General features: G+C 33.2%; 2 protein-coding genes and 4 long non-coding RNA genes across 66 annotated transcripts in view; 2 read left to right on the forward strand and 4 right to left on the reverse strand.

Annotated features, from left to right (window-relative positions):
* The window catches only part of LOC145041360 (uncharacterized), a 4,631-nt gene extending 3,914 nt beyond the window's left edge, over positions 1-717 (reverse strand). For all 5 annotated transcript variants that reach the window (XR_013680089.1, XR_013680090.1, XR_013680087.1 and 2 more), the window contains exon 1: positions 406-717. This is a non-coding gene — a long non-coding RNA (uncharacterized LOC145041360). The remainder of the gene's footprint in view (positions 1-405) is intronic.
* A 9,078-nt stretch (positions 718-9,795) lies between these two features.
* LOC145041362 (uncharacterized) lies at positions 9,796-24,998 on the reverse strand. 33 transcript variants are annotated; one of them, XR_013680105.1, is made up of 26 exons: positions 24,715-24,998; positions 24,107-24,158; positions 23,933-24,006; positions 23,192-23,300; positions 23,025-23,101; positions 22,848-22,951; positions 22,392-22,666; positions 22,199-22,292; positions 21,896-22,001; positions 19,739-19,824; positions 19,529-19,655; positions 18,141-18,824; positions 17,680-17,985; positions 16,935-16,992; positions 16,422-16,483; positions 15,733-15,798; positions 14,679-14,756; positions 14,487-14,590; positions 13,932-13,977; positions 13,307-13,451; positions 13,117-13,211; positions 12,629-12,701; positions 11,826-11,927; positions 11,449-11,530; positions 10,490-10,561; positions 9,796-10,029 (listed from the first exon to the last, which is right to left on the reverse strand). It is a non-coding gene; the product is annotated as an uncharacterized LOC145041362 (long non-coding RNA). The 33 variants fall into 33 exon arrangements; XR_013680107.1 differs by having other exon boundaries at positions 22,392-22,675; XR_013680113.1 differs by lacking the exons at positions 22,199-22,292; positions 22,392-22,666 and adding an exon at positions 20,112-20,171.
* Positions 24,999-31,890: 6,892 nt separating this feature from the next.
* Positions 31,891-34,635, reverse strand: LOC145039354 (uncharacterized). The gene has a single exon (XM_078987423.1). The coding sequence runs from the start codon at positions 34,633-34,635 to the stop codon at positions 31,891-31,893; it is 2,745 nt and encodes a 914-aa protein (XP_078843549.1).
* Positions 34,636-40,438: 5,803 nt separating this feature from the next.
* On the reverse strand, positions 40,439-53,550 carry LOC145041365 (uncharacterized). Of its 24 annotated transcripts, none has more exons than XR_013680138.1 (16): positions 53,239-53,550; positions 52,662-52,713; positions 52,487-52,560; positions 52,326-52,427; positions 51,705-51,805; positions 51,546-51,614; positions 51,362-51,464; positions 50,837-51,286; positions 50,340-50,445; positions 49,376-49,480; positions 46,714-48,242; positions 45,906-46,211; positions 45,186-45,240; positions 44,175-44,240; positions 43,133-43,210; positions 40,439-43,044 (listed from the first exon to the last, which is right to left on the reverse strand). It is a non-coding gene; the product is annotated as an uncharacterized LOC145041365 (long non-coding RNA). The 24 variants fall into 24 exon arrangements; XR_013680137.1 differs by having other exon boundaries at positions 46,714-47,622; positions 48,026-48,071; positions 48,152-48,242; positions 51,362-51,805; XR_013680136.1 differs by having other exon boundaries at positions 51,362-51,614; positions 52,326-52,411.
* Positions 53,551-65,197: 11,647 nt separating this feature from the next.
* LOC145041367 (uncharacterized) lies at positions 65,198-69,073 on the forward strand. The gene is made up of 11 exons (XM_078989394.1): positions 65,198-65,370; positions 65,907-66,329; positions 66,403-66,649; positions 66,758-66,870; positions 66,960-67,039; positions 67,136-67,277; positions 67,366-67,446; positions 67,537-67,824; positions 67,922-68,154; positions 68,223-68,289; positions 68,764-69,073. Exons 2-11 carry the CDS (start codon positions 65,937-65,939, stop codon positions 68,881-68,883), a joined length of 1,764 nt encoding a protein of 587 aa, XP_078845520.1. The 5' UTR covers positions 65,198-65,370; positions 65,907-65,936; the 3' UTR covers positions 68,884-69,073.
* Positions 69,074-70,100: 1,027 nt separating this feature from the next.
* Positions 70,101-72,089, forward strand: part of LOC145041368 (uncharacterized) — a 5,792-nt gene continuing 3,803 nt past the window's right edge. The window contains exons 1-2 of one of the 2 annotated variants that reach the window (XR_013680150.1): positions 70,101-70,612; positions 71,263-72,089. The exon at positions 71,263-72,089 is cut by the window's right edge and continues 1,724 nt beyond it. This is a non-coding gene — a long non-coding RNA (uncharacterized LOC145041368). The remainder of the gene's footprint in view (positions 70,613-71,262) is intronic. The other variant, XR_013680149.1, reaches the window with a different exon arrangement.

A 72,089-nucleotide genomic window follows, 5' to 3' on the forward strand; every position in this document is an offset into this window, starting at 1 on the left:
GGCAGATTATGTGACCCTTAAAATAAATAACCCGTGACGACAATGTTGTTGTTAGCCAGAAATGGTTATTCACAAAAAGAGATTTGAGTAAAATTGGTTATTCATAGGAACACATTCTGAAACAAGCATACCAGACACGCTAAATCAGATTTTACAGAGATAAAATTCAATGAAAAGATCAACAAAACTACAGAAAAACTATGTGGTTTCCTTATGTTTTTAAGTTGCAATACAATTTGTGCGATTAGAAAACCAGAGAGTTTACTGAAGAAAAAAAAACGCAACTATGCTTCGGTCTTTCTCTTATCCATACATACAGAGGAGATTACAACATTTGAAATACAGAAAACCCTAGAGAACAAAAATAAAAGGGAAAAGAGAAAAACGATAAGAATGAAAACTTACAATAACTTCTTAGGATTACCGACATGGTTCTTATTGTCCTATGATGGGTGGGGGTGCTTGTGTCTCCGGTGAGTTGAGTTACAAAGGTCGCGATGAGTCGTCTCCGACGGTGTTTGGAGAGCGAAGCGGGATGAGTGAAGTGAAGAAGGAAGAGGATATTTTATGCGCCAATACAGCGACCTAAACCTTTTGGCTTTCCAATTCCAACGGTTATTTATAAAACCTTTCCAAAATTTAAAACCATTCTCACTTGCACGTCTCCGGATCGTGTTTTGTAAAATGAGTACTAAACTGCAAATTTGGTCCGTTAGAAAAAAGTGTAATGAAGTCCGAAAAGTTTTTAATCTGTACAATTGGTTTAAAATTATAAACTTTTGGTGGATTTGATCGATAAACGACACTTTTATCTTTTCATTTGTTTTTTTTTTTTTTTCTATTTTTTCTATTAATTTCAATATTAAAATGTTTAGAAAAAATAAAAAAGTAAAATCTTACCCTACTTACCCCTCTCCACCCGTAACCCCCTCCCCTTCTCACACACATACAATTATAAAATACCTCTTGACAATTATAAAACACTTGTTGTCAATGTGGGTCATTTTGTCGTAATATGTAAGAAGAATAATTGTGTGTCACCTTAGAATAATATTTTACAATAATAGATTGTAATAATGTAAGTTTGTCATATCTTGCAATAAAAGATTGTAATAATGTAAGTTTGTTATTTGTCATTTGTAATCATATTGTGTACCAGACTCTCGAAGAGTCTATATGTATATAAATATATGGTGTTGCCCATTGTGGATAAATCAGGGTTATTTTGTGTAAGATTTAGTACTCTCAAAGTTTTCCTCTGTTAAAATTTATATTTTTGAATAGCAGAGTTCGTATTCAAATTCATCTCATCAATTATAAACGCAACATTCAGGTTAGACATTATATTTATTATCGTCTTTATTATAATTAATATTAATGTACATATTTTATATTGATTTCATTTTGTTTAATTTACATAATTTATACTGATTCATTTTTGTATCATAGCTAGAATTATGAGTTTTTCTAGTCTAGAAATATGTAAACAAGAATTAAACTTTTTTCGTAAAACAATAAAAGAAGCTAAAAATCTTCATTTTTCTTTAAAAACATATTATAACACATCAATACCTAAGATCATATATAATATTGAAGCAATACGTATACTAAACAATAGTATACATTGGCAACAAGAACAAATAAAAAGTCTTGAAGATAAAATAACAAAATTAATTTATTAAATACGCCTCAAGAAATAGAAAATTCACCAATAATTATTAATAACGAAGAAAATGAATCCGGATATACTTTCAATGCCCTCATTAATAAAAACAATATTAATAAAGATGCTATACTAAAAACAATTTTCTCATTATCGGAAAAACAAAATTTAAAATATAACACTTTAAAAAACTTCCTTTCTAGAAAAAATATTATATATTATGGAAAAATTATAGGAGAAGAATCTATACCTATAGAATCAACTCAATGAAATATTATTATACCTATAATAAATAAACAACAAATAAGAAATCGGCTATCTAATATTAAAGAAATAGGTAGATTAAAAATCATCTATATTCATATATCAACAATTCAAGTAATTTTAAAAAAGTACTTTTAGTGATTTAGATACTACACTAGAATTAGAAATAAGAGTATAATTAATAATCAATAAAGTATTATTGTAAAAGGAAAAAGTAATTTAATCGAAGCAAAAATAAAATCTAGACAAAATGACAAAAATAGTCATTTATACTAATTACATTACAAAAATAGCCAAAAAAAATCGAAATTGCAAAAATAGTCCTCAATTTCGCAGATGGAATTGCCTCATCTGCGATTTGCACATTCCATCTGCGAATGTACAAGTGGCTAAAGCGCAAGTGTGCTTTAGCAGCTTCGGAACTCTTCACATCCCGGACTGAGGATTAACTGCAGAACTAGTTTGGTTCGGATTGCTAGAGGTTCACTTTTTATTCATTAACAATGGTCCAAAAGACAACCATTTCGTAGACAAAGTTGGAAACGACTACACATAGATGATTGTTTAACATGATAAGTCAATGTAGTACACAGAGATTGCACGATTCCACTAGACTGGTCCTTTTCAACTGCTATTTTAAGTATTAATAAATGTTTAATTTATAGGAAATGAACACCTATATTTAGAAATGTCATCCAATCTAGCAACTTCTTCAAATGCAGTAGCTGCTTCCAATACTCCATGACCATGGACGACAAGTGATGTGTTGCTCGTAACACGAAGTTGGATTAGCGTTCAGGAGGGTGTAACGTCACCGACATGTTGAAACCGGTCTTACTCTCGTAGCCAAATCTAATGTTCCACAAAAATTTTGGCATTTTGCTTTTGATATAGCCACTTATCTTATAAACCGGATGCCCACACGGACCAACTCCAATAATTCACCATTTGAACTTGTGTCTCGACACCACCCTGACTACTCTTTTTTATGAGTCTTCGGGTGTCAATGTTTTCCTCATTTACGTCCATACAACAAACACAAAATGGACTTTGATTCTACACCATCTCTGCTTGGATCGACAAACTAAACGCATTTATATTGTCCTTTATGTTCGATTCAATGAACAATCATTTATCTTCACTAAATCTACATCGTCACTGGAAAACTCTTTGTTCCTAGAACTACATTATGCATCATATCCCATTCCACCACCTGACATCATTGATGCACCTTTCTTCACTCCTCTTGATCCACTTTTCGAACCATCCCCTAACATCACATCCACCTCACCATCGCCTACTACTTCCCTACCACCGCTCACCCCTACACTACCTAAAATAGATGTTCGACGCTCACACTTAAACAATAATCCTACTACTACTACCGCCTTTGAGCGTTACTCTCATCCTCAAACCATTACTACAGCCACTACACTCAAATATCACCCATATCTTCCTCATATTTAGATCTTATTCCAACCTCAAAAACAACCTATCCTTCAAACTTAAGATCCCATCCTAAACCTACTACGAAATATAATGCCTCCTCCTTCTATACTCATGCCACCACCCCTAAATGGCATCAAGCCATGGCTGAAGAGTATCCAACACTATTACGGAATGGCATATGGTCACTCGTTCCTTGTGTCTTAAACACTAATGTGCTTGACTGTCAATGGGTTTATAAGGTGAAATGTGATCCTAATGGAAAAGGTTTTCACCAACAATAATAGGTATATTATCATGAGACTTTTAGTCCTATTGTGAAATTTACAACAATTCGCCTTATTCTCTCCCTAGCTATTGCATAAAATTGGCAATTACGATAGCTTAATGTTCAAAATGCATTCCTCCATGGTGACCTATGAGAGACGGTATATTTACAGCAACCACATGGTTTTGTTGATCCACAAAAACCAGATCACGTGTGCCTTTTACACAAGTCGTTATATGGTTTAAAACGGATCCATCACTCTTCTGGTGAGTAATCAAGTGGTTCAAAGTTTGGGTCATTCATTTGTCATTTAAGATATGGGTCGACTCTCCTATATTCTAGGGATCGAAATCATTCCATGTGGAAAGGACATAATTTTGTCACAACATAAGTATATGTTGGAGTTACTTGAATGTGCAAATTTATCCAAAGCCAACCCTATGCATACACCGATTTCCATTAGTGCTAATCTTTTCCTTGGTGACAGTCGTCCACTTGATGACCCAGTTCAATATCGTTAAATAAGCTCAATATCATCAAATAGTAGGTGCACTTCGGTATGTCACCTTATCTCAACCTGATATTGCATATGTTGTTAACAAAGCATGTCAATTCATGCACTCACATACTGTTAATCACTTGTCAACCGTTAAGCGAATCCTGAGGTACTTAAAAGGGGCATCAATGTTTAGCATGCTAATTCATCATGACCCTAGAATTACACTTCATGCTTACATTGATTATGTTTCCAATAACCTTTGCGCTTTTTCTGACGCTGGCTGGGCTGGTTATCCGGACGGCTTTCAATCTATATATATATATATATATATATATATATATATATATATATATATATATATATATATATATATATGAGCTGACATGGTTGCTAAACTCACATGGTTACATGAGCTTCGTGTTCGTATGCAGAAAGTGTTGAATTTGGTGTCTAAGCTCATAACTATAATTAGGTTGCCTTCACCAGTGCAATTTGATTGGATGGACTTTTAAGAATAAGGTTATTTATGATTTATTAATATATTATAAGTATAATATATTAATATGAAATCGTATTATTTAATTAGTATTGATCAAGAACTAATTTTGAATTAATTTTGTGATCAAAAGAGACTGATTAAATATTTGGGGATTGATTATGTAAATCAATGATTCTTATAGTATGGTATTCTTATACTAAAAAGGTTAAAAGTACAACGATTTAAATATGTTAGATTTTAAAAATAAAATCCTATAAATGTTAACTAAAATAAAACAAATTTAGATTTTTAAATTTCAAAGTCTTAATAGGTTAAACTTTTAAAATGCAATGTCTTTATAGGCTACATATTGAGACTATAAGGCTACAATTAAAATAATAATGCTATAATTACTTAGATTTTCCAAGTACATTGTCTTAATATGAAAAAAAAGTAACAAAAAAAAAATTGAAAGCGCAATGTTACAAGTGATAACCAAAATCAAATATGTGAGAAAATATTTTAACAGGTTAGATTTATAAAGTACGATGTTATAATTGTTTCGACTTTCAAAGTATAATGTGTAAGTATGTTAGATTTTCAAAGTGTAATGTCTTGCTAAGAAAAAAAGTTGAAAGGTAAAATGTTTTCAAAGTGCATTGTCTTAATAAGAAAAAAAAGTTAACAATACAACGTTTAAAATTTTGAATATAAAATACTATAAATGTTAACAGTACAAACAAGTTTAGATTTGAAAAATACAAGTCTTACTAGGTTAATTTTTTAATATGTAACGTCTTAGAAGAAAAATAATTAAATGTGTAATGTTTTAATAGAAAAAGGAGTTGAAAGTACAATGTTGGATTTTGAAAGTACAATAACTTAATAGGAAAAATGGTATGATTGGTAGCCTAAATCAAACAAGTTTAGATAACCAAAGTATAATGTCTGAATAAGTTAGGGGCTGTTTGTTTTTCTTGTGAAGAGCTGCGCAACCACTTTTGTCTGCGCCGCGCAGACATATGCCCTCGCAGAGTGTTTGTTTTTTGGAAGTGCACAGACCAAAAAACGTCTGCGCGAGGTCTTCCTGGCGCAGACATGAGCCACTGTCTTCAAAGGTCTTCAGACCTCATTTTAACCCAAAAAAAAAAAAAAAAAAAAAAAAAAAACACCACCCGTTTTTTTTTCTTTCTCTTTTTGCTGAAAATGCATTTTTAATCGTTATGACATGAAATTAAGTTTGAAAAATTAATTTATTTCAATTGCTGCAGACGTTAAAAACAAACAGTCTTCTTATTGCAGAATGCAGACATTTGGTCCACCTTTTCTGCCGCAGAGACTTGCAGATGTGGTCCGCAGACTGCAGACATTTTGGCTTCAAAAAAACAAACAGCACCTTAGTTTTAAAAGCCTGATAACCATATGGAATTGAAGTCTTAGGGGGTGTTTGTTTTTTTTTTGTGAAGAGCTGCGCAACCACTTTTTTCTGCGCCGCGCAGATAACACGTAGACATATGCCCTCGCAGAGTGTTTGTTTTTTGGAAGTGCACAGATCAAAAAACGTCTGCGCGAGGTCTTCCTGGCACAGACATGGGCCACTGTCTTCAAAGGTCTTCAGACCTCATTTTTTTTTTTTTTTTAAAAAAAAAAAAAAAAGACCACCCGTTTTTTTTTTTCTTTCTCTTTTTGCTGAAAATGCATTTTTAATATTTATGACATGAAATTAAGTTTGAAAAATTAATTTATTTCAACAGTTGCAGACGTTAAAAACAAACAGTCTTCTTATTGCAGACTGCAGACATTTGATCCACCTCTTCTACTGCAGAGGCTTGCAGATGTGGTCCGCAGACTGCAGACATTTTTGCTTCAAAAAAACAAACAGCACCTTAATATGCAAAAATATGAAACCATAATTGGTTAGATTTCAAAGAATAGTATCTTAATATGAAAACAATGCAAGTATAATGATATAATTGGTAACTAGAATAAAACAAGTTTAATATTTTAAAAGTAAAATATCTTTGATCGATTAGATTTTCAAAGTGTAATGTCTTAATAGGAAAAAAGTAAAAGTAAAAAGTCTTAATAGGTTAATATGAAATTGATAATGCTATAATTGGTTAAAGATTATCATAGTATAAATTCTTAATAGGGGAAAAAATAGAAGTATTGTGCCTTGATTGTTAAAATTTAAATGAACAATTTTTACTATAAAAGATTTAAAATCATAATATGAATAAAATTTCAATGCAAAATGGTCATGTTGAAACATTTAAAAATATTTGTGTTGTTAAAGATGATGTCCCATGGTAACATGATATGAGTACCAAATTTTTAAAAAATATTCTTTCTTAGAGAATCTTTTCTGGGATTATTAGGATATAGTTATGTTCCTCGAACATTCAAATGGAAAATGGTCATTATCATAAATTTAACAGATGGGCTTGTTAAAGTTGAGAACAAGAGACCAAACATAATATTTTCAAACAATGAAATGAGTATCATATTTTGAAAAAAGATTTTATTTTGAAGGATTTAGGGTTTAGTTATGCTCCTTCAACATATATGACAATGCTTTCTATGGAAAGAAAGAGAAACTTTGTTGCAATTTCATCATGCTCCTCGAAAATGGAAATGAAAGAGATAGATGCTAGGGACAAAATGGTCATTTTCATAAACTTAAATTATGTGAACTTTTAACATAAAAATAGATTGAATTACTCGCTAAATAAAAGCATTTTTATCAAGTCAAACATACACAAATCCAGAAAATATAAGAAATCATTATCCACGCAGCACTTTATCAATGCAATACGTATTGCAAAAGAAAAAAAATAGTTTATGTGCCTTATATATGGAACAATACACATACTGATACAAGCTATCTTTCCAAAATTTAGTTAGATATGCAAAGATTCAAAAACCGGGGTGGATATCCATTGAGGAAAAAGGCGGACTAAAAACTAATGAATTAATCTAATAGAATACTTATTTTCTTTCCATTTTATATAAACATAACAAAATGAATTTCGTTCCTATGGAATTTGTTCCATTTTAATATATGTAATATTTTATGGCATGCCCTAAAAAATTTATTACCTCTTTATGTCAACCACTTGTTTTTAACATTTCAATCTACGAAGGACCACATCATTTCCTGAAGTAATAAATAAGCAAGGAAAGGAGGGGTACTTTTGGAAATACACAAACAGGGTCATAGACTCATAACTATCTGCATACCGCTTCCATGCTTTGTCATCATATAATCAGTGAATAAAATGTGGTAATTTGATAAAGAAAGTTCATAATTTCATAACATGAAGGCATAAATACCCTTATTTGAGATTCAATGATAACAACACCCTTATTAGTTATTTGATTATATCCATTGGAACTAATAACTTACCTTGCTATTTCCCACAATTTCCTTAAAAAATTAACATAAGTTTTGAGGCTTGTTGTTATCATAACCAATTTGGTGATATGATATCCGTCATCATTGGTGAAGAAACTTGTTGCATCATCTCTGCCTCTCTTTCTGCCATTATTCAAAAAAGAATTAATATTTTTAATCTGAAAACAAACACACAAAACACTACGTGACTAAATTTAAATCAATGAAGCTTTATAGTAATTACAAAATGATGGTTACCTTCTTGGATCCCTTCCAGAAGAAGATGTTAAGAATTAGGATGATGATTACCTGAAAAACCATCATAAATATATTTCATTCAATTAAATATTTTTTTTGAGTGAGATTTAATTCTCTCAAAACAAGTAACTTCCCATAAGAGATACGAAGAATTTGATAGTGTATTTATTACTCACCAACAGATACGAAGAATTTGATAGCCTATTAAAAACCAAAAAAAATTGATTGATAATGAAATTAACTCTTTTTTATAAATACGGGTGCTTCGAGGTCATCGAACTTAACTCTCTTAAGAACGTTTTGTGGAAACTAAAAACCAAAAACTGAACTACAATGATATAATTGGGAATATATTATCTTAAAGTAGGTAGGATACATGAAATTCTTTTCTAACTTAAGTATACCAACTTACCAAAGCTTTAAATTTCCTGAATCATGTCTTCTGTGAAACGAAATCCCAACATGCATAGTAAGATACCATTTGATATTTTGAGCATGTCAACTTACACACACAGTATCTCATGAACGCTTTTGATCAATCATTTGGCAAAATACAAAATGAGTATAAAAAAACTGATTATTATGCCTTAATGAGAGATAGCCTTGATTAGTGCACACCTTGCAAGGGGAGTCTTGTTGATTGTAAAACTTGATTCGGTTGTTCATACCACAACTTAAAAGATTAAGGCTGAAATAAAATGTTTTGTAACAATTACTGAATCCAAATAATACTAAATTGTGGAACTTAGTTTGGTTCTTAGAATAGACTTAGTGCTAATAAATGTGTATGATGTCTTAATATGAAGGGATAATGACTTAAAAAGGTAATGAAGTTTCAAAAATATACAAAAAAGACAATTATCTTTTTTTTAATACATAAAATATCATTAACGTATATTTTTTGTACACAAAATACCAACGAAGTACACATGTGTTCAAATAAAACCTTATTGTAACCGGTTACCTCAGGTAAACGGAAAAATGACTTAAAAAGTAACAAAGTTTCCAAAATGTTCAAAAAATACCATTATTTTTTTACTATAAAAAATAACTTTGAAGTATATCATTTGTACACAAAATACCAACAAAGTACATATTTTAGTACAAAAACACCATTGAAATTTCTAAAAAGTTCAAAAAAAACCATTTTTTTTAGATCACATTTTGTTAACTTTGTTGTTTCCATTTTCCGAATTATATAAAACACGGTCATCGGAGATTAGTCACCGTCGTACCAGTTCACAGTTCACACCAATTGTGTACTCTCTTTCATTCGATCACTCGATCAGTTTGTGTCTAAATCCATATTTAGGAATTCTCATGACAACGTCACACTCGTTTCTCCTTTATGTTTCTCTTATGCCACAACACTAATGAACGGCTAACTGTGATGTATAATATGTGCATATATACAACGTATATATGTTTTAGGTTTGAGGCATAAATATGATCGGGAAGAAAGAATGTTTACCTAAGGTTATTACCCACTTACTTCTCTTGTTACCATAAGACTGTAACGACCCAATTTTCACATCAAAATTTTTTTGTTTAAAAACGTTACTTTAGAAAATATTAATAACTAAAACATCATTCGATCATCCATAATATAAACTGAACCATGTCTGAAAACCAAAACATACAACTAATCAGAATATCAGAGTATCAATCCCAGAAAAGCTCGTAAATGCAGAAACCGAAGAGTGTGTGTGTGTGACATGCTGCTACCGCGCCGGCTCCTTTCCCCTAGCTGAGGAGGTACCTGAAACCAAAACTGAAACCGTAAGCACAAAGCTTAATGAGCTCCCCCATAATACCCCATACCATGCAAGCATTTAACAAACAACATGCAATTAGGAGATACGGGCCACGCCCACACTCGTGAAGATACGGGCCCCGCCCACACTTCGCTTTCTGAGAGATACGGGCCCCGCCTACAATCGTGAAGATACGGGCCCCGCCCACACTTCTCTATCTGGGAGATACGGGCCTAGACCACACTCCATTCTCGGAGAGATACGAGCCTCGCCCACACTCAACCACCAACTCATATCATACAAGTATCGCACAGACAACAAGTGTAAACAATTCTATCATACTAGCATATATCATAAACAACTCAACTAAGAGATACGGGCTCGGTCCACACTCTAATACTAACGTCTCGTCTATACGGGCCGGCCTTGGTGCCTTAGACCCGTTACTACTTGAAGGAAACTCACCTCGAAATAGTTGCTGGTCTGTGTGGGAATTGATCACCTACTACTGTTGTTGCTGCTCCGGAAACTCCCCGGCTGTAATTCCCACAATATACTTAATCATACACTGCTAACTGTCCTTTGGGTAAAAAGACCATTTTTCCCCTGGTCTAGCCCTAAGTCAATTCGAAGTCAACTTTTAGTTGACCCGACTCGCCGAGTGGATCTCCACTCGCCGAGTCCCTGTCCAGACAATTGTCATGGGTCCCTAATTCTACTCGTCGAGTTGGGCTATGACTCGACGAGTTCATCTTCTAAACTGACATTCAACTCCTTCATCCTACTCGCCGAGTTGTATGAACAACTCGTCGAGTTCATCTTCATCCGAAGAACACATATGCTAAGACTCGCCGAGTTGTATGAACAACTCGCCGAGTCTGTTCTTGATCTATGAAGATTGCCTTGGACTCGCCGAGTCAGGGCATTGACTCGCCGAGTCCTAACATGGGTGAGTTCAGCTCCCAACTCACCGAGTCACCCCCTGTGACTCATGGCTCAACTCGACACATCATGAAGGGACCAAATCGGTGACTCGCGACCAGACTCGCCGAGTCACCTATACGACTCGTCGAGTCGCCGCCATGCATCCACCAAATACACCGATTTGCTCGATTTCAGTCCATGCCATTCATAGATCTGGACTTCTAGGACACAAATCACACGTAAAGTTTCCAACTTTACGTGTGGATATTCACCAATATGGATTTTAGGGCTCAAAATGCCTTAAAAGGGTAGATCTAGGGTTAACAAGCAACATGGGGCCATAAAGCTAACAGATCTGAGCTCCTAGAGCTCAATCTTGCCTAGATCCAGAGGCCAAACGTCTTAATACGACATATAAGGCACATACGAGCTTGGGGACTTGTCCAAGAAAGACCCAAATGAAGTTTTAAGCATAGAATCATGGGGAAAACGGGTTATACCTCAAAGGAACTGCTGGAAGAACACAATAGTTGCTTGGTTGGCTTTCCATCTTCTGGATCTACTTCTTTCCTCCTTCAAAACCTTCAAAAACACCCACAAAAGTCTCAAACTCTCAAGGAATGGCTTAGGACGAGGTATACAGGGCTCTAAGGGTGAATGGGGGCTGGCTTGGGGCAGTTGAGTCGTTTAAATAGGGTGCAAACTCCTGAAACTTAGGGTTTCATCCAACAACGGCGACTCGCCGAGTCTAGGATATGGACTCGCCGAGTCGCCAACTTAAAACGTGACCTGGATCGCGTCTCTACTCGGCGAGTCGGACCCATGACTCGCCGAGTCCAAGGCTAAAATGGGAAATGTTCGAATAAGATTTATATACCAGAAACCAGGTGCTACAAGAACGATCGAGTGAAGAAATGTAAGAGATTTGCACAATTGTTGTGAACTGATATGACGATTCATGATCTCTGATGATTGTGTTCTACATAATCCGACAACCACGCAGTTAACAAAAAGTGTGGTATTTTTTGAAAGTTTTGTAAATTTCGTTACACTTTTAAGTCATTTTTCCATGTACCTGAAGTACCTGGTTACCACAATGTTTTATTTGAACACGTGTATATTTCGTTGGTATTTTGTGTACAAATAGTAACATTAATAGTATTTTTTGTACTAAAAAAACAACAATGGTAATTTTTTGAACATTTGGAAACCGGGTAACCCACAATAGCCGGTAAAATGGTATTTTGTTGTACATTTTTGAAACTTCGTTACCTTTTTAAGTCATTATCCCTAATATGAAAAATAAAATAAGGTTAAGTATAATGTTATAAATGGTAACTATGGTTAAACAAGTTCAGATTCTAAAGTAGAATGCTTTACAACAATGTCTTTAAAGGTTGGATTTTGAAACTATAATGTTACGATTTGGAGTATAAGGTTGCAATTGGTTAGATTTTGATAGTAAACTATCTTAATAATAAAAACTTTGAAGTTATAATGCTATAATTAGTATCCAAAACCAAACATGTTTAGTTTTTCAAAGTATAGTGACTTAATATGAAAGATAATAAAATTACAATGTCCTCATAGATTAGACTATGAAAGTATAATATTTAAGGTTTTATAGATTACGAAAGTATAATATATATATATTTAGTAAAGTAGGGTTTGGTTATTTACCTTGGCATCATCATATACGATCATTTAGCTTTTTTTTCTCTAGATTGTTGTGTTCTTGACTGCTCCAGTTATCCTATCAAATAACCACAAATTAGAAATTAAATACATAAATTAAGCTTTACTTACAATCTTCAGAAATTTATATAACATGGGGAATCAATCTATGTGTTGATAATAACATGTCGTTAGCCAGCCAACATTACAATAATAACATGTCGTTAGCCGGCCAACATTACAATAAGATTAGAAAAGGAGTAAAAATGTTAATAGACAAATCAAATACATGATTGAACCTCATAAACAAACCAACTACAACATGCTAAACCTAGCACATTCAAACCAAATGACTAATCCAAGATTTTAACCATAGTTCTTTTGTTAGTAAGACGCAAATCAATGAAAGAGAAAGGAAGAAAAAACATTAACTGCAATTTCTTTCTTCAATAATAATGGTATCTTTCAAGAATTATTGATTTCGTACATCTTACCCATCAATAAAATCTTTAAGCGGCCTCCAGGTGCCTATAACCCTATATGAATTGAATCCATCCTTCTTCATCAATTGTTTCTCTCCTCACAAAATCTTTATAAATGTTAATAATCATAAAAATCAACTCAAAATTCAAACCCGACTGGACAAGATTTTATCAGACAGAAGATCAAGAGTCAGTCTCTCACCTTCCACCTAGCATCATACAAATATTTGCACTTCATCTTTGTAGTAGCCTTGGAACACACACAATCAATCCCCTCACACCACCAAGGGGGTATGGTTGATCATCGGATGTATAGCTCATCTCAGGGACATCCACAAACTTTACTTCTGAAACATGAATACTATATATCCATCAATATTTGTTTAAATGCAAGAAATACCAATGTACTTTCATTGATTTCTGTATTGTAGCATCCTACTTTCATTTAAATACAACACACAGCAATGTAAAATTTTTGGAGTACAATGTCCTAAAAAGCAAAAAAAATAATGAAAGTACAATGCTATAAATGGATAGATTATTCAAAGTAAAATGTCACAACAAAAAATGCTATAATTGGGTATAATTTTCAAAGCAAAATGTCCTAATAAAGAGAAAGATGAAAGTACAATGCTATAAACATCTATAAAAGGATAATGTCCTAACAATAAAATGGCTAAAAGTAGTATGTTATATAATTGGGTATATTTTTCAAAGTAGAATAATGTATTAGATAGAAAGAAATGAAACTAGGATGCTGAAATAAAACACAAATGAATGAAAATAAGTTGTTATATATTACATTTAGCCCTAAAAATAACTTACACCTTAAGTAAATCCATGACATCAAGAGACAAGAGGAGGGTGATGCACCTGAAATCATAAATGAAAGTAAGTTGTCTTTTATTTTGTTAAATACTAATCTCCCCCACATACCATAGCATAGCATAAAGGATGCATTCTTGCCTGAAAGATAATATTGTACCCTTGTTCTACCACTAACTACCACAACAACAAAATCTGTCACTATGGTAATGAAATGTAGAGGCCAGAGGGTTTACATTAAGAGTGTATATATGAATATGAAATCTATACTTGATAAAAAAAAACATGTAACAACAATAATGTACATTGATTTAGGAAAAATTAATCCCATATGCATGAAACGTATGTATCAAATCCTAGCCTTCTTGAGTGTCCTTGAAAAAATTAACCCCATGTGTGAAACGTATGTATCAACTACTCATGTCTTATTTGAAAATCTTCTCCTATTAAACTAATTTCATCCAGATTTTTAGAAAGTAGACTACATACTCGCATTGAATCCTAGATTTGACATGCCATATTTATATTTTTATTCACAAAAGAGAATTGATTATTACCTCATATGAGATACAAAAGTAAACACCAGCACCCTCTTTATATTAACCAATTGTTTCTAACACTTTAACGCACCAAATACCACACCATGTGGCATTTCCCTTCCCTGATGTCTCAAATTGCCAAAAGAAAGTAAACTTTTCAGATAAATAAAAAACTTGACTAAATAACATATATAAAATGTAAATAATTACCAGGCATACTAAATAAGTGCTGATAGCATTTTCCATGCAATATTCAGAATCTTTTTAAGAGAGTAAGCACATCCTTTCCTAAAGATAATAAATAACCAAAAGTTTTAGAAACAGAGGGGTATTTCTGGAAATACACAAACAGGGTCGTAGACTCATCATAGCTATAGCTATATGTACAGCTGTATATTGTTTCCATGCTTTGTCTGCTTGTAATCAATGGATTGAAGGCAATAATTTGATAAAGCAAAGTTAAACTTTTAAAATGCAATGTCTTTATATTGAGACTATAATGTCACAATTGAAATAATAATGCTATAATTGCTTAGATTTTCCAAATACATTGTCTTAATATGAAAAAAAAAAAAAAAAGTAACAGAAAAGAAAATTGAAAGTACAATTTTACAAGTACTGACCAAAATCAAACATGTGAGAAAATATTTTAACAGGTTAGATTTATTAAGTATTATGTTATAATTGTTTCGATTTTCAAAGTATAATGTCTAAGTATGTTAGAGTTTTAAAGTGTAATGTCTTGCTAAGAAAAAAGTTGAAAGGTGGAATGTGGAATGTGTTCAAAGTGCATTGTCTTAATAAGAAAAAAAGTTAACAGTACAATGTTTAAAATTTTGAATATAAAATACTATAAATGTTAACAGTACAAACAAGTTTAGATTTGAAAAATACAAGTCTTAGTGGTTGGTTTTTTAAAATGCAATGTCTTAGAATGAAAATAGTTAAATGTGTAATGTCTTAATAGAAAAAACAATTGAAAGTACAATGTTGGATTTTGAAAGTACAATAACTTAATGAGAAAAATAGTTGTAAAAAAATGAACTACAATGGTATGATTGGTAGCCTAAATCAATAAGTTTAAATAACCAAAGTAGAATGTCTGAATAGGTTAGTTTTGAAAGCAAAATTTGGCATGCAAAAAAGAACATGTATTGACATGTGGGTAAATGTGGTTTTTATGAATTAGGGAAATTATTAAGTAACATATACGAACAAAATTATTAAGATTTTACAATCATTGTTTGGAGTCAGATATAAAAACCTTTTTGATTGCAGAAAAACCAACTCCATTTTGCTTCCCATATGCTCCCAGCGTTACTGTTAAACACTATAAAGATTGAAGAAGGTGAACAATTTAAGCAAAAAGGGTAAAAAAACATGAAAAACGAAAAAATTATTGTAAAACACCATAGGTTATTTTCTTGAAAAACAATATTACTGAAATGCAATCAGGTTTAGATGGGATAAGGAATCATAACAAAGGAAATTGTTAGGACATGCTATAGATGACAAATTAGAAGCAAAGACTAAAATAGGATTCCCATATCAAATTGGGCTAAGTAATCAGAAAACCAAATGGAAATTGGCAAAGGGCATAAAAATCAAATAATAAAAAGGAGTCAGAAGCAAAGACTAAAATAGGATTCTCATATCAATGTAACCTAACCAAGCATCATAACATATTTAGAATTTGGAAATGGCATAAACTCAGTTTATATTTGATTTATTATACGAAGAAGTTCATAACTGTTTAAAAAATGGAGCTAATGATTCAAAAACCCAAATTTTTGCAGTCAGAAACCACATGGTCTGTAATAAATGCAAAAAGAAAGTGTCACAAAATAACTATATAACAGTAAAAAGATTAAATGTTTCAAAAGTATGCTTTATTTGGCCCAAACTTGAAAGGGTTAAATAGCAAGAAATTTTCACTTATTTGTCTATGCTTACCTTGAGCTAATACGCCTGTGAATCCAAAACATCATATGAGGCCGAGCTGGTGAATGGACATTCTGTAATCATTAAAAAATCAAAAAAAAAAAAAAAAAGATCAACCAAAATAGGAATAAAAAAATAATTTTGAGACTTTTTTTACCGTGAATTGTGATAGATGGCAGCAGAAAAAGACAATTATCTTCCTACCCATTTGAAATAATGACAAGTGCTCAAAAATATAATTAATTATATCAAAATATTGTCATTTCATATGGGTAGGAAGATATGTGGGAAAAAAGGTAGGAGGATATTTATTTTCTCTAAAAAGGATTATGTGAGAAGGGTTATAGACACAAATCAAAATCTTATTGGCTTACATAGTCGGTGAAGGGAAGTGGAAGCCGGCTAATAAGGAACAGATCAGCAGGTGCAAATTTTAAAAAGTGGCGGACGAAAATTGCCAAAATATAAAAAATTATGTGGCATGTCATATATTGATAATCAGCAAAATACGGTTTAGTTATTTACCTTGGCATCGTATATAGTCATTTAGCTTTTTCTCCAGATTTCTAGTTGCTCTTCACTCCTGTGGAATAACCACAAATTAGTAATTGAAATACATAAATTAAGATAGTTATGGAAGCTTTTACAATCTTCACAAATTAATATAAAATAAAATGTGGCAGATTATATGACCCTAATAATAACCCGTGATGACAGTGTTGTTGCTAATCAGCCAATATTACAAGAAGATTTAAAAAAGTTAATAGATAGTCAATACATGATTTAGCCTCCTCATAAAGAAACCAACAAACTAGGATATGTTAAACCTAACACATTCAAAGTCAGACCAAATGACTTATCCAAGATTTTGACCAGAGTTATTTTGTTAGTAATATGCAAATCAATGAAAGAGAAACAAGAAAGGAATTTTGTAAGTACGATGCTTTTACCCGTAAAGACAGTGCAAGTATGTTGTTATTATGGGTTACACATAACTACCATAAATAAAATATAAGGTACATATTGCGTACATTGGTAAAAAAGAATGAAGTATGTTGCTATTTCTTGATATTTACCGTGTAAAAAAATAAAAAAACAAATGTGTTACCTCTTCAACCCCAAAAGGATGCTGTTGTGGCTTTCATAATTTAGCAAGTTGCCAAAAATAGATGAAAAATAGTAACTTTTTCATGACAATTATACGAGACAAAGCCTAATTATTTTTGGTAAAAAAGTAGCTTTTGTTAATTTATTTTCTGATATAAATTACCTCAAGAGGGTCAGAGGGTACTCAGGGACTCTTTGGGAACTATTTGGTGGTCTTTGGAAGCCCAATAATTTCTCCTCCTTGACTTTGACTTTGACCATCTACAAGGCCTCTGCCTGCTGCCCGAATGATTGTCTTCTGGAGTAGTATCTTCTGATTGTTATCAAAGGGAGAGCCTCTGAATGAAGATGAAGGTGTTCCATTTGAAAGAGAGAGATGTTTGTTGGAAGCTCCAATGAAGACAAAGTTCTTTGAAGAGGATCTTGAATGTTGTTCACATGAAATACATTCGTGTCTTCTTCTGAGGATCTGAAACAAAAACAAGAATAATTTTTAAGCATATCAGATATCAGATGCAACTTTTTTTTTATGGAAAGATATGATTTTTTTTGGGGTGTTAATTATGGAAATGAGATAGATGAAGAACACAAAGGAAAAATGATTCATGTTGAAATATTTAATACCTGTGTTGCTAAAGTTGACGACCCATGAAATGAGTACCAAAATTTCAAAAAATATTCTTTTTTGGAGAATCTTTTCTGGGATTATTAGGACATAGTTATGCTCCTTAAACACGGAAATGGAAGAGATGAAGACATTGGCAAAATGGTCTTTATAATAAATTTAACATATGGGCTGCTAAGGTTGAGAACAAGAGACCAAACACATTATTATCAAACAATGAAATGAGTACCATATTTTCAAAGAAAACACTATTTTTAAAGATTTAAGGTTTAGTTATGCTCCTTCAACATATATGACAATACTTTCTAACCATATTTTCAAAAAGAGTTTATATTTAAGGATTTAGTGTTCAGTTATGCTCCTTCAACATATATGACAATAGTTTCTAAGGAAAGAGAGAAATTTTGTTGAAATTTCATTATGCTCCTTGAAAATGGAATAGAAAGAGACGAAGATGACAGGGAAAAAATCGTCATTTTCATAAATTTAACATCTAGGTGATGACCCAGGTACCAAAAGCCGTTGAGAAACCATGAAATAAGGACCAAAACTGCAAAAAAAAGCCATGAAATTTCATTATGCTCCTTGGAACACACACCCTCATGGCATGAGGGTTTGGTGAATGTGGATCATTGGATCATTGGATGTATAGCTCATCTCAAGGACATTCACAAGCTTTACTTCTGAAACATGTATGTTATATATACATCAGTATTGATTTAAACGCAAAAAAATGTACTTTCGTGTACTAATAATGTAGCATCCTATTTTCAGTTATTCCTATTATAGGCAACATTGTACTTGGAAAAATCCACCCAATTATAGCAATGTTATCAAGATACCAAGAAATTTTCATTACTATGATTAGATATATTACTATGATATCCTAACAAGAAAGATTACAAATACAATAGAATAGAGTTTTCATAATGTAATGCCCTTATAAGAAAAAGAAAAGGTTGAAAATGCAATGTTGTAGGGTTAGGGGGGCCTACATGACCCATGAGGACATCCATCCTTCTCATTCATACAAGTAATTTTTTGAGATAAAATGTCCTAATAAGAAAAAGAAAAAAAAAAAACTAGAAGTACGATGCTATAAAAGGGTAGGTTATTCAAAGTAAAATGTCACAATAAGAAAATGTTAAAATTGGATTCAATTTTGAAAGCAGGATACCCTAATAAGAAAAAGATGAAAGTACAATGCTATAAACATCTATATAAAAAGTATAATGTCCTAATAAGAAAATAGTAAAAGTAGGATGCTATATAATTTAGTAAATTTTTTGAACTTTTAAAGTACAATGTCTTGATAAGAAAAAGTTGATAGAAAGAAATGAACTATGTAGGATGCATAAAACTCAAATAAATGAAAGTAAGTTGTTACTTATATCTTTTGAAGTATGGAACAAAATCTAAAAGCCGTCTTCCCTATCTTGTGCTGAAGAAAGTTTTGAAAATTGTTGCCTTTAATTTAAATAATGTTTTTTTGCCTCTTCACTGCATTCATAACACTGCAATAACCAACCACACACACACACACGTAACTGAGTATCAATGATTGAAAAATACATAAAATATCTCATTTATACCCCACCCATCATATGCTCTGTTATATAATTGCGTAACTCAGTAGGTTGAAATCAGTTCTGCCATGTCATCCAACAATTTCAAGTTGTTGACCTACACGAATGAAAATATAGTAAGTAATCCAAAAGGAAATATTTGTTTTGTCATGAACTTAATTTTGTTTGGAAAGGTACAAAACCAACATGCAATGAGAAATTAGTATACAGGTGACATACATGCCTTGGCATAAGTCATCCATTTGTATCTTTAAAAAAATGTAGATACATTATTAAGTAATTGTTTTGTACACAATCCGACTTAAAAAATAATAAACTACTTAACATTGACCAACTAAATTGCACTTGGCATATGTGTTTTCTCAAATTCATATGTAATCTCACTGTGCCAATTCGAAAATGTTCTTGAAATACCCTTGTCCACCAGAAAAAATCAAAAATAACCTGTTAGCATTTCTTCAAGTTAAAGATTGTTGTTTTTGGATGAAAAACTATAAATACATTGCAATTATAAGTAAATAATAATGTATTTTGTACATATCGGTAAAAGAGGGCAGAGTACATTGTAATTTCCCATAATTTTCCTTCAAAAGATTTAGCATGCGTTTTAAGGCTTGTTGTTATCATATAATCAATTTCGGTGTATATATATATATATCATTGGTAAAGACACTTGCTGCACCATCTGATACGCCTCTCTTGTTGCCATTATTCAATAATAACAATAATAATAATAATAATCTGAAAATGAACACAGAAACATCACATGACTAAATTTAAATTAATGAAGCTTTCATAGTTCATACATAGACTCCAGCTTCTCTGATTTTCAAAAAGGAAAACACATGTTGGCCTTTAAACATGATCTGATCAAATGCAAAGCTATGAGTGGTTATACTTGGATCCCTTCCAGATGATGTTAGAATGATTATCACCCGAATATATATTTCATTCACTTAACTATTTTTTTAAGTGAGCTTTATTTCACAATTTTATAGAAAAAAAAAAAAACATGACATAATGGTAACTAATTTACACCAAACGTGAATAACTAATGAAACTAAGTACATGTTACATAAAACAGACACTATTTAGCCCCAGCCCTCTAATAAATACGAATCCTAATGATAATAAGAATTAAAAATGGAAATAAGTAAAAAAAATTGACCTGTTTACATGATATCCTTATGGTGTGTAGACACAGTGCCAAAAAACCCAAGATAATAAATACTACTCCATATACAGTTCTAAAGTCAATGTGAAATGCTTCTCTTTCCTAAAACAAACCAACCTTCATTGCTTCTTCCATTCCAAAATAAAGAAAAGGTTGTAATACAAGAACAGAAAATATAAACAAGTTTCAAACGATAAGACAGTAAAAAAAATCTACATTAATTATAAAGTCAAAGTAGCTGGCATCAAAGCAATCAATCAGGTTTAAAGAATTGGATTAACTTAAGGCAACAATAGCCTTGTTGTTGGGGTTGACTATGTTATGATCCCACATGCAGATAGATTTTTCATTCGTTTAGGGTTTCAATTAAACAATCAATACCCTCTAATAAGTGAAGCACAAAAGCATTAAAGCATCATAAGCAACTAATTTGTCAACTCCTACTATATCAAGGGATAAAATATGATATTATTAGTAAGAGATTTTTGCAACAGAAAGACAATTATCAAGGAAAGTATAACAAATATCATTTTGGAGATTCAATTTGGTTTTACCAGATGGGCATATGTAATCAGGTACTTGATGCAATCCAAGGATTCATGATAATCAATACAATCTAAACAGTAAAACCCTAAGGGTGCGTTTGGTTATGGAAATTTTTTTTCCAAAAAAAAACATAAATTTCAAAAACGCGTTTGGTTCGTCCAAAGTTTTCTGAGAAAATAAAATTTTTCAGTTTTCTAAATTGTATGTAAATTAGAAAAGCGAGTTTTACAAACTTTTCCAAATTTCTAAGATGAAACATGAAAACTCCACCGGTTTCAATCAAACATGTTTTCTAAAATTTTCATTGAAAACTGAAAATGAAAACTCAATTCTATTTTCTACAAAAATGAAACAATTTTCCAGAACCAAACACAAACCTTAACCTTTGTCGAACACAAAGAGGATTAAAGAATTAAAACACCCACTGCATTCAACGATTGAAAAATACCTCATTAATTTAAACCCCACCCGCCATATGCTTTGTTATATAATCGTGTAACTCAGTAGGTTGAACTCAGTTCTGCCATGTCATCCAACAATTTCAAACTGTTGACCTACACCAATGAAAATATAGCAAGTAAGCCAAAAACAAAGAGCTGTTTTTTCATGAAATTGATTTTGTTTGGAAAGGTACAAAACCAAAATGCAAGAATAAATTAGTATACAAGTGACATACATGCCTTGGACAAGTCATCCATTGGTATCTTTAAAAAAATACAGATAAATAAATTATAAAGTATTTGCTTTGTACCCAATCTGCCTTAAAAAATAATAAACTACTCAATATACTCTCCTCCAATAACAACTCCATCTACTTGTAATCTTGGAAGGTTTCAGATGCATACCTATTGTGGAAGCAAATTAGTGATGTGTTTTTTTTCCAAATTTATACAACATCAGTGAATAAAGTATTTTATGATAAGCTATGAATAAGTATAACTTACAAAGGCACATAAACTCAAGAATGTATATGATTGATGATAGTTCTCTCACAATTATAGAGGTGAGAGTCTCTCCAAGGTTCATAAGAACAATAACAAATTCTCGATAAACAGCCCTACACTGCAAACAAGCTTAAATACACTCCTAAGGGACCACTGGGACCACAACCCAGCTGGCAGAATTCCCCACGATTACAGCAGTACAACAAAACAGACACTTCACCACACTCCCATGCTGCTTTATTACTTATTGACCTTTCTATCCCTCATGCTGTAATCTATAAGTTCTTGAGGCTTATCATATTAGTACACAAAATTATGATGTAAATTGTAAGGTAACAGCAATAAGATGCTTGTTCAAGCATCACAACTGAACGAAGAGGTTCCAAAAAAAAATTGAAGTTTTTCACAAAATTAAAATATTTATATTTTTATACACAAAAGAGAATTGATTATTACCTTAAACACCAGCACCCTCTTTATATTATCCACTTTTCTTTTAACATTTCAACCCACCAAAGACCACACCATGTGGCATTTCCCTTCCCTGATGTCTCACTTTGCTAATTGAAAGTACGCTTTTTAGATAAATAAAAATGTTGACTAAATAATAAATATATATTGTAAAGAACTAACAGGCGTACTAAATAAGTGCTGAAGGCATTTTCCATGCAATATTTTGCATCTTTTTAAGAAAATAAGCACATCATTTCCTGAGGATAATAAATAAGCACAAGTTTAAGGAACAGAAGGGTATTTTTGGAAATACACAAACAGGGTCATAGACTCATAGTTATAGCTACCCGTACACCTGTTTATCATTTCCATGCTTTGTCAGCTTGTAATCATTGGATTGAAGGCAGTAATTTGATAAAGCAAGGTATTTGAGATTTAATGGACCTAAATGTGTACCTTTAAACATTAAAAGAAAAACTAAATAAGAACATAGAAACATGAAGTGTTTTATAGTTCTGTATCTTCTTGGGGGTATCTTCTTTTCCTTTTCTAAACCACAAGTTCTGTATTTGGTTTCTGAAACCTTTTCTTGTTGCAGAGTAATGAATGGAATTTGTAAAAGGAATTGGAATTAAGGATAGCAAGTAATCTCGGAGTAGTGGAAGGGAATTTTCGGTTCTCAAAATATTTTTGAAATGAATGAAATTTATCAAAGGAATTGGAATCTGTCGTATGTATGGTTGAAAAGAAATGGAAAGGATTTCAATTCCATTCATGTTTTGTTTTGTGTTTGGTTTGTAAATCTATCAAGAGAATTGAAGTGAAAATTATGTTAAAAGACGAACACACCCTTTAGTGACTTTTTTTTTTTAAATCAATAGAACTGCTATTATAACTAAATCCATGTAACTTAAATAGGAGAATGAGCAACAATGCAATTTAAAAACTTACATTGCATACAAATTCTTTAATGAAAAACTGAAATCATGTTGGTACAAAATCAGGTTGAGAAACTGCAGGGGCAAGTAACTAAAAATAATTTTAAAATAATAAAATCTAAACTCTTAAAGTTGTGTGTAAAAACTTACAGATGTGTATAGTTTCTACTTCTATGTATAGGTGATGGATAGCTCTAAGTACAAGTCTGAATTCTCATTGTTTCCTGCATCAACAATAACCAGTCTGAATCTGAATCCTCATTAAAAAAAAAGAATTGTAACATGTGATGAATGTTGTGAACAAGTAAACAAATAAATTTATACCTCAACATTTGGTTGTCAACATCTGATGCATACAACATTTGCAATTTGAAGCCTATAAACAATATGGAAAGGCTTTTTTTCATTATTACCCTATTAGACATTTTGCATGTATATTAATATTAAGTAATTAACATTGGGGATTCAATATGTGTTGATAAATGTGGCAGATTATGTGACCCTAATAACAACTGGTGATGACAATGTTGTTGTTAGCCATAATTGGTTATTCACAAAAAGAGATTTGAGAAAAACATTCGTGATCTGATCTGATCTGATCTGATAAAATTGGTTATTCATAAGAACAAATTCTGAAACAAGCGTACCAGACACGCTAAATCAGATTTTACAGAGAAAAAAATCAATAAAAAGATAGAGGAGAAAACCCTAAGGAGACGATCAATAAAACTATGTAGTTTCCTTATGTTTTTAAGTTGCAATACAACTTGTGCAATTAGAAAACCAGAGTTTATTGAAAAAAAAAACTCAACTACGCTTCGATTTTTCTTTTATCCATAAATACAGAGGAGATTACAACATCTGAAATAAAGAAAACCCTAGAGAACTAAAATAAAAATGAAAAGAGAAAAATGATAAGAACGAAAACTTACAGATGACTTCTTAGGAATACCGACATGGTTGTGACTTATGAGTTGTGAGTGTCCTACGAAGGGTGGGGGTGCTTGTGTCTCCGGTGAGCTGAGTTACAAGGTTGCGACGAGTCGTCTCCGACGGTGTTTGGAGAGCGGAGCGGGATGAGTGAAGTGAAGAAGGAAGAGTGGAGAACGTAACGTATATTTAATGCGCGGCAATACACCGACCCAAACTTTTGGCTTCCCAATTCCAGCGGTCTTTTATAAAACCTTTCCAAGATTAAAACCATTTACACGTCTCCGGTGAGTTTTGTAAAATGCTGGTTAGTTCCCGCAACTTCCATTCGTATTCCAAACAATTGACATAAATGGTCCCTTGAATATTAAAACTTGTTATTTATACTTTTATTAAATTTTATACATGTGCTTTTTTATAAAATATTAGTATTAAACTTTATGTTAGTTTTTAACAAATAATATCAGAAGATCCCATCAATGCTTTCAAATTAGTACCAAATCGTAACCGAATTAAATGTTCAGTGCGTCATTTATAAACGGTTAGATGAAAATTTTGTTAATATTGATTTATTTAAAAAATGTATGAATATAAACACAATGTTACATTCAAAAAGATTCCATTTTTAAAGATTTAGGGTTTAGTCATGCTCCTTGAAAATGGAAATGAAAGAGACGAAGGCGACAACAACAGAGACAAATTGGTCATTTTCATAAAGTTAACTTCAAACGCCAACTGATGGCATATTGAGTTGGATGAATTGTCACATTATCCTTGAGGTTGTGGTAAAATATTTGTGCATCTTCTCTTCTTGATGAGCCCTAAAACGTAGAACCTAAAGATACAAGATGTTGGATTCTAAATAATTCAATGTAAAGCAACATGAACTATTAAGTAAAATACTACTATATGTTATTATTTATAAAGCAGCATCCAGAAAGAGTAAGAGAAAGACCACCGACTATATATAGCAAAGATCTATGCTCTCCAAAACCCAAACACAAAAAAGAATCACTCAACTACGAATTTCACATCAATAACTTTTAAATTATGTGAACTTTTAACATAAAAATAGATTGAATTCTTCGCTAAATAAAACCATTTTTATCAAATCAAACATACACAAATCCAGAAAATATAAGACATCATTAGCCACACAACACTTTATCAGGAACAATACACAGTCTAATAGAATCTATTTTTCCAAAATTTAGTTGAATATGCAAAGATTCAAGAACCTGGGTGGAAAATCCATAGAGGAAAAAAGCGGACTAAAAACTAATGAATTAATCTGACAGAATTCTTATTTTCTTTCCATTTTACAAAAACGGAATAAAATGAATTTCGTTCCTATGGAATTTGTTCCATTTTAATATATATATATATATATATATATATATATATATATATATATATATATATATGTAATATTTTATGGCATGCCAAATATCATAAAGGAATTGTACCAGTGTCTAGTTAATATTATAAAGTTGTGCATTTTGTATTGTTTAAAAATATTAATTGCTACGAAAAGAAATTACCATTTGATTAACTTCTTTCAACTTCTCCTTAAAAAAATGATTCTTATGTAATGAGAGATAGCCTTGATTAGTGCATACCTTGCAAGGGGGGTCGTGTTGATTGTGAAACTTGATTCAGTTCTTCATGCCACAACGTTACACTGCTTTTAGTGGAAACTTGAAAGATTAAGGAAGAAATAAAATGTTTTGTAATCCAAATAACACTCCATTGTGGAACTTGGTTTGTACTAATAATAGACTTAGTGCTAATAAATACCTATGATGTCTTACTTTGAAAAATAAATAAAGATTAAGTATAATGTTATAATTGGTAACCGTGGTTAAACAAGTTTAGGTTCTAAATTCGAATGTATTTAAACTACAGTGTCTTACAAGAGTGGATTTTGAAAATATAATGTTACGATTTGAAGTATAATGTTGCATGCAATTGGTTAGACTTTGATAGTAAACTATAATTGGTATCCAAAACCAAACATGTTTAGTTTTTCAAAGTACAGTGTCTTCATAGTAAACAATGTCTTCATAATCATGGTTTAGATTATGAAAGTATAATGGTTTAATAAAAGGTTTTATAGCTTAGCATCAAAATTACATTCAACTAGAAATTAGAAATTAAATACATAAATTAAGCTTTACTTACAATCTTCAAGAGGAATCAATCTATATGTTAATAAGTGTGTGGCAGGCAGATTATGTGACCTTAATAATAACTTGTAATGACAATCACAATGTTGTTGTTAGCCAGCCAACAATTACAATAAGATTAAAATCAAGTAAAAATGCTGATAGACAATCAATACATGATTGAACCTCATAAACAAACCAACTGCAACTACAATATGTTAGACCTAACACATTCAAACCAAATGACTAATCCAAGTTTTTGACCAACGTTATTTTGCTAGTAAAATGCAAATCAATGGAAGAGAAATGAGAAAAAAAACATTAATTGCAATTTCTTTCTTTACTAATAATGATATCTTTCAAGAATTACTTAATTAATTATTAATTTCTTACATCTTCCCTATCAATAATGAAAACTGGCCAGAAGTAAGGTTAGGGGCGCCTACATGACCAGAGTGAGAGAGGACAACTCTCCATCATTCCATTACTCAACAAACGAAGCACCTAAAAATATAGGGTTTGGTTTAAACACAAGACATAGAAATGTAAATTTGTTAGAGTATAAAGGTTCTAATCAGCAAAAAAAAAAACTAAACTAATATCATCAGAAAGAATGAAACGAAATCCATACTTTCTTAATATAATTGGTTTGGCTAAAAGGTAACATCAATAAGATGCTTGTTCAAGCATCACAGCTGAACGAAGAGGTTCCTGCAAAAAAAAAAAATCGTTTGCAAATTATTCAAAAGAATTGAAGTGAAAATTATGTTAAATGACCAAAACAACCTTCAATGACTTTTTTTTATAAAATAATATGTATTTACTGGAAAAGATTTTACTCATAAGACAACTAGTAAACACTAGTTATATAAACATCAAACGCATATACTCTAATTTCATAAACATTAAAAGAAAAAGTAATATGCCATTAAAAAGGAAGACAAATAACTAATTAATAATATAACAATTGATTATAAATATCTACATTTATAGAGTTGTTTATTAAGATAAATTAGAGGTGAGAATAAAAAAGAAGATGCAAGATTCGAAAAACAATATTTGGGGTGTAAGGACAAATTTTGACATTTTTAATGAAGAAATAAACAAAGGAATTCCAATTCTTGAGTAATTATTCTTTGATCACAAATTTTGGGGGAGTTTATTGGAATCCAATTCCATCCATTTTGTCAACCGAGTGTGTAACTTAAGGAATCTTCCATTCTGATTCCTTCAGATTTCTATAGAACCCATGAACAACAGAAAAGGTAGGAAAGAAAACCAACATGCTGATTGAGAAAAGTTAAAAAGTTTATATTTACGGATAGTTACTCTATTATATAGCCTTAAATAAAATTGTTTTTTTTTTTCAGAAAGAACCTCACCCACATCCACTTTGCTGAGCAAAAAGCCAAGATGCTGACCAGAAGAAGCATTAGAGATCTATCAAAAAATTCCATGTCATTTAAGTTTCACTTTATGAAAAAGATGGAAACAAATTGTATCACATGAAATGCACTAACATTCAATTCCCATGGATTTGGTTCATGATCAGAAGCAGGGGTAACTGATCCATGTTAAAAAGATCCACAAACTTATTGATAGGATCTGTTTCATTTGAAAAAAAAAACAACCAAATGGTTTGTGCACATTAATTGTAATTAAAGCCATGTAATTTAAATGGGAGAATGAGCAACAATGCACTTTAAAAACTTACATGTAATAGATGATCAAAGGCTTCTAAGTTGGAACCATGTTGATTCAAAATTAGGTTGAGAAGCTGCAGTGGCAAGTAACTAAAAATAATTTTAAAATGATAACATTTAAACTCTTAGAATTGTGGGTAAATTGGCTCTAAGTACAAGTCTGAATCCTCATTGTTTCTTGCATCAGCAATAACCAGTTTTAAATCAAACAACTAATACTACATGGCTAAATTGGCTAGTAAACAAGTTACTTAATAGGAAAGCATTGTAACATGTGATGAATGTTGTGAACAAGTAAACAAATAAATTTATACATCAACATTTGGTTTTCGAACATATGATGCATACAACATTTGCAATTTGAAGCCTATAAACAATATGGAAAAGCTTTTCATTATTACCCTATTAAGACATTTTGCATGTATATTAATATTAAGTAATAAACAAAGTACAGTTTGGTCTCTTAATCTTCAGAAAATTATGTACCATGAGGAATCAATCTATGTGTTTGATAAGTGTGGCAGATTATGTGACCCTTATAATAAATAACTCGTGATGACAATGTTGTTGTTAACCATAAATGGTTATTCACAAAAAGATATTTGAGTAAGACATTTGTGATCTGATCTGATAAAATTGGTTATTCATAACAACACATTCTGATTTCTGAAACAAGCGTACCAGACACGCTAAATCAGATTTTACAGAGAAAAAAATCAATAAAAAGATCAACAAAACTACAGAAAAAGTATGTGGTTTCCTTATGTCTTTAAATTACAATAAAATTTGTGCAATTAGAAAACTAGAGTTTATTGAAAAAAATAAAACACAAATATGCTTCGGTTTTTCTCTTATACATACATACAGAGGAGATTACAGCATCTGAAATACAAAAAACCCTAGAGAACTAAAATAAAAGGGAAAAGAGAAAAATGATATGAATGAAAACTTACACATAACTTGTTAGGATTACCGACATGGTTGTGAGTGTCCTACGGAGGGTGGGGGTGCTTGTGTCTCCGGTGAGCTGATATACAGAGGTCGCGAAGAGTCGTCTCCGACGATGTTTGGAGAGCGAAGCGGGATGTCACGGGACAACACAATCACCGTGTGCCACTTAGTGTAACTTCGACTAAGTCAGGATACGACGCTTCCTTTGGATGTATAAACGACTAAGTAAGCAAGAGAATAAAGGCTTCGAAGTTTCTACAAACGAAAGAAGACTTCTATTATAGAGTACAAGAGAATATAAGAGAACTTCCAATGGTTTGGAGCAAATGAGCTCCTCCCTATTTATACTTGTCCTTCCCCCTCTTGGGAAGTTTCTAGATATTACTACATTATTCCTATGTTCTTGACTAATCTAGAAAATTCTACCAGGTTACATATATTTACAAGTCTTCATGATATGTTCTAAATCATTCTTTGATGTCCTAGAGAAATCTAGGACATTCCATGCTCTAATGTGTTATATTTGTAAGTTCTCCCATTTTCTTGAGTACTCCGGAAGAGTCTAGAATCTTGATCGTGACACCCTCCCCTACTTAAGCTCTTGACGACCTCGTCAAGTCTTAGATATGTACTCATCGATCTTGCTTCGGAACTGCCACAGATCTTGTTCTCGTTCCCAACTGGACTCGCTATCGGGTAGTCCCTTCCATCGAACATAATATTCTGTCCAATTGGGTAAGCCTCGTTTACGAACTGTTCTATCTGCTAGGATTTCATCCACCTCCTTGTCATATGAGACCACGTTTGCTACTGGGGCACGATGTGATTTGCTCCTCGATGGATCTTCTTCATCGCGGTTGTAAGTTTTGAGAAGACTTACATGGAATACGGGATGGATTTTTAAGTAGGATGGTAATTCTAGCTTGTATGATCGGGTCCCAACCTTTTCAAGAACTTTGTATGGCCCCTCGTATCTTCGTGTTAAGCCTTTGTGTACCTTTCGGGTGGATTTGAACATCCTTTGTGGGAGTTTTACCATCACCTCGTCCCCTACTATGAACTCTCTTGGTTGCCTCTTTTCGTCCGCCCATTTCTTCATTCGCTTGGCTGCCTTGTGTAAGTAAGACTTTGCTATGTCGAGTTCCTCGTCCCATTCTTTGACAAACTTGTACGCAGGTGGGCTTGATCCTTTGTAACCGTTTGTTAGTTCTTGGGGCGTCAATGGTTGTTGGCATGTTACAATCTCGAAAGGACTCTTCCCCGTAGCCTCACTCTATTGTAAGTTATATGAAAATTGGGCCACATCAATTAGCTTGGCCCAATCCCGATGGTTTGCACTGACAAAGTGCCTCAAATAAATCTCGAGCAAGTGATTTACCCTTTCAGTTTGGCCATCAGTTTGAGGGTGGAAACTAGTCGAGAAGTGGAGTTTTGATCCCATTAGCTTAAATAGCTCCCTCCAAAACTTCCCTGTAAAGCGAGGATCTCTATCACTTATAATGCTTCGAGGAAGTCCTCAATACTTCACGACATGCTTGAAGAATAGTCGCCCTACTTCTTCAGCTGTGCAATCCCGAGGGGCTGGAATAAACGTTCCATATTTGGAAAATCGATCTACAATCACCATTATTGATCCGCACCCGGATGTTGGTAATGCTGAAATAAAATCCATCGATATGCTTTCCCATGGTCTTTCGGGGATCGGTAGTGGTTCCAATAATCCCGCCGGTTTGGCCTGTTCGACTTTATCTTGTTGACAAATAAGGCAAGTCCTCACATAGGCGTCTATGTCACTTCGCATATTGGGCCAATAATAGGATCGTTCTATAATTGCTTTCGTACGATGAGTACCTGGATGTCCAGCCCATTTGGAATCATGACATTCCTTTAGGATTTCTCTTCTCAAGTTGTTCCATCTTGGGACATACATTCGATTGCCGACCGTGAATAATAATTCGCCTTCGACCCAAAATTTTCTGGTCTTGCCTTCTCTTGCCATTTCCATTAAGTTCTTCGTTAACGGATCTTGATTTAGCCCTTCCTTGATCCGGTCAGCAAAATCGCATGTTACTCGAGAGAGGGTTGCTAGTTCGGCCTTTCGACTCAGGGCATCCGCAATTACATTGGTTTTTCCCGGCTTATATTCCATGATATAATCGAATTCTGCTAAGAAATCTTGCCAACGAGCTTGCTTAGGACTTATCTTCTTCTGATTTTGGAAGTAACTAGTCGCCACATTGTCGGTTTGGATAACGAACCGGCTCCCAAGCAAATAATGTCTCCATACTCGAAGGCAATGTACAATTGCTGTCATTTCTTTGTCGTGTACCGGGTATCTTCGTTCTGTCTCGTTTAGTTTTCAACTTTCATACGCCACAGGGTGGTTGTCCTGTATTAATACTCCTCCGATGGTAAAGTCAGAAGCATCAGTTTGTACCTGGAATTGTTTGGAATAATCTGGTAGCTTCAAGATTGGTTCTTCCATGACAACGTTCTTCAGGTCATCGAAGGTCTTTTGACACTTTTCCATCCACTGCCAAGTCGCCTTTTTCTTTAGGAGCTCCGTCAGCGGTGTAGCTCTGGCCGAGTAGCTGGGTATGAACCTTCGATAATAATTAATTAAGCCTAGGAACGAGCGTAGTTCGGTTACGTTCTTTGGTGCCTCCCATTCTTTTATAGCACGTACTTTGTCTTTGTCCATATGGATTTTTCCACCCATAATTTTATGCCCTAGAAACGATACTTCAGTTTGGGCAAAGGAACACTTCTCTGCTTTCACATATAGTTGGTTTTCTTTAAGTATTTTGAAAACCGATCGTAGGTGTTCGACGTGTTCTTCGAGTGACTCCGAGTACACTACAATATCGTCCAAATATACCACCACAAGTTTATCCAAGAACGGGTGGAATATTTTATTCATCAAGGTGCAAAATGTGGCAGGTGTGTTGGTTAACCCAAAGGGCATTACTAAAAACTCAAAAGAGCCATACCTCGTTACGCACGTTGTCTTTGGTTCGTCTCCTGCTGCTATACGCACTTGCCAATATCCCGATCGCAAATCCAGCTTTGAAAACCATCGTGCCTTCACTAGTCGATCAAACAGATCAACAACCAAGGGTATGGGGTACTTGTTCTTCACCGTCACTTTATTTAGTGCTCGATAATCGATGCACATTCTCAAGCTACCATCGTGTTTCTTTTGGAATAGTACTGGTGCACCAAATGGGGCTTTGGAAGGTCTAATGAACCCAGCATCCAGTAACTCTTTCAACTGTCGCCTTAGTTCTTCCAACTCCGGTGGAGCCATTCTATACGGACACATTGCTGGTGGCTTGGCTCCGGGTTCAAGCTCTATTTCGTGATCTACCTCCCTTCTTGGTGGTAACTTCTTTGGCAACTCTGGTGGCATTACGTCTTTGAATTCTTCTAGTACCTTCTTGATTTCTTTAGTAACTTCTGACTTGGAGAGTTCAGTTTCTTCTTTTAAGGTAGCTAAGTATGTCACCTCTCTCTTCTTTAGTCCCTTGTTGAGTTGTATGGCTGATAAGATACGGGACTCTGTTTTGTTTCTTTCCACGGGTACGATGTGTATCGTTGAATCTTTGGTGATACGCATGGTTTGATTTTCGAACGAGAAAGGGCGTACCTGGTCAAAGAACTCCATCCCCAAGACCATGTGATAATCATCCATGGGAACTACGGTTAGATCGATAGGGCCCTTCCATCCTCCGATCTCGACAATTACTCTATAAGCGACTCCAAGGATAGGTTCGGAAGGAGAGTTGACAGCTTTCAACCAGCCTATTTCTTTTGTGTATTGAACGTTCATCTTTTCAGCTTCGTTTTTAGAAAGGAAATTATGGGACGCACCTGTGTCTATTAGGGCTTTAGTGACTTTGTTGTTTATGTCAACTTTCACAAACATGAGTCCTTTTTCTTTCATCGTGCGGCCGTCTTCTTTTGCCACCGAATTAAGGAGTCGCATGGAGCCTAGTTGTGCCTCGTCTCTTCCTTCCTTTTCTTCTTCGAAAACCATCGCGTTGAAACTTTTCTTTTTGAGACAATCTCTGATTAGATGAGGGCCGTCACATAAATAGCACTTGACTTCCTTTCGAGGACCTACTTCAATCGCCTTCCCTTTGAAGGTTGTCGATCTTGCAGTGGGTTTATCGTCCTTTTGTAACGGCCTTGTCGTTGGTCTTTCTCCCCCACTAGGTTTCCTAGCCGGGGTATCTCTTCGGAAGTCCATAAGGTCTTCCGCTACTACTATAGCTTCGTCCATGTCTTGGACGTTTCTCCTCTTGAGCTCGTCATAAGCCCAAGATTGTAGTCCATCTTGGAAATAAAATAACTTATCTTTTTCTTGTAAATCGGGCAACTCCAACATCAAGGCGGTAAATTCTGCCACGTAATCTTTAATAGACCCGACATGTTTCAATCCTCGTAGCTTCTTCATGGCCACGTCTTCAGCATTATGGGGACATAATTGTTTCTTGAGTTGTCTCTTAAACTCATCCCACGTGTCTATGACATACAAGCCCTTTTCCATGTCACCATGCTTCCGCCTCCACCATAGTGCCGCATTTTCACTCAAGTATAGAACAGCTGTGTCTATTTTGTACTTGTCTTCTTTTACTCCGAAGGTATTGAAATAACATTCTAGGGACCAGAAAAATTCTTCGAGTAGTTTAGGATCACGTTTACCTCCATATTTCGAGGGCTTAGGTGCTTCTGTGTGTGGCGTCATCTTCGTGACAGATCCTCCGGCGATCGTTGCTTTGCATAGCTTCACTTCATCTTCTAAAGAGCTTATCTTTTCGCGAAACTCATTCCGCAAGGTGTTGACAAGTCCAAGGACTTCTTCCTTGATGACACCGATGGTCTCCTTCAATCCATCGCTTGTGTCACTTATCTCCGCAACGAACTGATCGACGGTATCCTTCCATTCAAGGATCTCCCCGACGTTGATCTCCGTCCTTGTAAGCTTGGTTTCTAGGCTTGCCAAGGCATCTATCGATTGGTCCCTCTTCTTGGACTTTCTTCCTCTTTCTTCGACAACAGGGGGTAGGTTTGCTACTTCGCTACTTCCTGCTTCTGTAGTCATGATCTGTTGCTTGTACGAACCAGGCTCTGATACCACGTGTCACGGGACAACACAATCACCGTGTGCCACTTAGTGTAACTTCGACTAAGTCAGGCTACGACGCTTCCTTTGGATGTATAAACGACTAAGTAAGCAAGAGAATAAAGGCTTCGAAATTTCTACAAACGAAAGAAGACTTCTATTATAGAGTACAAGAGAATACAAGAGAACTTCCAATGGTTTGGAGCAAATGAGCTCCTCCCTATTTATACTTGTCCTTCCCCCTCTTGGGAAGTTTCTAGATATTACTACATTATTCCTATGTTCTTGACTAATCTAGAAAATTCTACCAGGTTACATATATTTACAAGTCTTCATGATATGTTCTAAATCATTCTTTGATGTCCTAGAGAAATCTAGGACGTTCCATGCTCTATCGTGTTATATTTGTAAGTTCTCCCATTTTCTTGAGTACTCCGGAAGAGTCTAGAATCTTGATCGTGACAGGGATGAGTGAAGTGAAGAAGGAAGAGTATATTTTATGCGCCAATACACCGACCTAAACCTTTTGGCTTCCCAATTCCAATGGTTATTTATAAAACCTTTCCAAAATTAAAACCATTCTCACTTAGCAGGTCGCCGGATCGTGAGTTTTGTAAAATGAGTACTAAACTGCAAATTTGGTCCGTTAGAAAAAAGTTGAATGGAGTAAAAAAAATTAATTAAACTTTGATAGATTTGGTCCATAAATAATTTGAAATTATTTTTTTTTATCTTTTTCATTTGTTTTTTTATTTTCTCTATTAATTTCAATATTATAATATTTAGAAAAAATAAAAAATAAAATCTTACTTTACCTGCCCCTCCCCCACCCCTGCTTTCACACAGACAGTTATGAAAATACATGTTGGCAATTAGCACATGTTGTCAATGTGAGTCCTTTTGTCGTAATATGCGAGAAGAATAATTGCTTTTGTCGTATTAGAATAATATCTTACAATAATAGATTATAATAATGTAAGTTTGTCGTATCTTGCAATAATAGATTGTAATAATGTAAGTTTGATAGTTGCTGACTGAGAAAGTCTGATTGAGAAAGGTCTATCTGAGTAATAAGTTTTGACTGAGTAAAAAACTATGCTGTTTGATCATATACTAGTTGTGAAACCCGTATATTATACGGGTTCATTAAAACAAAATGTTAAATACAAATAATTAAACGTAAAATTTGAAATAAGTAAAACTTATGAGAAAAAAAAAACATGCAAAAAAATAAATTAAATTTATGTGTTTAGTTGTCAGACCCGTGTAATAAACATGTTAGTTATAACAATATGTTAAATACGAAGGTTTAAACTGTAATTTATTTAAAATTGAAATTGAAGTTTGAAATTTAAAATTTAAAATTAATATAGTTATTATGGTATCTTTTATTTATAGAAACTAAATTAATCATATATTGAAAAATAAAAAATAGAATAAATGACAAATGGAAAATAAATATCTCAAAATTATGACAAAATGACATGTGGCATAATGCATTAGAGAATGACATGTGGCAAAATTATTTTCATTTATTAGGAAGGATCTGATTCAATGTGTTGACTGATGCAAAATGATCATTTTACCCTGATGCTCTTTATAATAATAATAATAATAATAATAATAATGTATACAGAAACTTCCAGTATAATAGACATTAAATATACTATTTTAGAGATTAAAACACAAAAAACCCTTTAACATGTTGGTAAACATCATTATATGTATTGGGGAGACCCGAGTTCAATTCTTGCAACCTTCCATTTCACTTGTTTTTATCCAAGACCAAAGGTATTATTGTAAAGTTTTGCTTTCTTTCTCAGTCAGCCTCCTGCCAACTCCTTTCTAAGTCAGACATTTCTTACCGAGTCAGATGTAGGGATAAGCAAAAACAAAACCGATATAACCGAAACCGAAAAACCGAAACCAAAGCAATAACCGACGGTTTAGGTTTGAATTTTACAAAAACCGAAAAATAATGGTTTTGTTCGGTTTTGACGTATAAAACCGCCCATAAAAACCGAACCGACCCACACATATATTATTTATATTATGATTTAAACTTTTATTTTTAGACTTTATACTTTATCTCTTTAATACTTTATGTTTATTTTCAACAAACTATTAATGGTGTTAAACTTTGATCTTTTGAACACTTTCATGCTTTTATAATACTAGAATTCGTACTCTTTATTTTATTATATTTAAAGTAAATACAATAGTATTTATCGCAACGTATTTTCACTAGGTTTGAACCCAAAATCTAGAAAAAAAACAGGAGCTCATAAACCCACGGTTTAAAACCGAAAACCCATAAACCTAACCCGGAAAACCGAAAAACCGACCCATGCAAAAACCGAACCTATAGGGGTTTAAAAACCGAAAAACCGACTTTCTACGGTTTGGTTTGGTTTTAGCCAAAAACTAACCCAAACCAACTGATGCTCATCCCTAGTTAGATGACCAAAGTTGGATTATCAAACACATTTTTTATGAGTCTTTGGGTGTCAATGTTGTCCTCATTTACGTCCACACAACAAACACAAAATGGACTTTGATTCTACACCATCGATGCTTGGATCGACAAACTAAACACATTTATATTGTCCTCTATGTTCGATTCAATGAACAATCATTTATCTTCACTAAATCTGCATCCTCACTGGAAAACTCTTTGCTCCTAGAACTACATTACGCATCATATCCCATTCCACCATCTGACGTCGTTGACGCACCTTTCTCCACTCCTCTTGATCCACTTTTCGAACCATCCCCTAACATCACATCCACCTCACCATCGCCTACTACTTCCCTACCACCGCTCACCCCTACACTACCTAAAATATATGTTCGACGCTCACACTTAAACAATAATCCTACTACTACTACCGACTTCGAGCGTTACTCTCATCCTCAAACCAATACTACAACCACTACACTCAAACATCACCCACCTCTTCCTCATCTTTAGATCTTATTCCAACCTCATAAACAACCTATCCTTCATACTTAAGATCCCATCCAAAACCTACTATGAAATATAATGCCTCCTCCTTCCATACTCATGCCACCACCCCTAAATGGCATCAAGCCATGGCTGAAGAGTATGCAACACTGTTACGGAATAGCACATGGTCACTCGTTCCTTGTGTCTCAAACACTAATGTGCTTGACTGTCAATGGGTTTATAAGGTGAAATGTGATCCTAATGGAAAAGGTTTTCACCAACAACAATGGGTAGATTATCATGAGACTTTTAGTCCTATTGTGAAATTTACAACAATTCGCCTTATTCTCTCCCTAGCTATTACATAAAATTGGCAATTACGATAGCTTAATGTTCAAAATGCATTCCTCCATGGTGACCTATGAGAGACGGTATATTTACAGCAACCACATGGTTTTATGGATCCATAAAAACCAGATCACGTGTGCCTTTTACACAAGTCGTTATATGGTTTAAAACGGATCCATCACTCTTCTGGTGAGTAATCAAGTGGTTCAAAGTTTGGGACATTCATTTCTCATTTAAGATATGGGTCGACTCTCCTATATTCTAGGGATCGAAATCATTCCATGTGGAAAGGACATAATTTTGTCACAACAGAAGTATATGTTGGAGTTACTTGAATGTGCAAATTTATCCAAAGCCAACCCTATGCACACACCGATTTCCACTAATGCTAATCTTTTCCTTGGTGACAGTCATCCACTTGATGACCCAATTCAATATTGTTAAATAAGTTCAATATCATCAAATAGTAGGTGCATTTCGGTATGTCACCTTGTCTCAACCTGATATTGCATATGTTGTTAAACAAAGCATGTCAATTCATGCACTCACATACTGTTAATCACTTGTCAACCATTAAGCGGATCCCGAGGTACTTAAAAGGAGCATCAATGTTTAGCATGCTAATTCATCATGACCCTAGAACTACACTTCATGCTTACATTGATTATGTTTCCAATAACCTGTGCGCTTTTTCTGACGGATTGGCCTGGTTATCTGGACGACTTTCAATCCACGGTGGGATATGCTATATATATATATATATATATATATATATATATATATATATATATATATATAATAAGGTTATTTATGATTTATTAATATATTACAAGTATAACATATTAATATGAAATCGTATTATTTAATTAGTATTGATCAAGAATTAATTTGAAATTAATTTTGTGATCAAAAGAGACTAATAGGTTAAAACAAATTTAGATTTTTAAGTTTCAAAGTCTTAATAGGTTAAACTTTTAAAATGCAATGTCTTTATAGGCTACATATTGAGACTATAATGCTAAAATTAAAATAATAATGCTATAATTACTTAGATTTCCAAGCACATTGTCTTAATATGAAAAAAAAAAAAAAAAAGTAACAGAAAAAAAATTGAAAGCGCAATGTTACAATTGATAACCAAAATCAAACATGTGAGAAAATATTTTAACAGGTTTATAAAGTACAATGTTATAATTGTTTCGACTTTCAAAGTATAATGTGTAAGTATGTTAGATTTTCAAAGTGTATTGTCTTGTTAAGAAAAAAGTTGAAAGGTAAAATGTTTTCAAAGTGCATTGTCTTAATAAGAAAAAAAGTTAACAGTACAACATTTAAATTTTTGAATATAAAATACTATAAATGTTAACAGTACAAACAAGTTTAGATTTGAAAAATACAAGTCTTACTTGATTAATTTTTTAATATGTAACGTCTTAGAAGAAAAATAATTAAATGTGTAATGTTTTAATAGAAAAAGGAGTTGAAAGTACAATGTTGGATTTTGAAAGTACAATAACTTAATAGGAAAAATGGTATGATTCGTAGCCTAAATCAAACAAGTTTAGATAACCAATCTATAATGTCTAAATATGTAAGTTTTGAAAGCCTAATAACCATAAGGAATTGATGTCTTATTATGCAAAAATATGAAACCATAATTGGTTAGATTTCAAATAATAGTATCTTAATATGAAAACAATGCAAGTATAATGATATAATTGGTAACTAGAATAAAACAAGTTTAATATTTTAAAAGTAAAATGTCTTTGATCGATTAGATTTTCAAAGTGTAATGTCTTAATAGGAAAAAAAATTAAAAGTAAAAAGTCTTAATAGGTTAATATGAAATTTATAATGCTATAATTGGTTAAAGATTATCATAGTATAATTTCATAATATTGGAAAACCAGAAGTATTGTGCCTTGATTGTTAAAATTTCAATGCACAATTTTTACTATAAATGACTTAAAATCATAATATGAATAAAACTTCAATGCAAAATGGTCATGTTGAAATATCTAAAAATATTTGTGTTGTTAAAGCTAACGTCCCATGGAAACATGAAATGAGTACCAAAGTTTCAAAAAATATTCTTTTTTAGAGAATCTGTTATGGGATTATTAGGATATAGTTATGTTCCTCGAACATGCAAATGGAAAATGGTCATTATCATAAATTTAACAAATGGGCTTGCTAAAGTTGAGAACAAGAGACCAAACACAATATTTTCAAACAATGAAATGAGTATCATATTTTGAAAAAAGATTTTATTTTGAAAGCCTATGGAAAGAAACAGAAACTTTGTTGCAATTTCATCATGCTCCTCGAAAATGGAAATGAAAGAGACAAAGATGCTAGGGACAAAATAGTCATTTTCATAAACTTAAATTATGTGAACTTTTAACATAAAAATAGATTGAATTACTCGCTAAATAAAAGCATTTTTATCAAGTCAAACATACACAAATCCAAAAAATATAAGACATCATTATCCACGCAACACTTTATCAATGCAATACATATTGAAAAAAAAAAAGGTTATGTGCCTCATATATGGAACAATACACAGTCTCATAGAAGCTATCTTTCCAAAATTTAGTTAGATATGCAAAGATTCAAGAACCTGGGTGGATATCCATTGAGGAAAAAGGTGGACTAAAAACTAATGAATTAATTTGATAGAATACTTATTTTCTTTCCATTTTACATAAACATAATAAAATGAATTTCATTCCTATGGAATTTGTTCCATTTTAATATATGTAATATTTTAAAGCATGCCATAAAAAATTTATTACCTCTTCATATCGACCACTTGTTTTTAACATTTCGATCTACCAAGGACCACACCATTTCCTGAAGTAATAAATAAGCAAGGAAAGGAGGGGTACTTTTGGAAATACACAAACAGGGTCATAGACTCATAGCTATCTGCATACTTCCATGCTTTGTCATCATATAATCAGTGGATAGAATGTGGTAATTTGATAAAGCAAGTTCATAATTTCATAATATGAAGGCATAAATACCCTTATTTGAGATTCAATGATAACACCCTTATTAGTTATTTGATTATATCCATTGGAACTAATAACTTACCTTGTTATTTCCCACAATTTCCTTAAAAATTTAACATAAGTTTTGAGGCTTGTTGTTATCATAACCAATTTGGTGATATGATATCCATCATCATTGGTGAAGAAACTTGTTGCATCATCTCTGCCTCTCTTTCTGCCATTATTAAAAAAAATTAATATTTTTAATCTGAAAACAAACACACAAAACACTACATGACTAAATTTAAATCAATGAAGCTTTATAGTAATTACAAAATGATGGTTACCTTCTTGGATCCCTTCCAGAAGAAGATGTTAAGAATTAGGATGATGGTTACCTTCCCATAAGAGATACGAAGAATTTGAGAGTGTATTTACTACTCACCAACACATGAGAACTATAATTACTCAAAGCCTATTAAAAACTAAAAAATTGATTGATAATGAAATTAACTCTTTTTTATAAATATAGGTGGTTCGAGGTCATGGAAATTAACTCTCTTATGAACGTTTTGTGGAAACTAAAAACCAAAAACTGAACTACAATGATATTATTGGGAATATATTTTCTTAAAGTAGGTAGGATACATGAGATTCTTTTTTGACTTAAGTATACCAACTTACCAAAGCTTTAAATTTCCGGAATCACGTCTTCTGTGAAACGAAAGCCCAACATGCATAGTAAGATACCATTTGATATTTTGAGCATGTCAACTTACACAGACAGTATCTCATGAACGCTTTTGATCAATCATTTGGCAAAATACAAAATGAGTATAAAAAAATTGATTATTATGCCTTAATGAGAGATAGCCTTGATTAGTGCACACCTTTCAACGGGAGTCGTGTTGATTGTGAAACTTGATTCGGTTGTTCATGCCACAACGTTACACGACTTTTAGTGTAAACTTAAAAGATGAAGGCAGAAATAAAATGTTTTGTAACAATTACCGAATCCAAATAATACTAAATTGTGGAACTTAGTTTGGTTCTTAGAATAGACTTAGTGCTAATAAATGTGTATGATGTCTTAATATGAAGGGATAATGACTTAAAAAGGTAATGACGTTTCAAAAATGTACAAAAAAGACCATTATCTTTTTTTCTTATTACATAAAATACCATTAATGTATATTTTTTGTACACAAAATACCAACGAAGTACACATGTGTTCAAATAAAACCTTATGGTAACCCGTTACCTCAGGTAAACAAAAAAATGACTTAAAAGGTAACAAAGTTTCCAAAATGTTCAAAAAATATCATTATTTTTTTAGTAAAAAAAATACCTTTGAAGTATATTATTTGTACATAAAATACCAACAAAGTACATATTTTAGTACAAAAATACCATTGAAATTTCTAAAAAGTTAAAAAAAAAAAACCATTGTTTTTTCAGAGCACATTTTATTAACTCCGTTGTTTCCATTTTCCGGATTATATAAAACATGGTCATCGGAGATTAGTCACCGTCGTACTAGTTCACACCAGTTGTGTACTCTTTTTCATTCGATCACTCGATCAGTTTGTGTCTAAATCCATATTTAGGAATGCTCATGACATAACGTCACACTCGTTTCTCCTTTATGTTTCTCTTATGTCACAAGACTAATGAACGGTTAACCATGATGTATAATATGTGCATATATATAACGTATATATGTTTTAGGTTTGAGGCATAAATGTGATCAGGAAGCAAGAATGTTTACCTAAGGTTATTACCCACTTACTTCTCTTGTTACCATAAGAACGATTGAGTGTAGGAATGTAAGAGATTTGCACAATTGTCTTATTTGAAAATCTTCTCCTATTAAACTAATTTCATCCAGAGTTTTTAGAAAGCGAACTACATACTCGCATTGAATCCTAGATCTGACATGCCATATTTATATTTTTATTCACAAAAGAGAATTGATTATTACCTCATATGAGATACAAAAGTAAATACCATGTCGCATTTCCCTTCCCTCTTTATATTGACCAGTTGTTTCTAATACTTTAACCCACCAAATACCACACCATGTGGCATTTCCCTTCCCTGATGTCTCAAATTGCCAAAAGAAAGTAAACTTTTTAGATAAATAAAAAACTTGACTAAATAACATATATAAAATGTAAATAATTACCAGGCATACTAAATAAGTGTTGATAGCATTTTCCATGCAATATTCAGAATCTTTTTAAGAGAATAAGCACATCCTTTCCTAAAGATAATAAATAACCAAAAGTTTTAGAAACAGAGGGGTATTTCTGGAAATACACAAACAGGGTCGTAGACTCATCGTAGCTATAGCTATATGTAAAGCTGTATATTGTTTCCATGCTTTGTCTGCTTGTAATCAATGGATTGAAGGCAATAGTTTGATAAAGCAAAGTTAAACTTTTAAAATGCAATGTCTTTATATTGAGACTATAATGCCACAATTGAAATAATAATGCTATAATTGCTTAGATTTTCCAAGTACATTGTCTTAATATGAAAAAAAAAAGTAACAGAAAAGTAAATTGAAAGTACAATTTTACAAGTACGGACCAAAATCAAACATATGAGAAAATATTTTAACAGGTTGGATTTATTAAGTATTATGTTATAATTGTTTCGATTTTCAAAGTATAATGTCTAAGTATTTCAAAGTGTAATGTCTTGCTAAGAAAAAAGTTGAAAGGCGGAATGTGGAATGTGTTCAAAGTGCATTGTCTTAATAAGAAAAAAAGTTAACAGTACAATGTTTAAAATTTTGAATATAAAATACTATAAATGTTAACAGTACAAACAAGTTTAGATTTGAAAAATACAAGTCTTACTAGGTTGGTTTTTTAAAATGCAATGTCTTAGAATGAAAATAGTTAAATGTGTAATGTCTTAATAGAAAAAACAGTTGAAAGTACAATGTTGGATTTTGAAAGTACAATAACTTAATAAGAAAAATAGTTGTAAAAAAATGAACTACAATGGTATGATTTGTAGCCTAAATCAAACAAGTTTAGATAACCAAAGTAGAATGTCTGAATAGGTTAGTTTTGAAAGAGAAATTTGGCAAGCAAAAAAGAACATGTATTGACTTGTGGGTAAATGTGGTTTTTATGAATTAGGGAAATTATGAAGTAACATACACAAACAAAATTATTAAGATTTTACAATCATTGTTTGGAGTCGAATATAAAAACCTTTTTGATTGCAGAAAAACCAACTCCATTTTGCTTCCCATATGCTCCCAGCGTTACTGTTAAACACTATAAAGATTGAAGAAGGTGAATAATTTAAGCAAAAAGGGTAAAAAAACATGAAAAACGAAAAAATTATTGTAAAACACCATAGGTTATTTTCTTGAAAAACAATATTACTGAAATGCAATCAGGTTTAGATGGGATAAGGAATCATAACAAAGGAAATTGTTAGGACATGCTATAGATGACAAATTGGAAGCAAAGACTAAAATAGGATTCTCATATCAAATTGGGCTAAGTAATCACAAAACCAAATGGAAATTGGCAAAGGGCATAAAAATCAAATAATAAAAAGGAGTCAGAAGCAAAGACTAAAATACGATTTTCATATCAATGTAACCTAACCAAGCATCATAACATATTTAGAATTCTTGAAAACTTTGAGTGGGTATGACGAATGAAAGAATGTAAAAGTCCATTCGATTAAAGATTCCCCTGGTAGGGAGGGATAAGTAATCAGAAAACCAAATGGAAATAGGCAAAGGGCATCAAAACTAAATAATAAAAAGGAATCACAAGGAAAGACTACAATTGATGTATTGGTCTTTTAGAAGTCGTCTGTTCCAATTTATACAAAGAGCAATCAAAATCGAAATACACAACCAAAATAGGAATAAAAAAATAATTTTGGGACTTTTTTTTACTGTGAATTGTGATAGATGGCAGCATAAAAAGACAATTATCTTCCTACCCATTTGAAATAATGACAAGTGCTCAAAAATATAATTAATTTTATCAAAATATTGTCATTTCATATGGGTAGGAAGATATGTAGGAAAAAAAGGTAGGAGAATATTTATTTTCTCCAAAAAGGATTATGTGAGAAGGGTTATAGATCAGCAGGTGCAAATTTTAAAAAGTGGCTAATAAGGGACGAAAATTGCCAAAATATAAAAAATTATGTGGCATGTCATATATTAATAATCAGCAAAATACGGTTTAGTTATTTACCTTGGCATCGTATATAGTCATTTAGCTTTTTCTCCAGATTTCTAGTTGCTCTTGACTGCTGGGAAATAACCACAAATTAGTAATTGAAATACATAAATTAAGATAGTTATGGAAGCTTTTACAATCTTCACAAATTAATATAAAATAAAATGTGGCAGATTATATGACCCTAATAATAACCCGTGATGACAGTGTTGTTGCTAATCAACCAATATTACAAGAAGATTTTAAAAAGTTAATAGATAGTCAATACATGATATAACCTCCTCATAAAGAAACCAACAAACTAGGATATGTTAAAAAGCCTAACACATTCAAACCAAATGACTTATCCAAGATTTTGACCAGAGTTATTTTGTTAGTAATATCCAAATCAATGAAAGAGAAACAAGAAAGGAATTTTGTAAGTACGATGCAATTATGTTGTTATTATGGGTTACACATAACTACCATAAGTAAAATATAAAGTATATATTGCGTACATTGGTAAAAAGAATGAAGTATGTTGCTATTTCTTGATATTTACCGTGTAAAAAAATAAAAAAACAAATGTGTTACCTCTTCAACCCCAAAAGGATGCTGTTGTGGCTTTCATAATTTAGCAAGTTGCCAAAAATAGATGAAAAATAGTAACTTTTTCATGACAATTATACGAGACAAAGCCTAATTATTTTTGGTAAAAAAGTAGCTTTTGTTAATTTATTTTCTGATATAAATTACCTCAAGAGGGTCAGAGGGTACTCAGGGACTCTTTGGGAACTATTTGGTGGTCTTTGGAAGCCCAATAATTTCTCCTCCTTGACTTTGACTTTGACCATCTACAAGGCCTCTGCCTGCTGCCCGAATGATTGTCTTCTGGAGTAGTATCTTCTGATTGTTATCAAAGGGAGAGCCTCTGAATGAAGATGAAGGTGTTCCATTTGAAAGAGAGAGATGTTTGTTGGAAGCTCCAATGAAGACAAAGTTCTTTGAAGAGGATCTTGAATGTTGTTCACATGAAATACATTCGTGTCTTCTTCTGAGGATCTGAAACAAAAACAAGAATAATTTTTAAGCATATCAGATATCAGATGCAACTTTTTTTTTATGGAAAGATATGATTTTTTTTGGGGTGTTAATTATGGAAATGAGATAGATGAAGAACACAAAGGAAAAATGATTCATGTTGAAATATTTAATACCTGTGTTGCTAAAGTTGACGACCCATGAAATGAGTACCAAAATTTCAAAAAATATTCTTTTTTGGAGAATCTTTTCTGGGATTATTAGGACATAGTTATGCTCCTTAAACACGGAAATGGAAGAGATGAAGACATTGGCAAAATGGTCTTTATAATAAATTTAACATATGGGCTGCTAAGGTTGAGAACAAGAGACCAAACACATTATTATCAAACAATGAAATGAGTACCATATTTTCAAAGAAAACACTATTTTTAAAGATTTAAGGTTTAGTTATGCTCCTTCAACATATATGACAATAGTTTTTAAGGAAAGAGAGAAATTTTGTTGAAATTTCATTATGCACCTTGAAAATGGAATAGAAAGAGACGAAGATGACAGGGACAAAATCGTCATTTTCATAAATTTAACATCTAGGTGATGACCCAGGTACCAAAAGCGGTTGAGAAATCATGAAATAAGGACCAAAACTGCAAAAAGACTCCCTTTTGGATTGGACCTAAACAATGCATACCAAAAGCAGACGAGAAGAGAGTAAGTATTATATCATCATCATACAAATATTTGCACTTCATCTTTGTAGCAGCCGCCTTGGAACACACACCCTCGTGGCATGAGGGGATGGTGAATGTTGATCATTGGATCATCGGATGTATAGCTCATCTCAAGGACATTCACAAGCTTTACTTCTGAAACATGTGTGCTATATATACATCTTAAACGCAAAAAATGTACTTTCATGTACTACAGCATAGCATAGAAGATGCATTCTTGCCTGAAAGATAATTTTGTACCCTTGTTCTACCACTAACTACCACAACAACAAAATATGTGGCTATGGTAATGAAATGTAGAGGCCAGAGGGTTTACATTAAGAGTGTATATATGAATATGAAATCTATACTTGATAAAAAAAAAAAAACATGCAACAACAATAATGTACATTGATTTAGGAATGTTATCAAGATACCAAGAAATTTTCATTGCTATGATTGGATATATTTTTAAAACTATGATATCCTAACAAGAAAGATTACAAGTACAACGCTATAACTGCATAGAATAGAGTTTTCATAATGTAACGCCCTTATAAGAAAAAGAAAAGGTTGAAAATACAATGATGTAATAACAGAAAGAAATGGAAGTTCGATGCTATATAGAAAACCAACCACAAGTAGGGTTAGGGGGCCTACATGACCCATGACGACATCCATCCTTCTCATTCACACAAGTAAATTTTTTGAGATAAAATGTCCTAATAAGAAAAAGAAAAAAAATGAAGTACGATGCTATAAAAGGGTAGGTTATTCAAAGTAAAATGTCACAATAAGAAAATGTTAAAATTTGACTCAATTTTTTAAGCAGGATACCCTAATAAGAAAAAGATGAAAGTACAATGCTATAAACATCTATAAAAAGTATAATGTCCTAATAAGAAAATAGTAAAAGTAGGATGCTATATAATTTAGTAAATTTTTTGAACTTTTAAAGTACAATGTCTTGATAAAAAAAAGTTGATAGAAAGAAATGACCTATGTAGGATGCATAAAACTCAAATAAATGAAAGTAAGTTATTACTTATATCTTTTGAAGTATGGAACAAAATCTAAAAGGCGCCTTCCCTCTCTTGTGCTGAAGAAGGTTTTGAAAATTGTTACCTTTAATTTAAATAATGCTTTTTGCCTCTTCACTGCAATCATAACACTGCAATAACCAACCACACACACACACACACATAATTGAGTATCAATGATTGAAAAATACATAAAATATCTCATTTATACCCCAGCCATCATATGCTATGTTATATAATTGTGTAACTCAGTAGGTTGAACTCAGTTCTGCCATGTCATCCAACAATTTCAAGCTGTTGACCTACACCAATGAAAATATAGCAAGTAAGCCAAAAAGAAAGAGTTGTTTTGTCATGAACTTGATTTTCTTTGGAAAGGTACAAAACCAACATGCAAGGAGAAATTAGTATACAAATGACATACATGCCTTGGCATAAGTCATCCATTTGTATCTTTAAAGAAATGCAGATAAAATTTTTAAGTACTTGTTTTGTACACAATCCGCCTTAAAATATAATAAACTACTTAACATTGACCAACTAAATTGCACTTGGCATATGATGTTTTCTCAAATTCATCAGAGTAATCTCCCTGTGCCAATTCGAAAATGTTCATGAAATACCCTTGTCCACCATAAAAAATCAAAAATAACCTGTTAGCATTTCTTCAAGTTAAAGATTGTTGTTTTTGGATGAAAAACTATAAATACATTGCTATAAGTAAATAATAATGTATTTTGTACATATCGGTAAAAGATGGCAGAGTATGTTGTTGTTTCCCACAACTTTCCATCAAAAAATTTAGCATACGTTTTAAGGCTTGTTGTTATCATAATCAATTTGGGTGATATATATATATATATATATATATATATATTTATTTATCATTGGTAAAGACACTTGTTGCACCATCTGATATGTCTCTCTTGTTGCCATTATTCAGTAATAATAATAATAATAATGATAATAATAATAATAATAATAATAATAATAATAATAATAATAATAATCTGAAAATGAACACAGAAACATCACATGACTAAATTTAAATCAATGAAGCTTCATAGTTCATACATAGACCCCAGCTTCTCTAATTTTCAAAAAGGAAAATATATGTTGGCCTTTAAACATGATCTGATCAGATGCAAAGCTATGAGAGGTTATACTTGGATCCCTTCCAGATAATGTTAAAATGAATATCACCCAAGTATATATTTCATTCACTTAACTATTTTTTTAAGTGAGCTTTATTTCACAGTTTTATAGAAAAAAAAAAATATGACATAATGGTAACTAAATTACACCAAACATGAATAATTAATGCAACTAAGTACATGTTAAATAAGACAAACACTATTTAGCCCCAATCCTCTAATAAATACTAATCCTAATGATAATATGAATTAAAAATGGAGATAAGTAAAAAAATATTTACCTGTTTACATAATATCCTTATGGTGTGTAGACAACAGTGCCAAAAAACCCAAGATAATACTACTCCATATACAGTTCTAAAGTCAATGTAAAATGCTTCTCTTTCCTGAAACAAACCAACCTTCATTGCGTCTTCCATTCCAAAATCAAGAAAAGGTTGTAATACAAGAACAACAAATATAAACAAGCTTCAAATGATAAGGCAGAAAAATAAAACAAATTCTACATTAATTATAAAGTCAAAGTAGTTGGCATCAAAGCAATCAATCAGATTTAAAGAATTGGATTAATTTAAGGCAACAACAGCCTTATTGTTGGGGTTGACTATGTTATGATCCCACATGCAGATAGATTTTTCATTCGTTTAGGGTTTCAATTAAACAATCAATACCCTCTAATAAGTGAAGCACAAAAGCATTAAAGCATCATAAGCGACTAATTTGTCAACTGCTACTATTAGAAGGGATAAAATAATATATTATTAGTAAGAGAATTTTTGTAACAGAAAGATAATTATCAAGGAAAGTATAACAAATATCATTTTGGATATGCAGTTAGGTTTTACCAGATGGCCATATGTAATCAGGAACTTGATGCAATCAAAGGATTCATGATATTCAATAAAACCCAAACAGTGAAACACCCTAAGGGTGTTTTTGGTTGTGGAAAATATTTTTCCAAAAAAAAAACAGAAATTTTAAAAATGCGTTTGGTTCATCCAAAGTTTTCTAAGAAAATAAAAAAATTTAGTTTTCCAAATTTCTAAGATGGAAAATGAAAACTCCACCGGTTTCAATCAAACGTGTTTTCTAAAATTTTCATTGAAAACTGAAAATGAAAACTCAATTTTATTTTCTACAAAAATGAAACAATTTTCCACAACCAAACACAAACCTTAACCTTTGTCGAACACCAAGAGGATTAAAGAATTAAAACACCCACTGCATTCAACGATTGAAAAATACCTCATTAATTTAAACCCCACCCATCATATGCCTTGTTATATAATCGTGTAACTTAGTAGGTTGAACTCAGTTCTGCCATGTCATCCAACAATTTCAAGCTGTTGACCTACACCAATGAAAATATAGCAAGTAAGCCAAAAAGAAAGAGATGTTTTGTCATGAACTTGATTTTCTTTGGAAAGGTACAAAACCAACATGCAAGGAGAAATTAGTATACAAGTGACATACATGCCTTGGATAAGTCATCCATTTGTATCTTTACAAAAATGCAGATAAATAAATAATAAAGTATTTGTTTTGTACCCAATCTGCCTTAAAAAATAATAAACTACTCAATATACTCTCCTCCAATGATAACTCCATCTACTTGTAATCTCGGAACGTTTTAGATGCATACATATTGTGGAAGCAAATTAGCGATGTGTTTTTTTTTCCAAATATATACAACTTCAGTGAATAAAGTATTTAATGATAAACTATGAATAAGAATAACTTACAAAGGCACATAAACTCAAGAATGTATATGATTGATGATAGTTCTCTCACAATTATAGAGGTGAGAGTCTCTCCAAGGTTCATAAGAACAATAACATATTCTCGATAAACAGCCCTACACTGCAAACAAGCTTAAATACACTCCTAAGGGACCACTGGGACCACAACCCAGCTGGCAGAATTCCCCACGATTACAGCAGTAGAACAAAATTAGTGTTAAGGTCATAACCACCTGAAGGAATAACAGAAACAAAAGGGATAAAGTAAAAAGGGAAAACAGACACTTCACCACACTCCCATGCTGCTTTATTATTTATTGACCTTTCTACCCCTCCTGCTGTAAACTAGAAGTTCTTGAGGCTTATCATATTAGTACACAAAATTATGATGTAAATTGTAAGGTAACAGCAAAAAGATGCTTGTTCAAGCATCACAGCTGAACAAAGAGGTTCCTGCAAAAAAAATTGAAGTTTTTCACAAAATTCACATATTTATATTTTTATTCACAAAAGAGAATTGATTATTACCTTCAACACCAACACCCTTTTTATATTCACCACGTGTTTTTAACATTTGAACCCACCAAAGACCACACCATGTGACATTTCCCTTCCCTGATGTCTCAATTTGCTAATTGAAAGTACGCTTTTTAGATAAATAAAAATTTTGATTATATAATAAATATGAACTGTAAAGAACTACTAGGCGTACTAAATAAGTGCTGAAGGCATTTTCCATGCAATATTTTGCATCTTTTTAAGAAAATAAGCACATCATTTGCTGAGGATAATAAATAAGCACAATTTTCAGGAATAGAAGGGTATTTTTGGAAATACACAAACAGGGTCATAGACTCATAGTTATAGCTACCTGTACATCATTTCCATGCTTTATCAGCTTGTAATTAGTGGATTGAAGGCAGTAATTTGATAAAGCAAGGTATTTGAGATTCAATGGACCTAAATGTGTACCTTTAAACATTAAAAGAAAAACTAAATAAGAACATCGAAAACATCAAGTGTTTTATAGTATTAAGGGTAAAAACATACATGTTAACACTTTGATTCTTGGGAGTATCTTCTTTTCCTTTTCTAAACCACAAGTTTTGTATTTGGTTTCTGGAACCTTTTCTTATTGCAGAGTAATGAATGGAATTTGTAAAAGGAATTGGAATTAAGGATAGCAAGTAATCTCGGAATAGTGGAAGGGAATTTGCGGTTCTCAAAATATTTTTGAAATGAATGAAATTTATCAAAGGAATTGGAATCTGTCGTATGTATGGTTGAAAAGAAATGGAAAGGATTTCAATTCCATTCATGTTTTGTTTTGTGTTTGGTTTGTAAATCTATCAAGAGAATTGAAGTGAAAATTATGTTAAATGACAAAAACACCCTTTAGTGACTTTTTTTTTAGATCAATAGAACTGCTATTATAACTAAATCCATGTAATTTAAATGGGAGAATGAGCAACAATGCAATTTAAAAACTTACATGTAATAGATGATCAAAAGATACATTGCATACAAATTCTTTAATGAAAAACTGGAATCATGTTGGTACAAAATCAGGTTGAGAAGCTGCAGGGGCAAGTAACTAAAAATAATTTTAAAATGATAAAATCTAAACTGTTAAAGTTGTGTGTAAAAACTTACAGATATGTATAGTTTCTACTTCTATGTATAGGTGATGGATAGCTCTAAGTACAAGTCTGAATCGTCATTGTTTCCTGCATCAACAACAACCAGTCTGAATCTGAATCCTCATAAAAAAAAAAAGCATTGTATCATGTGATGAATGTTGTGAACAAGTAAACAAATAAATTTATACCTCAACATTTGGTTGTCAACATCTGATGCATACAACATTTGCAATTTGAAGCCTATAAACAATATGGAAAGGCTTTTTTTCATTATTACCCTATTAGACATTTTGTATGTATATTAATATTAAGTAATTAACATTGGGGATTCAATATGTGTTGATAAATGTGGCAGATTATGTGACCCTAATAACAACCGGTGATGACAATGTTGTTGTTAGCCATAATTTGTTATTCACAAAAAGAGATTTGAGAAAAACATTCGTGATCTGATCTGATCTGATCTGATAAAATTGGTTATTCATAAGAACAAATTCTGAAACAAGCGTACCAGACACGCTAAATCAGATTTTACAGAGAAAAAAATCAATAAAAAGATAGAGGAGAAAACCCTAACGAGACGATGAACAAAACTATGTAGTTTCCTTATGTTTTTAAGTTGCAATACAACTTGTGCAATTAGAAAGCCAGAGTTTATTGAAAAACAAAACGCAACTGCAGGAGATTACAACATCTGAAATAAAGAAAACCCTAGAGAACTAAAATAAAAGGGAAAAGAGAAAAATGATAAGAATGAAAACTTACAGATGACTTCTTAGGAATACCGACATGGTTGTGACTTATGAGTTGTGAGTGTCCTACGACGGGTGGGGGTGCTTGTGTCTCCGGTGATCTGAGTTACAGAGGTTGCGACGAGTCGTCTCCGACGGTGTTTGGAGAGCGGAGCGGGATGAGTGAAGTGAAGAAGGAAGAGTGGAGAACGTAACGTATATTTAATGCGCGGCAATACACCGACCCAAACCTTTTGGCTTCCCAATTCCAACGGTCTTTTATAAAACCTTTCCAAGATTAAAACCATTTACAGGTCTCCGGTGAGTTTTGTAAAATGCTGGTTGTTTCCCCCTAACTTCCATTCGTATTCCAAACAATTGACATAAATGGTCCCTTGAATATTAAAACTTGTTATTTATACTTTTATTAAATTTTATACATGTGCTTTTTTATAAAATATTATTAAACTTTATGTTAGTTTTTAACAAATAATATCAGAAGATCCCATCAAGCGTCATTTATAAACTGTTAGATGAAAATTTTGTTTATATTGATTTATTTAAAAAATGTAAGAATATAAATACAATGTTACATTCAAAAAGATTTCATTTTTAAAGATTTAGGGTTTAGTTATGCTCCTTCAAAATGGAAATGAAAGAGACGAAAGCGAATGCGACAGAGACAAAATTGTCATTTTTATAAAGTTAACTTCAAACGCCGACTGATGGCATATTGAGTTGGATGAATTGTCACATTATCCTTCAGGTTGAGGTAAAATATTTGTGCATCTTCTCTTCTTGATGAGCCCTAAACGTAGAACCTAAAGATACAAGATGTGGGATCTAAATAATTCAATGTAAAGCAACATGAACTGATTAAGTAAAATACTACTATATGTTATTATTTATAAAGCAGCATCCAGAAAGAGTAAGAGAAAGACCACCGACTATATAGCAAAGATCTATGCTCTCCAAAACCCAAACACAAAAAAGAATCACTCAACTACGAATTTCACATCAATAACTTTTAAATTATGTGAACTTGACAATCTGACAATCTGTACAATTTTAGACTTTCAATTCCTTAGATACGACATTTCTTAAATAGATACTTCCTAACTGACAGTTTGTATAGTTTCATGCCTCTAATACCGTGAATACGACAATTCTTTAAAGAGAAACTGTCTAACTGACAATTTGTACGGTTTCATGCCTTCAATTCCTTATGAAATTAGTGTGAAGTGTAACTCCGACAATTCCTTTCAAGATCTTTACTTGCACAGAAAATTCCGACATGGTCTCCTTAGTCTCTTCTTCTTTTGAATTCACTTTTTAAGACAAATGAAATTTTGAGATTAAAAATAAAAATAAAAATAAACTTAGCACACAATAAAAATAACTAAGAATAAAAATAAAATTAAAATACAAAACAGTAAAAATATATATTTTTAATTTTTTTGAAAAAGAATAAAAACAAAAATAAAATAGAATATTTTTGGATTTTTGAATTTTTATGATTTTTGTTTGGTTTTAATTCTCCCCGTAAATATGTGCATGGAGGAGAAATATGAACAAATTTAAATAAAAACAAAATATGCAACACCCCAAAATTACCGGTTAAAATTTTCATTTTTAATTTAGGTTAAATCATAAAACATCATTACAAAACATTCATGATAATAATCCATGTCTGAAAACCGGTGACATCATAATAAGAATTCAGAGTACATCCCAGAAAATCCATAGTGCGGAAAAACAAAAGCGTATGTGTGATATGCTGCTACCGCGCCGGCTCTTTTCCCTTAGCTGAAGAGGTACCTGAAACCATAACTGAAAACTGTAAGCACGAAGCTTAGTGAGCTCCCCCATAATACCTCATACCATGCAAGCATATAATATACAACATTCAACTAGGAGTTACGGGACCCGCCCACACTCATGAAGATACGGGCCATGCCCACACTTCGCTGGCCGGGAGATACCGGCCTCACCCACACTCTACTACTTGGGAGATATGGGCCTAGCCCACACTCCACCCTTGGAGAGATACGGGCCTTGCCCACACTCAACCGCTAACCCATAACATACAGGTATCACACAGATAACAAGTATAGACAACTTTATCATACTGACACATATATCATAATCAACTAACCCAAGAGATACGGGCTCGCCCACACTCTAGTTCTAACATCTCGTCTACACGGGTCGGCCTTGGTGCCGTAGACCCATTCCTACTGGAAGGAAAACTCACCTCGAAGTAGCTACTAGTCTGTGTGGGAATTGACTGTCTGCTGCTAGTGCTGCTCCGGAAATCCTCCGGCTATAATTCCCACAAAACACTCAATCAAACACCGCTAACTAACCCTCGGGTAAATTGACCATTTTACCCTTGATCAAGTTAAAAGTCAAAGCCAGAGTCAACTTTCAATCGACCCTACTCGCCGAGTTAGCTCTCCAACTCGCCGAGTCCTTGTCCAAACAATTGTTCTGCAACCCGTCTCTGCTCGTCGAGTTGGGCGTTGACTCGACGAGTTCTCCTTCTAAACTGATGTCCAAGTCCTTCATCCTACTCACCGAGTTGTATGAACAACTCGTCGAGTTCATCTTCATCCGATGAACAATTTATGTTGTGACTCGCTAAGTTGTATGAACAACTCGCCGAGTCTGTCCTTGATTCTCATAAGATTGCCTTGAACTCGCCGAGTTCCCTTATGGGTGAATTTTGGCTTCCAACTCACCGAGTCCACCCTGCACTCACTACACAACTCGGCACAACGAAAAAAAAAGGACAACTCGGAGACTCGCGACTAGCCTCGCCGAGTCAGATGAGCGACTCGTCGAGTCTGCTTGATGCAAGAGCCATATACGCGATTTTGCTCGAATCCAGTCCATGTCATTCATAGATCTGGGTTCCTAGAGCATGAATAACACATAAAGTTTCCAACTATACGTGTAAATATTCACCCATGAGGGTTTTAGGGTACAAAATGCACCAAAAGAGTAGATATAAGGTCTTCATGCAACATGGGTCCATAAAGGCAGTAGATCTGAGATCCTGGAGCTCAACCATGCCTAGATCTAGAGGCCAATCAACTTATTATGAATTATAATGCACATACAAGCTTGGGGAAGGGCTCAAGAAAGGCTTTAATGGAGTAACAAGCATAGAAACAGGGGGAAAACGAGTTTTACCTCAAAGAAATCACTGAGAGAACACTAAGATGCTTGGCTTCCTTCCCTTCCTCTTGATCTACTCCACTTCCTTCTCAAAATTTTCAAGAACACACACTAAAATGCCTCAAACTCACAAGAACAAGAGCTAGAACGTAAGGAGAGCTTCTGAGGGTGAAGGGGGGCTGGCTTGGGGCGAAAATGAGGGCTTAATTAGGGTGCAAACCCCTGAAACTTAGGGTTTCATCCAACAGCAGTGACTCATCGAGTCCAGGATATGGACTCGCCGAGTCACCAACTTAAATGTGTCCCGGGTCCCGTCTCTACTCGGCGAGTCGGACCTATGACTCGTCGAGTCCAAGGCTAAAAAAATGGAAAATACTCAAATAAGATTTATGTACCAGGAACCAGGTGCTACAAAATAAAATACAAAATGTACAAAACAACAAAAAAAACTTTTAGTCTTCAAAACGAATCATTTTAAGAAAACTTAGGAGTATCAAAAAAAATTAAACCGTAATTCAGCAATTGAAGTTGCATCCAGATGACCTGAGAACAACAAGCAAAATCAACAACATATTCAACCTTGCCTGCGTTTCATTTCCGGAACGAAGTTAACATATTTAAAATTCATCACGCCGTTAAATACAGTCCCCATTTGTGTGATCTTTTCTTTCATCCTTTTCCCACAAAGAACACATGATCTCCATTAAAATTCGGAATGTCATGCATAAGAGAGATGTCCCCTATCATGTGCCTGGAACAACCACTATCAATGTAACACCGTAAATTTCAAGACAATTTTTCGAATTTTATAAAAACATAATTCACTTAATATTCATAAAACAACCATGTTTGAAATTCAATTCAAGTAATACAAAAATCCCAAGATCTCAAAATCATAAATCCCATGCGTGTGTACAGATCAAGCCGACGCCTTCCCGCGGTCATCACTAGTACCTGAAACAATAACACCAAACACTGTAAGCACAAAGCTTAGTGAGTTCCCCAAAATACCACATATAACACATATTAGCCACTCGAGGCTATAACTCTGTGGGTCCATGCACCCAAACTCTGTGAACCCTCAGGTTCTAACTCTGTAAACATGCACAGCATAAATCACAAAGAATAATGCAGTGCAACACATAACATATAAATATAGCATACAAGCATTGTATCACATAACTCTATTTACCTACTCAAGGTAAAGTATAGTGAGAAGACTCACCTCGCGTATCTCGGTAATTAGTAAATCCCTGAAATCACTAGTGCTCGATCTCCCGAGCTATAGTCCTCCTATAACACAATACATCTCTAATTAATACTTTCCCAACTAAGGTTGACTATCCCTTAACAAGTCAACATAGGTCAACACTAGTCAATGGTCAACGGTCAACTTTGACCAGACTCGGCGAGTGCACTATAGCGACTCAGCGAGTCTATACGCATACACTGATTTCCCTGGGATCCTCACTTGACACGACGAGTATTCTCCTAACTCGACGAGTTCCACCTGGCATGAGTTGTGGGGACTCCACGACTCAACTCGCCGAGTCTCAAGAACAACTCGGCGAGTCCCAGCTTGACTCAGTCCACCTATCAACCCACTCTGACTCTCCCTGACTCACTAAGTCAATCCCTCAACTCGGCAAGACCACTCGCTGAGTAGTGTTGGGCAATCTTCATGCTACTCGTCGAGTCTGTTCTTCGGACTCGGCGAGTCCATGCCATGCAACGACATAAACTCACTCCTGAGTTCAGATCTGTTCCACTAACTCATAAATCCAGTCCTTCCAAGCTTATTTATCACGTAAAGTCACTATCTTGATGTACATACAACATCTATATGATCATATATGATGATTTAGCCCTAAATACCACAACTCAAGGTCATAACCTCCATTGCTCTTCATAAAGCTTGATGAGTGAGGCTCTCTAGACCTCTATGGATCTAGATCCAAAGCCTCATCACTAGAAAGGGACTATTTGGGCATCAAATCAACCCAACAAAGGCCACAAGAAACCCTAAATCCAAATATACTTCATAAAACAGAAGATAAGCTGAATTAATACCTCAAGTGCGATGATCTAAGCTCCAAATCCACAGTATAGCAATCTCCTTTTCTTCCTCTTGGTTAAGACCTCCTTCTTCTTGCTAAACAACACCACAAAGGTCAAGAATGGCTTCCATTCTCTCTCAAAACGCTCAAGCACTCTAGGGTTTCTCTCTATGGATTGGTGAGCACAAATGACGGCCATAAGGCTCTTTAAATAGGTCTCAAACCCTGGGAATTAGGGTTTCATTACACAGCATGGACTTGCCGAGTCCAGACGCGAACCCGCGTCCAAAATCGCGATCCTACTCGGCGAGTTTGAGCTCCAACTCGTTGAGTCCACTCAAAATTCTCCAAAAATATACCAATAATAAATACCTGGAAATTTCGGGCTGTTACAATCAACATACCAAAGTCTGTGATATTCCTCCATAGCTGCTCCGCACAGAGTGCAGGATCAATTGGTTTTGGGAACCCAATCCATTTTGAAACTGGGTTGACCATTACTATCAACTTGGGATACTCTTTCCCATACCATATCTTGTTTATCGAATAATGACTTCAAAGAATTGACTTTGGGTACCCATTGGTAATTTGGTTTGAGTACTTTCTTGTTGGATCGAATGGGACCCTTTCAGTTGCCTTTAGGTTGGGACTGTCTTTCGATTTAGGCTTGTATTGTGAGTGTGAACTAGAGGATGATCCTTGAGATGAATTCTACCTTACCAATCTCGGTTTGGCTGGACCATCTCTCGAATTAGGCTTCTTATCCGACATGCCCCTTTTGTCCTTGGGAGTCTGATTCTTGGCCTTTTTAGCATTCCAATCACTATTGTGTGAACGTGAACTCGAAGGATTTCTTTTGGAAGATGTCCCCCTTGGCAAGTTCTACCAACCTTGTTTATAGTAGGGAACGTATGAACGATGTGGGCAATTTCTAGCAATGTGATCAGGAATTCCACAGTTAAGAAAAGTTTGTCTTTTAATAGGAATACGCTCAGAACTTGGTCCCCGTCCAAATGAATTTCTACAAGTACAAACACATTTATTAAACTGTTTAAAAAACTTTTGTGGCTTGAAGTTTTCAACAGTTGGATTATTATTATCACAAGTTTTTGAAGCAGATTCAGCATAACTAGAATTATTTTTGTTCTGCTCGAAACAATCTTGCACAATTACTTTATTTGCACATGAAGTAGAAGCATTATAATTATTCACATCAATACTCTCAATTGGGTCGGATTGTTTAGTCTTGATTGGGGCAGTTACAGGGGGCTACTGTGCAGTTGTCTCCATCTCTTTAGTTTCAAGGGGTGGAGTATAGTTATCATTGAAGGGAGGTGGAACATTATGATACCATAGACCCGTACCCTATTTTTCTTTCCACTTTAATTATTTTTCTATCATATAATTGACTTTCTCACCTGACACATCAAATTTCTTAAAAGTAAAGTCAACATCCTTAAATTTAGCCTTTAATGCATCAAGTTCAACATTTAATTTGACAATTTCCTCTTTGGTATAACGATGATGGACACATTTTGTGCTATATTCTTCCCCCATTCTAATTAAATATTTGTTTTGAGCATCTAGTTTTTCTTTAAGATGTTTGTTGACTTTCTTAAGTTCATAAATTTCATTTTTAATGTGAAAAACTTCTCTAACTAATAACTCATTATGCTCACGATATTTATTAACTTTATCTTCACATGACTGAGAGCATGGGGTTTCACTTACCTTCTTGGTATTGTTGTAGGAACTCATTATTTACCAACAGAAAAAAACCTGATTGTATAGATAGATTTTAACTGAAAACCAAGAAAATAAATGCCCTTTTACTGAAAACACCAATAGTTTGATGAATTAATGTTGACGGAGAACCTTGAAAGTCAACCTTTCGGTCTTGGAACGAGAACACTAAAAACTAACAAAAGTAAAGTATAAACCATTAACTGTGTCCTAACAACTTCCAGTTCTAAGGGGAAGGGCCTGGCGTGACGACACAACATTCTCTCCCGTTATTTATGCATATTTGATATTGTACTCTGATGATGTGACATTTTCATATTGTGATGGTTTTAGAACAACTTTTATACGTGTAGCACTTGTTTTAAAAATGAAATTTTTTATCTGATTTTGGGTTGTTACACTACATATTATGTACACTTTCAACTTAAAGACCTCAGATTGAAGCTTTTTGTTCGACCTAAACAACCTAGTTATGATCACACCTTCATTGTTGCACTACATTTCATCAACCCAAGCTATAAAACCTGAACGAGCATCCTGATTCTAGTTATTTGCCTGAATTAATACATGGTAAGAAAACTAGGGTTAACATCAAAAAATGAACAAATGGTAAAGTACCTTTTTGAGACATGCATAAAAGGGCCTCCTAGGTTATTGGTAGTACGTGATGTTCGTATTATAGCCTCAACTCCACATCTACATTCCATGTTCTTCATTATGTAGCTTCATAGTGGAGAGTATTTGAAAAAGAAAACAATGTGCTAGAATGAAATAAGTAGGTATAAAAGAAACTTTTGCTAGTACGTGTAAAAGACTAAATTACCCCCACCGTGCAAAGCACTTGGGGTCACTAACATCCCCACTTTTCCTTATTCCCATTTCTATTGCACTTTCAATGGAATTTTTTCTGGATAGCAACTAGTACATAGGATCATAAGCAATGAACAAAGAACATCACTCAATCTTACAAAATGCTTGTCATTTAGATAGGTCTTTCATTCATCATTGGAGTTCACTTACAAAATGCCTATCATTTAGACAGGTCTTTCACATATAGCGTCAAAAAATTATAAAAATAAAAAAGAGAAAATCTACATACTAATATGCTTCGTAACCACCATTGCTTCAGATCCACCCGTCACCCAAGCTTAACAATGAAATGGAGCACAACCACCAGCAATAAGAGCATCCCCACCATCATGTCACCCATCACAACACTAACGAATTAAAATTCTGACCATGGTCATCCAGCTTATGCTGGAGACTGAAGTGGTCGATCATGCACACGATATAGTCTTGTCCGAGCTGCTCCTTCAACTGTTGCATTTCATATTGGTTTTCTGTAATCTTCTGACCACATTTATAGAAGATTGAGTGAAGCACATTGTATTTGATGTCTTCACTAGAATTTAAAGAGTTGGGTGAAGGTGGTGGAGCCGACATTTTTGTTTTTTTAAGGGTTCTTGTTGATGATTGTTTGGCCGAATATGGTAAACAAATTTCACGGTTGTTTTACTTTAAACCCCACATGGGTGTTTCCCCTTTTAATTCGAGACCTAATGTAACACCAGTGAAATTAAGGTGAAAATTTAACTTCTATAAAACCATAATTGGGATATACCAAGTGTTAGATACCATAACAAGGTTTTTGGAACTACAGAGAACCCTAAAATCCGAGTTATAATGAAGAAGTTATGACTAATCAAAGATCCATGACAAAACGTAGTTTAGTGTAAAAAATGAGTTTAAGATAGGCTAAGTTTTAGCCTTAATTATCTTAATAAAAGTTGTAGAGTATGTCTCCACCTTTGCGTGGATATAAAGAACATCGAAAACGGAGCTCGTATGCAAAAGTTATGGCCTTCCGAAGATACAATTATCTGAGAGCAGGATGCGTGTCAGAAACCCTAATTTAACTGAACTCACGACGTGAGCATCATTTCTCACGACGTGAGGAGTCAAATCACCACTTTTTAGGCCTAGAATGCAGAAGTCAAGTCTACGTATAATACTCACGACGTGAGCCTTAAAATTCACGACGTGAACAGTCTGAATGACCCTTCCAGAGCAAGTTGATGAGTGACGCATGCCATGAGCGAAGTGGGACCAAACTCACGACATGTGTTATGAAAACTCACGATGTGAGAGTCGAAATCTTGCCTATAAATAGAAATTGAAGCCTTCCGAGTTTGGCTGCTCATTTCCATCTTTTATCCTACTTCTACACGCTATTAAACCCTTCTAAACCACCCTGAAGCCCCAATAACACCTCTCACACATGATGCAAGTCCCAACGCTCCGAATCTTCCGAGAAACTTACCTCTTTCCAGTCAAAGTACTACCCGCGTGAAGCTTGCTTCTTCATCCAAGACTCGCGGTTACGTTAAGAACGATCCTTCTTGGAAACGAAACATTGCTCGATTCACCACTTATCAAGTGAGTTCATAGCCCTACAACCACACTATAAATGTTTTTTAAATGCTTTTGAAACACTTTTAGGGGGGGGGGGAATACAAGTAAACACACAGTTAAAATCGTGTGAAGCACCAATCTTTTTCTCTACTTTTCGTACTGTTATTTTAACTATCGTATGAAGTTGTTATCATGCAAAACATCTCACAACACAACTTTACCCTCGTGGGATACAATAGGTTTTATAAATAGAAATATGTTTTATTTATACGTTTGCATACTACATTATATCAAGGGTAACCATTTCAACTATAACATGATACTTTTACAAGAAAGCTCAAATCATCATCACGCCTTTGTAACACGGTAGAAAAGGAAATCATTTCATACAAACGATTTTTCATCATATTACTCGTGAACTTGTTGTTAGCAATCATGTGATGACATATGGCTTTGTTTGTACCAAACAAAAGTCCCCACCTATAACCAGAGTCTCTTGGAGGGAGAGCGTGACAAGTGTGTATATATCTATACGTGGCTGATGACTCCGCACCCTGACTGTTAGCTACAGTCCCCGGGGTGACAAATGTCAACATTAGGTACTGCGTCTAATATGGCTATGAGGAACTCACAACACGCAAAAACAATGACTCATGCACGTAGTAATACACAACTCAATCATGCTTGGGGGGTAATAACTATATTATAGGGTATTATCGACATGTTCAGAATCTAGGATAAACACTTCCACAACTAGTTTTATTTTAATAATAAAACTATACATTCTCAGTTTAAGTATGGCATATTTACTTACATTCATGGTCTTGGTTCATATAAGACTACATTTCACTTTTAGGAAAATATAGGATTTTCCTGGTTCAAATACATACAATTTATACAACAAACACTCATACTCATTTCATACACTCATAAGAAAATATCGGATTTTCTGGAAAACGACCATGAACTTTCGAATGGCATACATTTTCTCAAAACATTACTTATGAACTCAACAACTTAAATGTTGATACTTTTTCTTTGAAATAACTTGTATTCTCAGGAAATCGTTAAACCAGGTTAGCGACAGCTTTTGAAGACTTACGCTCAGGCGTTAGTTTAATCTTTTGGACATCATATTGTAAATGACTTTTGCAAACATGTAATACTAAAATCATGTAAACTTTTGAATTATGTATATGATGGTTGTGTGTATTTTCTTTACTATTCATTTGTTATGATACTGTACATGACGTCTTCCGCCCCCGAATGTTTCCACCGTTCAGGTTTGGGGGTATGACACCTAAGGCTGGAACTCAATCGACAATGGAAGGGTTGGTGGGGTGTTGGTAGAAATTAAAGGCAATAATTACTCTATGCATGTGTGTCATCGAGTTAACTAAGTATTGATTCAACGGGTTCACTCACTTGCTTACTTGGCAAATATCGAGGCATGATAACTTGCTAAAATGGGTAACATGACTTTTCCAATCGGTAAAACACAAGTGCATGCCCTTAAAATGCAAAAAAATAGTCACGAGTGACCATTTAAACAGTTATATGTAAGTTTGTAAGGCTACAATGACAATACATTTTTTTGACAAAATAACCACCAAGCCTAGAATGGAGAATTCTGTAGTGGCAAAAAACATTTTTGATGACAAAAAAAAAACTATTTAGACTAACATTCCAGATTTTAAACTGAATTTCAGAGTTCGAAAAAAAGAACTGTGAAATTTCAAAAACAAATCCGAAATTCAATGTAACTTTTTGGAATTTCAAGGAAAAATGATGTATTTTACTATAAATAAATAAAAAATTAAACAAACATAGTAAATGAGAAATACATATAATAATAGGCTTAAAGTCAAATATTTGATTGAAAAACGCTGTTATTAAAAATTTTGAAATAGATTTTTCAGATATAAAAAGATTTATTTGAAAGTTATTAAAAAAAAAACTATGAAATTTAAAGAACAAAATTAAAATAGAGAATTGAAAAAAAATGAAAAAAAAAACTATTTAAAAACAAAACAAAACCTCGTAAATGATATTTGTGGGTTCTCGAAATCTAGAATATACTCTTGTTAAAAAAACCTTATAAATGATCTTTATGGTTTCAAATTTTTTAATAAATAATCTATATGACTTAAACTTTTAATAAATAGTTCTCTTCCAACATAAAAAAAACTTATTTATCATTTTAATTTATTTTATATTTTTTTTAAATTAAAACCATTTAAAAAAATGATTAACCTCTCTCTCAATAAAAAATATATAAATTGTTCATTGAAGCTCGCTCAACCACTATTTCCAAGCTTTAGGTCGGTGGGGAAATCACGATCAATTGTTCAGAGGGGTGAGGTTTTTATTTATTTACTTTTAAAAATATTTAAATAAAAAAAATTAAAAATATATTAAAGAAGTTATACAAGTCTATGTGGGTAAAAGAATATTTGTTAAAAGTTTTAAAAACATAATAATTATCTTCAAGTTTTTTTATTTTATTTTTTCGAGACTATATAATATATCCCAAATTTCAAAAATACAAAAGGTCCATTTATGAGGTTTTGAAGTATCATCCCAAAATAACTTAAATCGAAAAAAAGAAGCCCCAGGGACAGTAGTGTAAAAGGATTTCGTTTTCGGGTACTCACGTAAAGATCCGTTAATAAGTATTTCATCTCCCCCCGTCTCCTATCTGGTAGTACTGAAAAGAGGAACCATCGGCTTGGCATACAACCAACTCAAAGCCGGAAAACCATTAACTACCGCCGGTGAGATCTAGATACACTCCGGTCTCATATATCTTTTCTTCCTTTAATCTCTAAACTGTTCGCTTATTATGCATCTCTTGCTTTCTGTTATGTAATTTGACCAAACAATTCGATCTTTTTGTTCCGATTTTTACACTATTAACATAAACCTAGGGAGTAGTAATCTTATTGGAATCTCATCCCTATTTTTTTTTTCCTGAATTCGAAGTCCTAATTTCTTCCATTGATGTCTAGATTTGTTCTGCTAGGGTTAGTTCTAGATCTCATTTTCCGAAGGAGATTTCAATCTTCTTTAGAGCTCTCCCTTTTTTTTTTTTTTTTCAGTTAATTTTAATGAGTGACTTCAACTAACATGCCGTCTTCGTTTAATTGTGCATACTGACACCGTTACTCATATAAACGAGTGACTCATTTATTTGATATTCAAAGATGAACTAGAGGACTATATATTATGTATACATTCTCGATTCTTCCTATACATGCACTTTTCATCTGATCCATGAGTTAACTCTGTGTATAATCGCCTGAAACTGCAGTATTGTCTGTGTCTCGGAGTTGAGACAACTATGTCCATGGTAGACGAGCCCTTGTACCCCATAGCAGTACTAATAGATGAGCTGAAGAACGATGATATCCAATTACGATTAAATTCCATCAGAAAGCTTTCTACAATTGCTCGTGCTCTAGGAGAAGAAAGAACCCGGAAGGAATTAATTCCTTTCTTGAGTGAAAACAATGATGATGATGATGAAGTTCTTCTTGCCATGGCTGAAGAGCTAGGTGTTTTCATTCCTTATGTTGGAGGACTTGAGCATGCTCATGTGTTGCTACCCCCTTTGGAAACTCTTTGCACTGTTGAAGAAACATGTGTGAGAGACAAAGCTGTGGAGTCTCTATGCAGGATTGGATCCCAGATGAGAGAAACAGATTTGGTTGACTGGTTTATACCTCTTGTTAAGGTATCTTGCTTTTCCTTCTCTTTCTAACTATCAGTCCATGTCATGTTTACACTTTTTGCTACTCTTTCTGCAGAGGTTAGCAGCTGGTGAATGGTTCACTGCTAGAGTTTCTGCATGTGGGCTGTTTCACATTGCTTATCCTAGTGCTTCAGAGATGTTGAAGGCAGAATTGAGGTCAATTTATAGTCAGTTATGTCAAGATGATATGCCTATGGTTAGGAGATCTGCCTCTACAAACTTGGGGAAATTTGCTGCTACTGTGGAACCTTCTCATCTCAAGACTGATGTCATGCAAATGTTTGAAGATCTTACTCAGGATGGTATGTTGTTTAAATTTTAATGTTTTCTTTCTTTCATATCTCAATTCATGATAGAATCTTGCAAATTCTTGCTAAAGTAAACCCTAAAAATTCACAAAAATGTCACAGATCAAGATTCTGTTCGTTTGCTTGCTGTGGAGGGTTGTGCTGCTCTTGGGAAGCTGTTGGAACCTCAAGACTGTGTTGCACATATTCTTCCTGTCATTGTCAATTTTTCTCAGGTTTAACTTTTTATCTTTTTTTTTTGTTTGTAAAAATAAATAAATTCACGAAATTTATTTATTTTTCTGATAAGTCTTGTTGGATTTAGGACAAGTCATGGCGTGTTCGATACATGGTTGCTAATCAGCTTTATGAGCTATGTGAAGCTGTGGGCCCTGAACCTACCAAGTAACTATATTTTCAATTTTCAATTTAATACATAAATTCTCTATTTAGATAATCATTGGCTGAATTTATGTTATGAATTGTGAATTGTGAATATAGAACGGATTTAGTTCCAGCATATGTGAGGCTACTTAGAGACAATGAAGCAGAAGTACGTATTGCAGCTGCTGGAAAAGTCACCAAATTCTCCCGCATTCTTAGTCCAGAACTTGCTATTCAGCATATTCTTCCATGTGTCAAGGTCTTATTTATTTATTTAAAAAAAAAAAAACTTAAAAGAATTGGTTTATCTAAATTCTAACTTAACTTTTCCTCATAATGATATGTAGGAGTTGTCTTCAGATTCTTCTCAGCATGTTAGATCTGCTTTGGCTTCTGTTATAATGGGGATGGCTCCTGTTTTAGGGAAGGTAGTACTTAATTACTTAAATTAAAAAAAAAAATCTATTGTTGATGATTGGAAAAATGGAAATGAATAAGTTATGGTAAAAATAACGCAGGATGCAACTATCGAGCAACTTCTCCCTATATTTCTATCACTTCTAAAAGACGAGTTTCCAGATGTACGTTTGAATATCATTAGCAAGCTAGATCAAGTGAATCAGGTGATTGGGATCGATCTTCTATCCCAATCATTACTCCCAGCAATTGTGGAACTTGCTGAAGACAGACATTGGAGGGTGCGATTGGCCATAATAGAATACATACCTCTGTTAGCAAGTCAGTTGGGTGTTGGGTTTTTTGATGATAAGCTCGGTGCCCTTTGCATGCAATGGTTACAAGACAAGGTTTGACTCAGTCTCAAACTAATAATATTAAAAAAAAAGTTATATTATGTTTGCTATTATGTTATATAATAATATGTGATGATGGGATTGGGAGTAGGTATATTCGATCAGAGAAGCTGCTGCTAACAATTTGAAGAGACTGGCGGAGGAGTTTGGTCCGGATTGGGCGATGCAGCATATTGTCCCGCAGGTCTTGGAAATGGTCAACAACCCGCATTACTTGTACCGCATGACCATTCTTAGCGCCGTTTCTTTACTTGCTCCTGTTCTCGGCTCTCAGATTACTTCTTCCAAGTTGCTGCCTGTTGTTGTTACTCTCGCCAAAGACAGGTGAATTACCTTTTTACCCCTCTCCCTCTCCCTCTCTCTACCTCTCTAATTTCTTTTTCTTTTTACAGAGTGGCGAATATCAGGTTTAATGTTGCAAAGGTCTTGCAGTCTTTTATCCCTATTCTTGACCAATCTGTAAGCACCACCTTTTCCTTTTTTTTTTTTGAGTGAATTGCACGAATGGTCACTATGGTTTGGGGTAATTTGCACGTTTGGTCCCTAACTTATTTTTTTTTTTAACTCCGTACTGTTTTTTTTGTTGCACGTTTGGTCCTTGTCTTGCCTAAGAAGACTATTTTGCCCTTGGTTTTTTAATTTATAAATAAATAAACAAACCTCCAACCCCACTTCCACCTCGCCTTACGTTATCCTACCTACCCCACCTTGTTTAAATAAATTAAAAAATCAAGAGCAAAATAGCATTTTTAGGTAAGACAGAGACTAAGCGCGTAATAAAAATAAACTGTAGGAACCTTTTGAGTTAACAAAAAATAAGTTAGGGACCAAAGATGTAAATTATCACAAACCATAGGGACCATTTGTGTAATTTACCCATTTTATTTCTTCTTATGTTGGATTGAATGTCATGTTTTTTTTGATTTTGTTAAGGTGGTGGAGAAAAGTGTAAGGCCATGTCTGGTTGAGTTGTCGGAGGATCCAGATGTTGATGTGCGTTTCTTTTCAAAAGAAGCACTTCAGGCAATTGATCAAGTCATGATGTCAACCTAAGTTCATATATATGTTATGTTATGTTATGTTTTGTTGCATATGCTAACTTGTCACTTATATAACACCCACCGATACCATTAGTCTCTCTCCTCTATTCTCCATTTTGTTTATTTTGGCCTTGGTAGTAGATTGACATTGTGTGTTATGGATACTTTTTTTTGTCATTCAGACCATGCATGCTGTTTCTTCTTGTTGTTTTCTCCTAATTTTGACATATATGTTAATACTTTAATCATTGGAGAACTGTGGTATGGTAGTTTTTGCTTTGACTTGTTTACAAGTGCTTGCGCTAACGATCAAGACAAAATCAAAACAAAACATAAAATTAAGATTACAGACACATAACTGTGTATTAGGGCATGAGGTATGGTTACTATACGTTAACTAAAAAAGTAATGTCACCTATATACTACATCATCTTTATTATATGTTCACTAGCTTTTAGAAATGGTTATCATTCAATATCGTTTATCGTTCATATTTTTTATTATTATTTTGATATTTAGATTAAATAAAAAACATAATTAATACACTTAAATAAATATTTCACTTTACTTAAAAAAACAAAAAAAACATAAAATTTCAAAGTTAAATTACTAAAGAAAACATAAAACTTCACCTTTGGAAATGGTTACTATTTCATTTTATATATTTTATTTTTTTTAAATTAAAAAAAACATAAAAACAGAAAAATTTAATGATGTAATTTGCTTTGTATATTGTTATACATTTTCCAAAAAACTAAGTTATATAATATAATTAATAAGGATATATTGGAAATTAGGGGTTAAATATCTATATTATACGGGCTAATTAAAAAATATTAAATATTAAATATTTTTTAAAATAAAATTTTGAAATAATAAAGATGGAATAAATTTATTCATTGCAATTTACTATAATATATATTACAATAAAGATTTTACATATTTAAGCATATAAGTATTATGTGACTTTTTAATTTTAAATTTTGAAATTAAAACCATAAAATAACATGTGAATATTATTTATTCTAAAAATACTACAAAATGACAAGTATCAAAACTCATAAGAGATTGACAAGTGACAAAAAAAACCCTTTATTTATTAAAAATGATATAAAAAAGAGGTAATACGTAAATAATATATAAGAAACGGATGTTATATAAAATTAACTCTAAATCAAAAAGGAAAGAGACAAGGTGTACACCCGTTTTTCTTGTAATATGCCTACTTTATTCAACAGCCAATCAAAGCCCTCCTAAGCATCCGTGAAGACCACCATGTTACAAGATGATTACGCCCAAATGGAACGATATTCACACGTATACAAGCCTTGCCATATATGATTCGATGCCTAGAAAAGCCCCCATATCCCATGGCCTTACTACACTTAGGATGTGTTTGATAAAGGTCTGACTGGGTCAAGTCCGCGAATTGGGCTGACTCGGTCAGACCATAAGTGTTTGAATTGTTGCTTTCTCGGTAAGATTGACTGGCTCAATTGCTTTCTCGCTCAGTATCTTTACAATCCCTGATTGGAGACATTAAACGATCCTACCCCTCCACATTTATTCTTTCTTCCATCGTTCCCTGACCTAAAAACACAGCCGCATACAACTCCACATCGTATCTCCAATTGAACGCTAAACAGAGGTCGCCGGTCGGACCGTTGCCATCCCGCCGATCGTACCTCCGCCAGACTTTTCTTCCATCTCTTCCATATGTGACACCATCTCGGTGTCATTAGGTAAGATATTATTCTTCTTTTCTGTTAATAATTGTTAAAATCAGATATCATTTATGCTTTGAAGTTCTTTATGAAATCAAAATACTTTTTTGTTAGAATATTATGAATTCTTTATGAAATCATAATTGTTTTTCTCTATTGTTATGAAATTTGTATCCTCTTTTGCTGTATTGTTATGAAATATGTATAAGCTATGAGCAAGTGTCATGTTTTTTTGGTTGTATAATATGCTGGACAAGATCATACGAAATAGCTCTTAGCAAGTCATGTTTTTTATTGCAAATAAGCTGATTTGAGAACTTAAAAAAGTTCATATGACATTATTTATGCTTAATAGGACACTGGATTGCTCTAGTACGTCTTTCAGTTTTATAAGTAAATAATTCCATACAAAGATAAATGGACTTGCACATGATGGATGTTGATATATGATTCACTTTTTGTTTGTACACTTTTATGATCGAATTAAGTAAATACTTGATCAGATTATGATTATCATTATGTTTGTTAATTACAACCCTCTATAATTCATGCCATGTTGTATTGTTATGAAATATGTATAAGCTATGATTAGATGTGCTATTGTTATGAAATTGGAATCCTACCCTCTAATTTCTTCTTATTCTTTCATTTCGGTGGGATCTTTACAGTGACATATTGAATAAAGATTTTTGGTTACCAATTCAATTTTTTTTTTGAGAAAAGGGCAGTTTGGTCTTTTTTTGATTAATTTCAAGATTAGCAAGTATAAGCCAGGTCTGTTGGTTCTCAATTGGTTTTTCTGGATCAAGAAACTAAAAAATTACTAGATTATTGAAGATATGGATGAGAGGATCTGTTTTTTACAAAACATATGGTCAAAATTCTATGCTCATAGAATGGTCTGGAATAAAAATAGAGCAGGGGCAATTTGGTCAAAGTGTTATTCTTATGTTTACTGTTGCTCTGTATCAATTTTGGTTAAAGAATAAATTGTTTGAATTGTTGAAAAACAATGAATTTATTTATAACTTTTAAAAAAAAATGATTTTTTATAACTTTTTTTTGTAAATTTTTAAGGATTTTTGTGTAGTTTACATCACCCTTTGGAGCAAAGGGTAAAATTGTCATTTTTTATTAATCAGGCCATTCAGTCAGACGTAGAATCAAACAACATGGTTTCTTACTCAGTTAAGATTTCTTACCCAGACAGACATTTCTTAGTTAACACTTTCTTAGTCAGCAATTATCAAACGAGACCTTAGCTATATCGTATACCTCCCTAGACAAATAAGCAAAAAAAAAAAAAAAAACAACAACCCATTGTTTACAACATCCCTATGCATGATAGATCAATTGTCATCTGTCGAGAATCCAATTTCATCATATATAACAAGGTAATGTGTTGATAGGTGCAAATGTGCATTTTTTTTAATGAATTTTGTGAATTTCCCACGTTTATACACATATGCAACTGTCGTATGTATGTGTGTGTGTG

This window comes from Lactuca saligna, chromosome 4, assembly GCF_052625555.1.
Source record: "Lactuca saligna cultivar CGN05327 chromosome 4, ASM5262555v1, whole genome shotgun sequence".
Lineage (NCBI taxonomy): Eukaryota > Viridiplantae > Streptophyta > Magnoliopsida > Asterales > Asteraceae > Lactuca > Lactuca saligna.

Bases quoted from the DNA above. Each gene is read 5' to 3' on its own strand.
- LOC145039354 (XM_078987423.1), bottom strand. From the start codon at position 34,635: ATGACTACAGAAGCAGGAAGTAGCGAAGTAGCAAACCTACCCCCTGTT.
- LOC145041367 (XM_078989394.1), top strand. From the start codon at position 65,937: ATGTCCATGGTAGACGAGCCCTTGTACCCCATAGCAGTACTAATAGAT. The intron at 68,155-68,222 runs GTGAATTACCTT...TTCTTTTTACAG, and splicing joins GTTACTCTCGCCAAAGACAG to AGTGGCGAATATCAGGTTTA. The intron at 68,290-68,763 runs GTAAGCACCACC...GATTTTGTTAAG, and splicing joins TCCCTATTCTTGACCAATCT to GTGGTGGAGAAAAGTGTAAG.